Genomic DNA, 72,089 nt, shown 5'->3' with positions numbered 1-72,089 from the left:
CAGCAGCCACAGCTCAGCTGACTGATCAGAGCTCACTTGGTTAGCCATAATAAACTTGTCATTTGCAACTGTACAGAAATATCTCTAAAAACAGATGCATGAGATGGTTGAAGACAGTGCTGTCTTTAATGCTGTCTCTTAGAACAGCAAAGGAGAAACCTCTACCTTTTATAGCTACTAGAAGAAATTCACTTATAACCCTGTATTTGCCAGTCTCTGGTACCCTGCCACCATTTTGTGCCAGTTTAACAAAAAAAAAAAAAACTGTTAGATGACTGTGGCAACATTAATTAGTGGAATCTGGTTATTCCCCCGTACAAGTACTTCTATAACAATGGGGGGAAAAGGGGGAGGAAGTGCTTAGAAAGATCACCACCTGAGCAAGCCTTGCCTAGGACGTTTATTCCAAGCCAGTCACACAGCCTTGCGCTGCTGCTTTCAGAAATAATGACATCCATCCTACAGCCAACTGCAAAATTATTTCTGGCTTTCAAACTCTCAAAGAAATACTTTCCATTCTGCTCCAGAAACCAATCAATACTGCAGTATCCACAACTGTTTCTAATACAACTGCCTGAACAGTATGTGTAGGCACTGGGCGAAGATTACTGGAAAATGACACCTTTCCAGCTGGAACGTAACATTTTCTGCCCAGTTCTGTTTAGCTGTCTACTTCAGCCTCTGAGTACACTGCTGAGACTGCACTTCTGTTTCACCAAGAGTCCTTACTGAAGAGAGAAGTCAGGAAATGACATGGTGAAAGTTGGACACGTCTGAACTAATGCTCATGCTATGCGAAGGGTTCTGTCTCCAGACACCACAAGGAGGTTTCCCTTAACTCTAGTTTGTCACACAGTCCCAATGTTGTGGGAGATCGTGGAAGACAACCATTTTGAAAATGGGAGTCAAATAGTTGACTTAGTTAATTATCAAGATTTATTGGCATGGACAGAGAAGTTCAAAGCAATAAAGAGCCTGTCAGCCACAAGCGACACTGACTCCAGAATCTCAGACTCATGTCTTTGAGTGCCTGAACTTTTAATAAAGTTTTCTTCACATGACATAAATTCCATGTACTGTAATAAAATTTAGTTTACTTTTACATTGAAATTCACTATAAATGTTCCAACAACATCCATACATCCACATGTTGGAAAATATAATTACCCTAACTCAGAGCTGCCAGAGCTCCAAACTGCATCACCACATTCCATCCATGGGAACACCAGGCAGTCATACAAAAACCAGCTCAGAGGATGGAGGAGAATGAGAAAGGTTATGGCCTCCAGTTTGGCTACACCACAGACTGGTAACAGGGACATAGCAGATCCGTGCTCACACAGGCTACAAGTCTTGTAGGATTTGAACAAGCCACAACAGCTGGTAAGGATTATGCCTATGTTCACCAGGAAAAACATCCCCTTAAACCATAACCCTATATATCTCATCTCAGGCAGCTCCTGCTGTCAGAAGGTAAATCACCAGCAAGAAGCAGTGACCACCGAAAGCAGCTGACCCCAGTCTCACACATCCTGATCCCTGCCCTGGCAGTGGCAGCAAACCTGATTTCCCCAGGCACTGGCAAAGGCAGAGCAAGCGATGAGGACATGACCATTTTGCTGTGCCCTTGGCAAGCTGCTGCTGCCCAAGGCAACAGCCTACATCACCTAAGGTCCCAGCTGGCCCTGTTTTTGCAGTCCATTCTCTGTTATGTCTTCAAATGACTCTATTAGTACCTCAAAATAAATCATTTGGGCCCCACCTCAGGTTTGGAGAGATTTTAACTGTTGCCTTGACTCATGGATCTGCAGACTAATTGTAAGTACCATCCAGGAACATTAAAGCCCACGCACAATTGTGACAACTTTGATATTATTGCTTAGAACAGTGCCCACTTGAGTCATACTTTAATTCAGTCATTAGTATTTTCCTGGAAAAAGGCGTATTTCCCTTCAACCCCATTTCACAGAGTGGGAAGCACTCAGGAAGGATTTATCCTACATAAAAATAAATTGCTATCTGCATGTCAGAAAATGGCTGTAGAAAACAGAAAAACATCAATTATTCAGAGTGGCAAATAAACAAAAAGGGAATTTTTCCAATTTTTGAAAAGCAGCAGGTTATCTGTAAGCAATGGCTCCACTTTTCCCTTCTCACAAAGCAACTGCTATATCCTCCTCTGTATGGAGTATACATATCAAGTCTGACACACTGGTTTGATTACTGTGTGAATGAGCAAAACAATGAGCTTTTGCAGCCAGAGAGCCTTGAATTCAAACAGATGCCAATTCAACCTGTAGAGAGAGAGATTCCATTGTGCCTTTGAAAACTTGCCCAAAAAATTTTTTTTTAAAAAGAGAAAAATAGTCTTTCACACTTTTTTTTTGAGAGAAGACTGCTTTTCCCTTTTAATCAGTGACCTGAAGATGTCAGCTCTGCTCTTACACATTAACGTGCCATTAGCACACGAATTCAGGGTAATTATCTTGGTGAATGTCACTAAATACAATCTAAGACACCACAGTGAGAAAGCAGCCCATAAAGCTCACTGTTAAATTATTTACATCGATGTTGCAGCTAGACATGACCATTGGGTCAGGATGAGGTTGCTGTCATGCTGCCTGCACACTCAGGTTGTGAACACTGGTCAATGTCTGTGCCCTACTGTCTTCTCCACCACTTTTTCTCATACAAGCTAGGACGAATAGCCCGTCCTCCACCACAGACACCTACTGATGTGCCAGGGCAGTTATTCCCCCTTCTGCACTGCGTAGGGCCCAGCCTTGACTTGGCCACCATCAGAAGGAGCAACAGCTTCCCAGCTGCCGAGACAGAATGAGCTCACTGTGGATTTAGCTCATTTTTTCTTATTCTGTCAAGTTTTAATGAAGTTAGGAAAAAAATAATGAAAATAGTGCTTTGTGCAGAGAGTTAGTTCAGTATTAGTCTGATGGAGGGATAAAATAGCAGTCTGAATTGTGGGGTTTTCCGCTTCATCATCTATTTTTCTTATGATGGCAAACAGCTAGCAAAGCGTTCATTAATGGATAGTGACAAGTAGTGTCCTGTGGTCTTAAAACAAATCATCAATTATAGAGAGTGAATGTAGAAAACATTCAATACTATTCAGCTGGTTGCATGCTTTTTCAGGTGACAAGAAATCCAAGAAGTTTTAAAAATATAAAAAAGAAAAAGAGAAACTATTGTGCTTTCTCCAGATCAGTGTGCTTCAAAACAGCCTTCAGTTGAGGCCTAGATATTCAGTGTCCCTGCAAAAGAATCAGCTCCTTGAAAAGCTATAGCCTGATCTTTATTTGACCTGATCATCTTTGTTCAGCAGGTCATTAAAGGCTCAGGTTCCATAAAGCAAAGCATGGAGTGGCAAGAAAGTCAGGTCATAGCTTTAATGGATACTGCCAAGAAGGTTCGTTCTCATCACTTTTTCTTTCCATTTTAACCCTTATGCACTGACAGGTCAAGAAAGAGGACACTTGAAACTGGTTACAAAAAAATATTATTTATGAAAGGCAGGAACTTTTTCCGCCTCTAGAATGGCAGAGAACACCCCATCCTCCTAACCAGCCCATTTTTCCTTTACGTGAAACCATCCTAGTGAGGAAACAGAAATGGTGTTGGCAGATGTTACAAGACCAGTTCCTCACTGCAATATGCAGAAAGGGGAACCAGTTGCACCACTGGAAACACGCAAAATAACAGCAGCCTAAAGCTGTATCGCAAAATAGAGCATTGGATGTTATGGGGCTATTTATACCATCTGAAGGAAACAAAGAAATCTTCCTAGATGTCCTTGCAGGAAATTTACCTGAATTTTTTTTTCAGGAAAAACACAGCTGCTGTGTTTAAAGTGGTGACAGAAACATGCTTCTGAGCTGTGGGCACAGAGCGAGCTACCCTGATGTTCAAGTAGATCTACACCTTTTACGCAACAGACCTGAAGTTGGGAAAACATGGCTCGAAAAAGCACAAGGTCATGCTCAAGCAAGCTCTGGTATTACAAGCTCTAGAGAGCACTTCCAACACAAGAACTAGTTCCAAGTTCCCTTTCATAAGTGGATTGCAGCACGTTACAGAGCCCGTCTGAAAGGCCTCTGTGTTTTTCAAAGTTTCATGGGCCAACTTCCCCTCCTTCACCAACAGAGACATACGCACCACCTTTAGAATGGCCAAGCAGTACAACTGTGATCTAAACTGATACAAAGAGCGTTCAATAAAAAAAAAGCTGTAAGCAAGAAAGCTTATTCTTGACAAGTGTAATGTAGATATTTTATTTTTAAACATGCTACATTCAACTCCAGCAGGACAACAGCTGCAAGCCACTTGCACCCACCCAGGGTGCTGAGAGACAAAAGTCCTGCCCGTACCACAGCCAAGTGCCACACAGTGATTACTGACTGTTACGCCAGCACAAAAGAGTAAGTGCGCACCCAGAGACGGCTGCTGCTGGCGAGTTGTGTATGAGGCAGCTCATCAGTCATGAAAGCTTTTTCTGCTCCCATAAAGCCACAGCAGGTGGCTGATTTTGTCTTTGTGTGTGTATACTCATTGAATTTATTGAAAATGTGGAAACATGAAATACAGCAAAAGGTGGCTTTCTACAAGTGGAAAGCTCTCTCCAGAAACCTGACTTCTCATGACAACGGAGGCGTGCGTTTGCTTGCGCTGTTGTGCTCCCATTGCGTGCTCAAATGATCCTCCCCCATTCCAGCTGTCTGCTCATGCTGCAACTGATAAAGCAAGGCCTGTCAAGCTATTTTGGATTCAGACCATCCTTATTATTCACCTCAGCGGATATTGTGTCAGTGAGATAGACCAGCGGTTTCACAGGAACTGCATGGGTTATCTTACTGTAGTATAACCACAGTGCCAACCACAAAGAAAATATTTCCGCCCATATAAATATTTAATACAAGCATTATCTTCATGTAGAAGAAAGGATAGCAGGGATCCCTTTGAGACTATCCCGAAGCATGCTAACTACAACAGTACCAACTCACTTCAGTAGAGATTGTCCATACTTGCTGTCTCTCAGAGCCAAGACTTATCAATATAGGTTTTATCACCTTATTCAGGGTGAGTTTACTGAAGTCAGGAAAGAGATACAAGGACTCCTATTAGCATGACCTATCCACATCTTGGGTCAGATCTCAGGGGAAAAAAAAAACTGCACTCCCTTTTCTGCCATAAATTATGTGCTTAATTATCCAAATGTCAAACTCTGCTTGCAAATAACTAGGAAGGTCAGATCAGAGTGAGTTAGACCTTTAAAAGCCAATTTCAGGAGACAGTCCTTTCCCCAGCAGATATTACATTACAGGTAGAACTCACTGTTACTTTTTGCAAGTTGCTTCTATACGGGCCACAAGCAAGGAGTCAACTTTTCTCCCAATTTTGTCTCTGTAAGCAGAGACACACTGAATGAAATTCATAATGGGAATAAGTATTAGAAAGTAAGGGAGACGTGCTCTGAAATTGACTCTGTTTTTTCATAGTATGTGGCTACAAACAGGCTGGGTCAAGCTCCTATCCTAAGACTCAAAAGAATCCTATTGACTTCAGTGTGATTTGGATGGAGCCCAAGAGGCTTATAAGAGACATTAACTGACAATAGGCAAACACACATTTCCTGACTTCCTCTCCTGTTGGCATGATGGGCCTAGAAGCAACTCAGATGGAAACCACTGGCCAGATGCATTGGCTCTGGCAGCAGGCAGCCAGCCTTAGTGACCACACTGGTGTAGGTCTGGGGAATCTGGATGGCTCCATGCACGCTGCCCAGGCACCCAGCACAGCCGAACCAAGGAGCAACTGGGCAACCACTGGGGCAGAGATCAGATCCACTGTACAGCAGGGCTGCCAAAAAGCCCCAGATCTTCCACACGCACGTTTCACATTTGTTTTGCCAGATATGCCAGGTGTAAGCAAACACCATGAAGTCCATCACATAGTAACAGGAAGGCTACAACATGGAATCTTCCCAATCCAGACACCACCAGAAGATATCAGCTTCCTTGCCTGGATAAAATCAAGCCAACCAGTCCTGCAGCAAACTGCTTTGCATCTCCAGAAAACACAGGCGCAATTGCCTATCTGCCCAATGCTGTTCTTACTCTCTTTTCTCCTCACAGGGAGGCAGTGCTCCTGCTTCTTCCATCAGCATGAGTTTCTTCTGCTCTCTTCTACAGCAGGTCACTCCACGATGTTCTCTACATCTTCAATAGTCCACTAATTTTCTGCATAACTCTATTATTCTCTCCAGACTGCTCCTTGGTCCCACTGAACTCAAACATCACACTTTTTGATAGCAAGGGTAGCAGCAGGCCCCCACTGCCCCAGCCCAAGCAGTAGCTGTGCCAGCCCCTCTGCATTCCTCAGGAAGTAACCATTGAGCTCTGTGTGCCATCACACAGAGGTGTATAGGTTGCCTCCGTGGAGCCAAATTGGTTTTGGCACCCTGAACTGGAACTGCATACAGGCCATCCCCTCCTCCAGCATCAGCTTTCCTCCTCCCCACCCAGAAGAAGCAAATCAGGTCTCAGTGAACCCAAACCAAACACCCTCTTTCCCAGGTGATTGAAGGGGCCATATAATTGAATGAAGGGATTTCATCATAACTGAAAGTAAGAATAACATCCCTTCACTAAGTAAGAGGCGCTACCTTCTACCATTTCATGTGGTAGAAGGTAGTTCATAGCTACCGCCTCTGCTTCCACCAAACCTCGAAGCTCATTACAGCTTAAATGTTAACCCGTGAGAAAAGTCTAGAACATAGAAACATGGCGTAGAGATATTACAGCTTTAATCCTTCATAGGATTAGCTTGTTTAAATTTTATGAGATAGAAGGGAAAATAAAGGATACATATGAAAAGACACTTGGTTACATCACCTCAGCACTTCTATTAGTGTATTTTCTTGTACTTTTTTCTTCCCTTTCTTTTTTAACATTTCTAGGAATCTCAAGTGAGTCAAAGTGTCCTTTACTCTCATGCATAAGAGGAGCTGCAAAACACGTCACAGAAGTTACATATTTGAAGAGCCAGACACAAAAATAGATTCTGTTGCAGCACTAAACATAAATTACACAGCAGAAACCCTGACTTTTCCCCTACAACTGGCACCTTGCTTTCCTGGTCTACAAACAGGCAAGCAGTGCTTGGATGCATTTGTGAACCCCTGACATCCATTCTCCAGGAAAAACAAAACAAAACAAAATGTAAAAAAAAAGCCACAAACAAGCAAACAAAAAAAAAAAAAAACAAAAAAAAACCTTGGATTGGATGGAGAAAGTATTCATTTAACAAATGAAAAACAGAGAGAAGGAACCTGGTGAGAAATGCTAACATCAGATATTGGAAAATGACAAGCCAAAAGGGAAGTATTGTGCAAAGAGCTTTGAGTGTCCAGGAGCAGGGAAGGAAAGTTGTGCAAGACCAAAAAGCAGGAAGAAACATGTGGTCTCTATGCGTGCATGCACTGGGAGAGGAAACAGATGATCGCAAAAGACACATATGCAAACTTTTGTCAAGGAGAAAGACTTGAATCCCTGATTATTTTTTTTAATAACTTTTCATTTCCCCTCCCCACCATGAGTTTCTCTATATGTTTGACTGGATCACTCAGTCCAAAATCGCAGACTTGAGTGCTTACATCTCACATCTGCGTACGTGACCCTTTCCTCACAGATGCTGGACATACAACTTCCCCTAACGATAGGCAGAGCATGCAGATGTTCACTATCTGTAAAACCATTGCTTTTCTAATTAAACTGAATGTACATACTCACCTCTGAAAATTTAACCTGGGGCTTTCATTCCACCCCCTCAATAAAATGGATATGGTGAAGAGGTTCTTCAGGGCAGAGTGCAACAGTGAGGAAAAAAGAGCTGGTTTATCACATCCTTCTTCACTTTTTAATTAGGGAAAAAATGGAGGAAAGACACTGGAAGCAAAATCAATTTGCTGCTCTTGATTTGGCTTTTTGTTTAGTGACAATTTGACTCCTAAGACCAAATTATCTCTGGGGAAATAATTTAATTTACTTCAAGGCAATTTCTCCAATACGTAAGTTGCTTACCTTTCTTTCTCAGGTCTGTGCGCTTTGTTCTCTGAATCTGAAAATATCTTTAATTTCAGGGCATTTCTCCATCAGCCCTTCAAACAAGATCTTCAAAGTGACAAGCATTTTCTCTATACTACTAAGCTTCTCTCCATACCTATAACAAGTTTTAAAACAAATTAGAAATTACTTTAGCTGCAAAACACCAGGGAAACAAGATTTTTTTGAATATGCAGCATTTTGTTCAGAAGAAAGTGCAGCAAGTGAGACACACTAACTGATTTGAAGTCTATGTGATAGGAAAAAAAATTACCTTTTGTCAGACTAATAATTCATTAATACAGTTCCTCACCCCCCATCTTGGAGCTAGTCATATATCTGGATATATTGGTGCATCAGCACAACTTTTTAAGCACTCTTAACCCAAACCACGATAGAAAAATTGTCATTTGTTTCTGCTTTTTCTTTACTTTTCCAGGGCTTTAACTTTATTTGGAACTTACATCAAAATAAATTTTGAGGATCCTGACTGTGGGTTTAATTGAATCTAAGCTCTTTGGAATTTATGTTCTACTTCTCTTTTTCAGCCCTGGTATTTCTTTGTAAGATATCCCACTGGGAAGTAACCAGAAAACCATTTCCTTTTTTTTTTTTTTTTAAGATCTTAAAAGTCACATAAGAAAGATGAAATGACCATCAATAGTTCCCAGGGGGAAGACTGGAAATAGAGGAGATTCATGAGCAATTCTTAATGCATCAGCTTATCCCACACATTCAAAAACCCACATGAAAATCAGAACCCACACAGTAAAAGCCCTTATGAGCTTGTGCACCACTTAAAAATTTAAACAGTCTTCTAATGGAAAAATATAACCTATTAGAGGCAACAGTGCCCATCTACCAACATAATGTTCACGCTGCCCCAGAGACTGCTGGGGCTCTCTATTTTGCTATTAAAGCCCTTCCTCCTTTTTTCTTTTGTGTAGCACCAACTGAGACAGAAGTCTAACAAAGGTGTCGTTTCCCATGAGGGATCTCCGCTTCCTCTCTTGCCTGTACTGCAGGAACTGGGAGACACAGGGATGTAACTGCTAGGCAATGGGGATGAGATGTCAACAGCACAGCAAGATTAATGGGAACTGATCCACCGGCATTGTCTTTCATATCTCTGCAGTCCTTTGCAATTTGTATTTGCTAAGCCAATTTTTTCCCTTCTAACACACGGCAGCTCTCTTTTTCATTTTTTCCTCTGATTGTCATCACCTCAAGGCTAACCATCAACCAATCACTATAAAAAAAAAAAAAACTCTGGAAGGACAAAATCCACATCTCTCTACCCTGAGAAGTCCCCTGAAACACTCCCGTCCACACGAAGGGGATACTCTGCTACTAGAAGTAGTTGCTGTAAGGGCAGCCATCACAAAGAGGAGCAAAATGTGGCTTGAGAGATAGCAGGAACACTCATCTCACCCAAATGTTCAGGACAATATTTCTATGTGAACACATCAACCTTTCATTCCTGAAGCAGGCTGAGAGTTCACACACGGTGAGTTACTATAGTTCAAGTGATGAGTGACTCCGTCTCAGCAGAGAAGCAGCACAGGACAGCAGAGCCCATCCAACATTTTGCTGTCACTGTTGAAAGGAGGAAGTCCTACACTCCCTACATCACTCATAGAGCATGCTTTCTTGTCTACCTTTCACCAGCCCTGGTGCTTGTTGGGAGCCTCTGGGAATTGATACAACCCGGCAGAAATTTATCTCAGAAAAAGCAATTGAGTTTTCTACCAGGATAGGAGTGAAATTGGCTCAGTAAAAAGTTTTACAAGCTGCAGAGTCAGTACAAGACTGCACAGCTGAGAGCAAGAGTAGGGGTAGGGAGGACAAGGAGGAAGAGGATCTCTCCCCCTCAGCAGATCTAAGTTATTTGTAAGACTCAGCCATAACATACAACTTCACTTTTGGGATCACACAGATGTTGTCTCCTGTCACTACAAAGGCATCCAAGCCGAGTGGTGAGGAAGGAAGTGTAAAAATTCTTTGGAGTACGCTCTGATAGAAAAAAAGAAAAATGTGTGCGAATAGAGTTGTCCAAACATACATTTTTTGTGGAAGAAAATAGCAGGATGAGTATTTTAGTAGAGAAGATATTTTACTATTTTTTTTTAAATCTGCTTAACATTAATCACAAACAAACATTTGGCACAAAGGATAGCCTTGTTAACGATTCAATGCCTTGGTTCTTCCAGTGAGAGGAAGCACTGAGACCCAGCATTTACAGACTGGATGACAAGCTGTTAAGCAATAACTGGGAAAACTCTTAACCTTTCTAGGGAGGAATAGAAAAGGGAAAGGGAAAGGGAGAAGGAAAGGGAAGAGAAAGAAATAGATCATTATACACTACATAAATAGAGCACAAATTTATTTTTTTTTTTAGTTCTTTGCAGATTCTTTTTCCAGTAAAAGGCATGACTTTTTAAAAGCTTGTAACAGCACTGCTTTGCGCTTTTGATAAAGACTTCTTAAAGACATTAACTTCCATGTGGCCCACAGCCTTTTCCTATGCAGGAGACATGAAATGGCTGTTCTGGCAGCAACTGCTGCTCTCACAGCCAAACGTCTCCACCTGTAACCAGAAACAGCTGGGTGCTCACCCAGGATCAGCACTCACAGGGCTCCTCTTGTCAGTGCAACTGGTGAGGCATTGATGATCAACAGCTGCTATCACCACACCAATGAAGTCTTCAAAAGTCATCACCAACCTGGGAAGCAGGCCTGTGAGGGTAGAAATTGCATCCTCTAACAGTATACACCTACTTATACTCGTGAAAAAAACACCACAGGAACAGTTCAGAAACAGAGAAGGGCAGCCAAAATATTATCTCTGCATTCCTACTTCATGGGTTTAAATCGTCGTTATATGATCTCCTCTCATGGACCAAAGATGAGCTCTGCAACACCACACAAAGTGCCCACGGTGGCCTGTAAGTATTTATCATTTACTGCAATCTCAGGCGGTCCACGCTAAAAGCAGCCTGGGGAACAGGGCTATGTTTTATCCGCCACATGACCCAGTTTCCAGCAGCTCTGTCAAATACTTCTGTCACCAGCAACAGGGCTGAATAATGTTCAGTGAAGTAGGTGATGAGTTACGTGAAGCTAGCTTCCAGAGGAAATTAATTTCCACAGAGAGGCTCTGGCTACTTGAACTTTGTTTTAAAAAGCTGTGTTTTATTGCAGTCTAAGTTAATGAAGAAAGGTAGCTGACATGTTGCTGTACCGCCTGTGTTATCTCTCAGCCACCTTTCTTCCAGCAGCAGAATAAGAACATCCACTGAAATGAGTTCCATTTGCATTTATTTTACTGTTTCTGTACTTATTTTACTGTTTCTTTTCCTACGGCCATGTCTAGTGCTCTACTATTGCCATGAGAAATAATCAAATCTACTCGTAATACAAAGCTCCGCATTTAGCATCTCTGCCAAGACCATTCTGGAGCAGAAGAGCAGATTCCAAAAAGTATCACATTCTCAGCCTTCTGCCTGGGAACCCAGGTAGGGGATAACAGCTATATAAGCCCCACCACTCCTTATGAGCACCTTGATTTCCAGAAAACTTTTTTTCTGCTTTTATTCTGACACACTTACCACAGTGGATCTCCTTCCAGGGTTTCCATCTCTCTGCCTGTGCTTGACCCTAGTCTTTGCAAGCTGGAAGATTTTGGAGACCCTCAATTGAGATCTTAGTCCAGACAGTAGGATAAAGGTAGCATTAAGTCCATCAATGTGAAGAATATATTCTACATATTACATCCATAGTACCAAAATTTACCCTAAAATTTAGGGTAAACTATTTTGTGGAACCTGTGTACGGTAAGTACACATTCACACCCAGGTAGGTTACTGCTTCTAAAAGCATTTACCTCAAACATCTCAGTTACATCACCTGTTAGCTCTCAACACGTTCAAAAGTATGACTTTCTGCATTTCAAAGACATGTGGGAAAACGTGGGAAAAATGCAAAAGAATCTTTTACTGTGGAGCAGCTGCTATTCCACACTGTTAATCTTAGCACAGAAAATCAGGCACACTTATCTCTGCTCGGGATCCTGTACATGACTATTGCTGTAAAACACTATGATGTGATCAGATGCTTCGTAGTAGTTCCTCACCAAAACATATCAAGAAACAGCAAATGGGTTGAAGCAAAAACTTCATAAGATAGGATTTCCCTGTGGTATTTTTATTGTTATTTTGAAGAAAAAAAGATGAAAAACATGAAAAACTTGAAAGCACTTTAGTTTACATGTCTTTGAGGCCCTATGTGCTTGCAAAGAATCAGGTAGAAGCACGTGCAAACTGTAAAAAGAGTTTTAAAAAGCAATGCTTAAAAGCACCAGAAACTGAGAGCTGTTTAGGCATATGCCTTAGCCTAGACACAGTCACAGGCAAGAACAAAAGGCATCTCCCACCTATTTTTGAGCTGTCCAAGGAAATGCAGACACAAGACTAACAAGTCAGTCTTTACCTATCTTTACCCTACTCTCTCATACAGTATTTCACATGTTTGGCTAGAAGCCATGAAAACATCCCATGCGCTTCATTAGCTGAAAAGCTTCTTAATAGTATAATGGTGGGGTTTCCTACAATAAAAGCCAAACGTGCAGCTGCTTTCCTTAATCTTTCTAGATCTTTTGATCAGTATGAAACGCAGCCATGTCTGTGATTCATTGAACTGCATACTCAGCCTTCTTCACCAGTACTCGCCAGCCATTAGCATTCAAAATTAATGACTCAGTTCCTCATCAGATTGCTTTAGAAACAGAATAGTTTTTTAAACAATTCTGAAATCTGATGGGATTTGTCTTCATATTTTTAACATTAATGAGCTTTGGTTCTCAAACTCTTCTTTGTAGCCACCAACATCAGAATTTTACTTTATTAAAAACAGACACATGAAAGTCATATGAAATAACATCGCCCATGCTATAGAGTGAAAATAAATGCATGAAGCTTGATAGCTTTGTTTATTTACTAACTTCACAAGCTGTGTAGACAATCTAGAGCAAAGTGTCAGGCCAGACACAGGCAGTCCTTGGCTTTTGGAGGGACAAGAGGCAGCAGCAGGGTGAGCAGAGATCCCTGCCCTGAGATATAGGGAAAGCAGCAGGTAAGAGCAAAGCCATGATTCTACACATGAGCAGCCTGCGGAGGTTCATGGGACAAGCTGCACTTTTTGTAGCTATGGCATGAGATAAATAATCAATACTCTTGGTCTCTAAATCTCAATTACAATGAAACCAGAAGCAATAACCAGAAGCCTCTAAGCAAGGAACAAAATTTTAATTTTGTTAATTTTCCTAGACTTTGAGTCTAGGAAGTGGAAATGTGCATGCAGACCTAAGTCTTGATATCTCACAAAATGCACCAGATGTGCAGGCAGTAAAACTCCACCACATAAAAATTAACTTCAGATCTTGGGAAAACTCAGGGTACTATTCTTTTAAGAATATATTCAGGCCAAACAATTTATTCCTGCTCTAAGCCATTTTAAAAAGCCAGAGCGTATAGGAACCAAAACGTGCTTTACAAAACACAAAAATTTTTCCTTTTCCAATCCCATTTTAACCAGAAAATTCTGACCAGTGTTGATCAAGATAAACTATATTTACTTCCAATAAAAAGATCAATTTAGGTTTTTACTTGCAGAATAAATGGTCTCAGAAAAATGAGAGTGACAAAAACAAAGTAAAAACCTGAAAAGACACACAGGATTAGAATTAAAATGTTTATATGTCACTTTAGCCTTCAAAGTTTTTCTTTTCTTTCTGCAGGTACATCTCAATTCTCTCAGAATTTCACTAAGATTGCCATTAAGCTGGGATCTGTTCTGTGGGAGAATGGTGTCATCGCAAAAATTATTCCTTAGACTTTTCTGTCTAATGTGAGAAGAGGTGCTATTCTCCAGGTCTAACAGGGACCAGGCTGTAGTCCTGCCTCCTGCCTTGTTTGTCCACAGAACAGGGTTGGCAAGACAGTTCGCGAGAGACAACACAATTCCAGCTGGGCACTGTTACCAGGTGGGGTGCTAAGACAAAAATGCCAAAATAGCAGCCCAAAGGAGAGGAGCAAATGAAAGACCCTGCTGCTACCCTGGGTAGATCAGAGGGTCTTCTCTGTCAGAAGGAGGTGAAAGCCCACTGTGTGCAGGCATGCACGTAGCCATCAGAAATAAACATATGTCCTAAAAATAAATCCCCTCTCATAAGCAAACTCAGTAAAAGTTCTTCTGTGTGTCTGTGTGATTATTTGCATACTCTTACCTGTGTTTCTGTGCTGTGCATCAGTCTGGTCTGCACAGCAGGGGCAGGTCACACAGATAAAAGTTCTGACGTTTTGCAGCTCCTTTTACAAGTCCGCATCCATGCAGGGACCATGACAACTGCTGGACTGACAACCCTGAAGGAGCACGTTGCTGCAGCTTTAAGCAGCTGCGGCACAGTGGGCAGTGCCCTTCACCTCAGCCCGATGCAAAGGGACCACAGCGGGGGAGAGTCGGACTCAGAGCCAGTGCCTTTTTAGCTTCTTTGACAAAAGGTGACAAGCTTGCATCCATTGATTAATTTTATGCAGGGTCTTCCCACCAGGGCAGGGGCAGGAACCACCAGTTCATGTCACCAGCTGGTGAGCAGGTGCCGTGAATTTGTACCAACACTCAAGAAGCGCAAAGGCAAATTCTGCTCTCCACTGCTGATCTGGCCTGAATGCTTTCCAGCAGGCAGCCTCAGCCTGTCCCTCCCATTCAAGCTGGTCAGAGCCTTTTCCAAGAAGATAAATATTTTATTTGCATTTCCCTTTCCCACCTCAGATAATGGGAACGGCAGTCAAGCAGGCTGTACATCATGCAGCACTTCTGAAGATCTCCTTTTGTGTAGTTCACAACACAAATACTCTGAAAATCCACAGTGGCACAGGTCATCTTCCAACTCACAGTGTTTGTAAGTGAAGAGAAACGTGCAAGACCCAATGTTGTATCAGCCAGGGCAGCTCTGACTGCATGCTCAGCACAGAGATTAGTAACACTCGAGATTCTTTACAAAGTGTTGAAACTGCAGTTTAAGTGAAACACATCTGCTAGCAAAGATATAATCCCTTTTTGAAAATACAGTGTATATTACAGAGCCAGAATATACTACCATTGTACCACTGCCCTTCTTTGAAAGGTGGGTAGAGGCAAGGGTCAGACTTCCCGATCTAGCAAGCCAGCCACATAACAAAATCCTCATTTACCATGTACCAGCCTTCTACTGCTTGTTCTGCCTCCTCCAGCCAGGATCTCAAACATGTCTGTGTCTGAAAGTCTGGATCCATCCCCAAACCTCTCTGCATCTGGGAGCCTAGAGGATCCCAGCCCAGCTACAGCTCTTACCTGAGGTGCTCCTTGTCTCTCCAAAAGCAGGCAGAGGAGCCACACTTTGCTCTCTCACATAAAGGTCCTGTGTTGCGCAGAAGAGCTGTACTTCAACGATTTTTAATCCTTGGGAAGCCCAGAAGCAGCTTCTTGCCCACTTCTGGGTTGGATGCCACTTAAAACAGGCATGGACTGTGCCCCATCTTTCTTTTTCTTTTTTTGCAAATGCACAGGTTTGATTCTTGCTACCTTTTAATTTGCCTCCAACTCAGAAATCATCCCATCACTTTGAAAGCTAAGATAGAAATTGTGAAATAGTACAAATATCATACATTCCCTGATATCACCTGTGAGCAGCTAGTTGGAAAGGAATCAGAGCAAATGAGATCTCCCAGGTCCAGGAACCTGTGTCTGGAGAGAAAACAAAGCAAACTGCTTGCCAAAGGGCCCTGTGCACACAAGGATGGAGCTGAAAATAAGCATAGGCAAAGGAATGTGTTTTTTCAGAATAGTCCTTTGGCTGTGGAGGAGTAAAGATACACTTTCAGAAGTACTGCTGTGGCTTAATATTCCTAAATACCATTTCACAGGAGGCCAAGCACCTTGCATTTTTAAGGAGATTTCATAGACTGTTTATCTTAATATAATCTCCCACAAACGTTTACAGGGAGAGTTTTATTTAATGCAGTCTGTGATCTGTATAAACATCACCATGGTATTAGGCTAACCAAGCTCTGAGCTGAACTGGAAGTCGTGTGGGAGCTTTATTTGGGATATTAAAGTAGCACAGTTCAATATATGATTTTATTTGCAGTAGACTGCTGGGAATTAGAGAGTAGTCATATGGGGATTTTAACAGTTGTATAGTTACGAGAGGCTGACTCAATGGTTTTCGTCTTGTAAAATGTCACCCAACTGTCTTGTTACTTCAAATTACAAGATTAAGTAGTTAAATCTTTAAGTCTCCAAGGAAAGGCTTGAAATTTGGGGTGGGAGGGCAAGAGAAAAACACAGAAGGAGAGAAGTAGAAAGGCACCTGCAAACACAACTCCACACTCCTCTCACAAGTAACTAGAAAAATGGCACTAGTGCTTCCAAATTTAATTTTCTCTCCATGACCCTGTGTCAGATTCATTCAGTTTACAAGTCGATTTTGTATTATTAATTGTCAGCCTTGAAAACGGCACTTGGGATCCACAAATCAAGTTGCGTCTCTTTATGCCTCCTAAATCACCAGTAATGAAGATTCCGCCCTTTGTAATTTACCCGTTGGTGCTTTGGAGATCCAGACCCAAATCCATCTTATTCACCCCTGCAGTGCCTGTGCGTGCTGGCTCTGGATCTTTTCTGAAGAAGTGCTGCTGTTTCAATGTGGAGGAGACTAAAACAGAAATTTCCCAGATTGCTTCACTTTTTTTTCCACTCTCTGCAAACAGCCTCTATATGTTGTATGCATACTGCTGGGATGCTCAGAGAATCTGTGAAAGATGAGTCTTAAAATACCAGAAAAGTGATGGATCAGATGTGATTACCCGCTGCTCTGCCCTGATCTGTGTGTTGACTATCTTGGTAGCAGAACAGGCAGAGGATGAAAATAGAAAAGGATGGGGAGAACCTGACCACCATTGCAGAGTTTCAATATACCCATCGTTCACTAGGTTTTATTTTGCATACACACAGGAATGCAGGTTTCTGTGATATCTGAATTGTTGGCCTTTTGCCGCCAGTATCAATAACTACCATTTGTTGTTAGGAGGGAGCACTTGTCCCCTATTATAAGTCCATCCTTCTTCACCTTCTAGGCTTGGTATTGATTTCATTTACACAATCATACAGTCTATTTAAGCTCGTACTTTTAGAAAAGTGGTAGTGCTTTACATTAGGAAGTGTCATTTGCTAGATTCACATATGGCAATTGCATGGTGAGTTGAAAAAGAAGCAATCAAGGGCTGTGTGTGGGAGTTCCTGATTTGTGCCTTGGAGTTACTGCTCTCTGCCAGGTATAAAGGCAGAGACAGAACAAACTCTTCTAGCAAAAATAACGCTATTTTTGACTACTTGCACATAACCAAGATCAGGGATCAGATTTCTTGTGTCAGTCATGCTATTTTTTTTAGCCAACTCCAGACTCTGTGTATTGAAACCTGTATTTTACTGCCTGCAGTCCAGTTTCTGGTAATCATTCTGCCCCAGAATGAGCATTCAGATGGGCAGAAATTATCTGATCCCAGAACATTCATACTTACTCCTCCAAACGTGAAACCAACTCCAAAAATCTATATATCAAACATAAGCTTAAAACTTTGGCTCCTGCCACTTCGGAGGATGGAAAAATGCCAATGGTTCATGATTTTCACTTCATCCATTCATCATATTCTTGGGATGGTGGAGCCTGGAAGAAGAATAACATTACACAGCAGTTAAACAAATGCCACGGAAAACTACAGCCTCTTAAGAAAAGTTAGCTATATAAGACTTCAACAAATACTGAATGTAGCCCATTCTCTACTGAACAGAGACTCTCCTTGCAAAACCAACTTCTCCTTAGCAAGTTGCTTGAAAGAGAACCTTACACAGGATATTAAAACAGTTGCAGAACTGAAGCGTCATATAGGTTCTTATGATCTTGACTGGATCTCATTTTTCTCCTGCCCTTATTTCCAATTTACAGGAGTCTAAAATAGCCACTGTAATTGATTAAACAGGGCAATCCTGATGTAACTTTAATCTTGGGAATTCCCTAAGCACCTGACTGTGGGATGCAGGGGAGGTTTGTCAGGGTAGGCATCAATCTCTGACATACCGTGGCAGTTTTCATTTTCTTACAGCCTTTTCAAACAGGTACGGTTATGATGCTACTCTTCCTCTGGGAGACTGAGTGAACAAATACACCTCAGCCAGTAGTGTTTTGTGTCTTTCTCCCTTGCCCTTCAATACTTTACCTTAAGAATGTACATGTGCAAAATGATAGTTTTACAATCACAGGCAGAACAAGCTTAGTACCTAGAATAACCTAGTGGGTTACACAGTGATACCAGCAACCACTCCTAGAAGGACAAAGGATAATAATTTCTTACTCTCCCTTTGAGATGAATAACCCATCCTTACCTTCCTTATTTCCACCTACTAAATGCCTTAGTCATTGCTGAACTACCATCAAAGTAATTACTTTCATCCATGTCATCACTTTAACTCCTTTTAAACATTTGGTCTTGCCCACACGCTGTGGCAATGAGTTTCACTGCTTATCAATCACCACGAAGAGAGTTCTTCCTTGAAGAACTTTAAACCTGTTCCCCCAGTGAATTTCACTCTGTATTCCTGCATTGTGGCAGCCCATAGCAGTTCCTTACTCGCTTTCTCCTTGCCAGTCATCACAGCAGCCCTCCACGGTACCCCTCAACTGTCCTCCCACATTCACTTCTCCCCCCCCAGACTGAGGAACATGACTTGTTCAATAAAACTATAGCTATATAGTTTTATATGCTATAAAAGCTACAGCATCTATTATCCTTCTTACCCTTTTCCATTCCTACTGCATCCTATTTGAGATGGTGTGATCAGAACTGCATAGATTTATATATGGACATAACGATAGATCTCTATTCCTTTTCTGATCATGTCTAGCCTTCCATCATAAGGTCATGAGGGAACTGAAACAATACTTTTTGTAACACAGAGGCAGTATCTTCTGTGCCTCAAATGAAATAGCTTTGGTTATAGGGGATCCAGGCTTAGATGAATGAGAGGATGCCACCAATAAAAGCAAAAAAAAATAGAATTAAATAAAATGAGGCAGTCAGGTTAGAATTTATTTTAAAAGAGGAGATAGTGAGATAATAAAAAAGAAAAATGTATGCAAGCTTTCCTAGCACAGTGTTTTGAAGGGTTGAAAAAAAAAAAATCATATTTTATTTTCGAGCTGCAGTTTGAAAAAGTATCGCTGAGGAAACCATACCAGAAATTTAGGGTATGTCTATGCTGCACAATGCTAATTTACCCAGCTGAGCTCTGTGCTAATGCAGCTGTATTGCTTACAGTACTTACAGCTAACTTGTTTAGAGCTCCAAAATCTCTTCCCTAATTTGCACTGTGCAGCAGAGAAATAGTTTTTTTTTAGTCTCCAGCCCTGCAGGGCACCTTGAAAAGGCAGGTAACACACTACTGTCTCCTTTATACCAGTGGAATAGTGGCTGTGATATCCTTGGAGACATAGGGTGGTAAATATATGTTGCAGAAAGACCCCAGCCAGGAAAACCTATGCAGCTTAACGGTGCATAGATGAATATGCCTACTGATTTCAACAGAAGTGCTCTCAGGCACAAAGTTAAATCCAGGCATATGGGTCTTCTGCAGCAGTAGGGCCTAAAATTGGTAAGCCCCGCACACAACGAAAACTGGCTCTTCAACAGAGCCTGTGCAAGATATTGTGCTATTGGGGTGACAGTGCCAAACACAAGTGGGTGTTGTACCTTGGATACAGCACTTACTGCACACTTGAAACCACCTTACTCTACACAGGCTCAAAGCGTAAGAGCTGGACTGAGTTTTATGCAGTCAAAAATGCAGCTGCAACAAGCGGAACTACTGTTGTAGCTCTGATCTAGAGAGGAAGGTAATTTCTGCCTATTTCTGCCAACAGAGCAACATCAACTTCTGCACAGATTTGGTGCTCACTGAGAGTCCAGGTCTTCCTCCAGAGAAGAGTCCCAAACTCTTACAGTCTGGTTGCTGCTCTTGCCTAAAGCCCTTAAGCTACAAGCAAATCCTGCCTTGTGCAGAGCTGTCTGGTGTGCCCCCAAATCCATGAGGGACAGAAGACCTCCAAGCCCCCTCGAGAGCATGCAATGACACTCAGTGCTGAGTGGTGCTTGGATGGGACGGACCCGGACCGGAACATTTCTGAGGAGCTGCTCACTGAAACAGGCACAGAATAATCACACCTCCTGGACACCAGAGTAGCTATCCCCACAGGCTGGTCCGGGAGAAATGCAGTATTAAATTAACAGCTACCCATTACACACACAACTGACATGATGGCTGATGTATTTTTGGCCTGTTTCCTGTCTGTCAGCTCCCTTTAGTGAATTTTCTCTTTAGCTAATTTTAACCAAATTTTAAAGAAGGGCTGGAGTCTCATAGATAATTATATTTTTATAAGTTTCAGGGATCTGGCAGCTGGAGAGATAAGAAAGACCAAAATTAGTGCTTTCCGTTTAGGGAAAGCAGGAAAAAATCAGACACTATATATTCCAGTGAACTTGAGACAGCCAGCAAACCCGTACACATTCAGCAGCAGAGTAGCATCGCTGGTGTTTGCTCTTGCCAGAGCTGGTAGTTTTGCACTGGTGTATGGTTTAGGACAAAAACCTAATTAGTTCTGTTATTCTTCTAACAGTTTCTATTATTTTGTTGATGTTTTAATAATAGCAGAACATCCACTGAAATTAGGATGATTTGTGAAGAAGTGGTCAAAAATATCTATTTTATTGTAGAAAAAAAAAATACTTTTATTCTTCTTGCGCAGTCTGTTTTTCAAGTTTCAATCCTCCAGCTATTAGAAAGTAAGAGTGGACAGTAAATTTTGTAATTATTAAAAAAGGAAGTCAAAGCATCTCAGCCCAATCTTCTGTTATGTGGCAAATTAAGGGAAGTTGTGTTTTGCCTTTAAATTAAAATGAAAAAGAAAAACAATTCTTGAGAAATAAAAATGTCATTGTTCAAGGAAGAGTAATAAAGTATGAATGCTTTTTCCTCAGCTGACTGTCTTTGTAAGTGAGCAAGAACACTGAAGTCAATAAATTACCATTACCCAAGCTTCATAAATCCTCAGTGGTTTGATTTCACCATATAGTTTAAGTTACAAGACCTCAGAAGAGGCTAAGAAATATTCATTTGGTGTATTTACAGGCAGAGACAAGGTCTCCAAACTTTTTCAACTGTTACTTGCAGCGTCAACATGGAAAAGAGTTGCTCATCATGGGAACTGGTGGTTCTAAAACACAGCACTTTGCGTGTGAAGCCATAGATAAAGGCTTATGGTTACTCAGGAGAATGAGATGTTTTATCTGCTCATTAGCAATCGCAACTTTGCTAGCAGATTATCTGGAAGAGGTAATAAAAAAAAAAAAGCAATTCAAAATTAAGTTAAAAGTAGGGTCAGCTTAGATACAAATAGCAAATATCCCTGAAACTTGTAGCACAATCTAGAAAGTAAACATGGGGAGACTAGATCAAAACAGGAGGTAAAATATGACCATGTATGCACTAAGCTGCATTAATTTTACAGGGAGCTATCTGAGGATCAGTGATCACAGATGAGTTCCTCCCATAAGGATTTAGTCCCTAGATGGAACAACATCCATAACTGTAAAGGATATATAACAGCGCAATTTGAAAGGGAAAAAAAATCAGAGAAAAACAGAGAGTCTAGTCTAGACCATGAAATTAAGACCACTGCTGAAAAGGGCTTTGCACCTTGTGGAAGACAAGTCTAAGCTTGCCTGCATTGTCTTGTGATTAGAGAGTATAAAGGAAACATCTATATCCTGAAAAAAAAAATCTGAGTCTAGGTCTCATTAACTATCAGCTAAGTTTGGGCTTCTAGGTACCCCAGTCTCCTTAAATTTGAAGCTAGTGTCACTTACACACTTCTGACTTTTTTTACTCCTTCACTTCCTTCTAGTGAAGTAAACTCAACAGGCTGTGGATTGTCTTACATGTTTATCTCCTTAACTGATCCCAAAATACAAGCAATAGTTTGACATCTCTTTCTAGAAGAACAAAAAGAGACCTCTACCGCAATGGACAAATGAGAGACAGCCACCATGACAGAGCTCAGCGTTAGACCGGAGAGTGACAGAGGCTGCAGGAAAGCTGTTAATTAAACATTGCTTCTACTATTAATAGGCTGATGGAAGGGATCATTATCAAAAGGAAACATGTGCGTTAGTTCAAATAAGCTGGTTTTTGTACTTGCTTGGTTAACAAGGAAACCACTTGAGTATGCCAGATTAAGATTACTATTATACGCTGTCATGGGGAGTCCTTGAAAGCAACCTATGAGCTGAACAGCAGACAGTGTCTGATAGCCTTCAGAGCACAGCTTTTACTTTTCCCATGCCTTTGAACAGCACTTGGTGACCTTGAATATTCTGAGCAGGGACACAGGAGGACTGTATTAAGAAGGAATTATTAAATATTGATTTTTTTTTTTCCCCCGTCCTCTGGCATTGGGCATCAAGATAAATGCCAGAAATTCATCTGTCCTCTTGGAGCTGACCCGGAAAAGGTGCTTCATCAAGATCAAGTGCATAGAAAAGGAGACAGGGACAAAGAAGCAAAAAATATTTCCATCTTATCAAAAAACTAGCTAGTCTCTGTCAGCATTTGGAGCAGATGCTTCAAAAAAAAAGCTTCTGCCACTGGTGTTAGCTCAGACACAGTTAACCACACTGTTCTACATTCCCATCACAGATCCATTCACTCATGAAAGTTGCCCTAATATTGAGACCACATAAAGTCTGGCCAACAAGACTTTGGGGACTCACAAAAGGGGCTTTGCAAGTGTTTATGCAGTGATCAGAAACTCTGCTGATCCAAAACCTGGCAGTTGTCTGGCTTCTCACAGAGCGCAGGCCATAATCTTTTGACCAGGAATTCATGGATCAAACTCCGTAACTCGTGGCACCTTTCTGCTAAACTGGCATACGCTGCAATGTTTCCAGCTCACAGCAGCTTCTGCAAATAAATTTCACAATTAACGTATCTTTGCATGAGATCTCAAACAGAAAACCTGAAACCTTCTTTCTTTACCGACTGCTAACAGGAGAGCGCCCTTCAGCAACTGTTTCTCTCATTCACTCCAGACTAACAAAAAAAAAAAGTTGCCTCCAGAGTTCAGCTCTGGATTTTAAGGCCAGTGTGACCTTGTCCAGAGCTGGATGAGTGCCAGGGCCGAAGGGAAGGAGAGTGCCAGCACCTGTGATTGCATTCAAGCTCAGCTGCAACTCGAACTAGGATACAGTCTTTCTGGCACCTCCAGTGCTACTGGATCCACTTTACAAAAGGACATTTTTATGTCTGAAGGACATTTTAAGGACTTATTCCAGCTGTAGTCAGGTTGCTCACAGTTCTCTGCTGACAATGCAACACATTCCTTTGAGCTAGGGCTTCACATTACTGATGTTTTCCCAGAAAACTTGGAACAACTGACCTCTTTGGAAGAGTCATAGCCCAAAGAGGTTGTACAGTTTTTGTTCTTGAAGGTTTTAAGGCCCCAACTGGATAAAACCCTAAGTAACTTGGTCTAACTTCATTTCCTACCCATCTTTGAGCAAGAGGTGGGACTAGAAATGTCCCAAGATTGCTTCCAACCTGAATTATCCTACGATCTTTTGAAGATGTGGAAAACTTGCAAAAACCAGTCCTCTGTAACTTTTTTTTCTCCCATGGAATAAGAGATGAGATTTTTTCAGAAATGAAATTCAAGAAAAAAATCCTATTTGTCCTGTATCCTATTCAGATATGCTGGTATGGACTAAACAGCATTTTGGATGATCCAAAAGCATGGATTCTCATTTCAACCTCTTGAGAACCAAGTCAAATTCTCTATTTCATTTTAAATGTTGATATAGTGGTTATTATAAGCCTGGTGGCTCAAAACTTTAGGGAAAAAAAAAAAAGAAGAAAAAGTTCATCAATAACATCTGTTGGTGAAAAGATAGAAGAACCCTCCCCCAAGCCCCTTAGTAAGATTTGCCAGAGGAAGAAGCTTTCCATGACACAGCTCATCTGTTGAGGAGCACAGGGAAATACCTAGAGAGCACTGGGCTGAAGTGGGCCTAATTTTCATGTGTGTTTTGTATCATTTCAGGTTCTTCATTAAAGCAGATGTTTTCAGCTGGAGATGGGTCTAACAGCCATTTTCACATAGAGGAAAACAGTGCATGGGGTGAGGAGCAGCAGCCTGCAAAGTCGGGGCAAAGCTGCTCATGGTACGGAGAGTCCTGAGGGAGGTTTTTTTTCTGAAAGGGCAAGAAAATACTTTTGCTTACAAGTCTTTCTGTTGCATTAAAGAGACAGTATAGATTGTGTAAGACACTTGCTCAGGCTTGTGCACAAAATCATGGAACTACAGAATTTAAGTACAAAAGGACCTCTGGAGGTCATCTAGTCCAACTTCCAAAGTTGAATACCTCTAAAGATGAGATCCCACTCTGTTTCTGGGCAACCTCTTTCAGCGTTTGACTCCTTTGCCTGGGAAAATTTTCTTCCTTATATCTAGCTGGAATTTCCCATGTTGTGACTTGTGCCCGTTGTCTTTTATCCTCCCTCTGCTTGTCCTTGTATATCATATGCTCGAGCCCCCTACACGTCTTAGTAGACTCACTCCAACTTGCCAATATCCCTCCTGTGCTGGGGACGCAGAACTGGGCAGTACACCAAACATGCCCTAACAAGATCCACACAAAGGAGGATAACCACCTTTCTTGATCTGATGGATAAGCTCAGTCTGCAGTTGGTCTTCAGTATCACCAAAAGCAGGGCTGTCAGAGATGGAAGTCCCCAAGCGATTCTGCATAGGCTGGTAACAGGAAGAGAAACAGAGGGATTTCCCCACCCTGTTTCTTTAGGGTTCTTACCAGCACCCCTGCCTGCCCAACCACCACCCTTGAAACAGCAGAGAATAGTGAGAAGGTTCAGACCAGTTTTCACTGAGGTCTTGAAACACATTTAATGAGATGGACAAGAAAAGACATCAGCCAGCAGATTGACTGACAGAGCATACGGCATCCATGTCTGGCAAGAAAAGCGACTAATGGAGGACACAAGTGGAGCACCCACTTCTAAAGTAAAAAAAGTAAAATCTGCTATATTTACTTTTTTTTTGTGCAATATCTGAACTTACTTAACTCACGGCTAAAGTACTGTAATATCATAGTGTGAAAAACTGGGAAATGTCAGTGATGCTGCTGAGAAAACCTACCCTGAATCAAAATTTAGATGCTCTACCTCAAATAGCAATTTCCATTGTAATTGCCCTCCCTTCACCAAGTTTCTCCAGAATGGTAATAATCCTTCTTTCTTCTCCTAGAGCATAATACAAGTTCATTCATTTTCTCTCCACTTTGGAAACTAACCATTATTAAAATTGACCAATTTTGTTCTTTCTTCAAGCATGATTTCTGTCACTTGTATTTCTAGAAAGTCATGTTTTGCCCTGTGACTAGTCCTGTTTATTTCTAGGATGACAGAAGTGGCAATTTTTGGTCCTTAATATCTGTGTGCATCAGAGAGAGAGTGGAAGAGACAGCGAGGAGTGATTAGAGCACCATGTATTCTCAATAACCACCCACGTACACCTGCACCCCCACAGAAAAGAAGTCTCACTCTACAAAAAGTTATTAATTATATTTTAAAAATCTACATGTTAATCAAGTTGTTTTGGAAGAACTGGCTATAGAATCATTTCATTCTGTCATTATAATTGGTCAAATTAAAAATCCAATTATATTTTTTTAAAATCTACTAAGCCCAATAAAGACTACGATGGAGTCTAGGACACCCTCACATTTTTTTTTTCCATACTGTCTGCTTTTATTGCATTTCATTAATTTTGGCATCAAGTTCCCATACACCTAACTTCCAGATGATATCCTCGTTTTACAAGTCGGCCTTGTCTTTCAGTGGTTTTCAGCAAGCACTTTGTATCATAGGGTACCAGCCCAAAAAACCATGAAGACATGGGCCAAGTTTGAAGATAAACACACAAACAAATACCTCCCAAAACATACTCAAAAAAAGTAGAGATGAAGTACAGAGGGATTTAAAGGAGTCAAAAAGATTGATTTCCCCAGACATAAGTGAAGCTTCTAGCATGGTGGAGAAGTCCACGTCTAGTTTCCAGATCCAATCTCTGTTCTGCACAGTGCATGGCAAGAGCTTCACACAAAGCAGGACACTCAGCAGGGATCGCAGGGCATTACATACAGTGCAGCATAGGATGATCAGTTGCATAAGGGCACGCTGTACCAAACAAACTACAATCTTAAGAGCTGCATGAACTGTGTAACATAGACCAAGCTGAGATGGAAAAGTTAAAAGAGGAGCCACTAATATAATTTTCCACCCTCAGAAAAGTTCTGGACCCTAGTTCCAAATTAACAGGCCTTCTCTGCAACTGACAGGATGACCCCCCTACTTCCCACATAGCTACCAAAGTTGATATATTCATAGCTTCTCTCCTTCACTCCAGCACTGAAGCATCAGATGACCAGTCAGCAGTAAGTGAAGAGCAGGCACATTTTGCAGCCCATTTTTGTGGTCTGGGCAGCAGAGGGAAGCTTCTAAGCAAGCAGGAAAGTAGACAGCTTCCAGGTACACATGGTCTCTCTTTCATCTGACACAGTTACAATTATCTTTGTTACTGGCAGATCCCCAGAGCTCAACTTCAGCACTACCAAGGGAGAGAGCTGAAGAAGCTTGGATGGCTGCAGAACCTCTTGGGTTGGATTATTTTCTCTCTAGGGAAACAGGGCATGCTCTAATGTTCCAGGTAGCACCAGTTATCAGTGAGACATTGTTCACCATGAAAGCCATGCAGTCCAGAAAATCCACGAGTGCAACACAAACTGTTTTACAGTGGCATGCAACACCGTAACATGAAAACACCTTCCCACTGGCTTTTACCCTATCAGTGGAGGAGATGGGAGGCACTGCCATCTGCACATCTGCACGATTCAGCATGCAGCTGGGACTTTCTGCTACCACTCCACTGCCATGGTACAGCAACATCCTCCCTCTCAGCTGGCAGCTGCTGGGTAAACTACCTTTATAGACCTCTGCTGTCAACCTTGGTACTCTATCCCAGCCTCTGTTTTCTTCAGTTGGCTCAGCAATAAAATACCTAATGATGCTGGTGTCTGAATCATCTTTGGACTCCGAGACAAATGGCTTGGGCGTCCCTCTGCAGAACTATTGCCCCAGGCATTTTGCAGTCTCAAGCAGGCATTAACACCAGCATGTGTCCCCTGCATGCTGTGCCCTGCTTCCACTAGGATGTTTTGCAGCAAGATAAATTGGTCTCACCACCTACTCTGCTGCAAGTACTCGTTCTGGCACTTAAGAGGGAGTCTGAGTCCAGCAGAGCCTCCCTCCCGGAGGCGTGGCACTGCAGGAAGAAAAGCCAGCCTGAGCATTGCTCCTAGAGCGAACGGGAAGAGATGGCTGCTTCAGAAAGAGCCCCTTCCCCGAGCAGCACTGATTCCAGGGATGTTTAAGTAGAATCAAGGAATCACAGTGAGATAAAGAGTATTATTATATTAATTCATATATGTATTTCCCTCCTCCCGCCAACTTTACCTCCTCAACATCAGTGATTAGTACATTTGTCGAAATACGCAGTATGGAAACAATTTCAGGTTGAGTGCATCACGTACTGACTCACTGCCGTGAAGCTCTACACTTCCACAGAATTCCTGGTGAATGACAATGAAATATTCATCAGCTCATATTTGTAAATGGTCCGGCAACATACTGAGTAAATGACCCCCGATGAAGTGCCTCACATTAAAATGGAACAGCAGCCAGCTGAAGCGAGGGAGCTACAAACTACGCATGTTTTGTCAGCACAGACAAGCAGCAAACACAAACAGAAAGAAGTCTAGTTGGACTCATCATCCTGACAGTGATAAACAAATGAGGAGCAGCCTGTTCACTTTAGAGGGACCCACAGGTGGTGCTGCCTGTGGCGGGAACGAGTGGGGCAATCTGGGCTAAATTTTACTCCCTGCCTTCTCTCACCATCAGAAAATGAGCCAGGCAAGACAAGAGGGTGAGCTGTTTTGCTCCCCCCATATGTTGACCCTGGTTCCCCACACCAGTCACCCCCATCCCTGGTACCTACGCTGCAAAGCACCACACCACGGGTCCTTAACTGAGGAGCTTGGTCCTCAAGGTGGCAAATGCAAGCCTATACCTTCCAGAGCAAATGGGGAGCCTGGCCTCCCCAGATAAGTGCCTGATACCAGGCAGAAGCTTCCCCAATTTGCATTTCTTGTCTTGCCTCTGCATTTTGATGCAAGCCCCTATGGAGAGGGAGCTGGGCTTCTGAGGGGAGCCAGCTATAGGAACAGGGGTATCACCAAGCACTGCTCTTTGTCTGGGGTGGTGTTACCCAGTGCTGATTTAAGGAGCAGAAGGGTGGATTTTCTGTCCTGCTTTCAGCTCTCATCATTATTCAGGATGCGTGATTTCCAGGGAGGTTGCCAGAGCTGCACTGCACCGCTTGTGACGGTTAATCCTCGGTACGGGAAAGCTCCACAATGGAAACTGTGAGAAGAATGCAAAATAAATTAGGAAAACCTAGTAAGCCATCATCAGCCTCCACAAAAATGCAGAGATACCCAGGTCTGGCCTCCCCCAGACCTTTTCCAAGGCATTTTCTTGAAATCAAGCTTAAAATAAAAATCCATCCATTGTTGCCCTGGGGCCTAGCAGAGAGGTGAGCTCCCACCACCAGAGCCAGGTGGGCGATGCAGATTTTTTTTTTTTTTTTAAAAAAAAAAAAGAAGAAATCATTTATTTATTTATTAATCAGACGCCTTGTGCTAAGGCAGATCGAGATGCGGGTCCACAGCTCCGCAGGCAAGGAGAACCTGAGCGAACAGCACCATCAGGCGGGCTCGCCTGGAAACACGCGTGGGGAACCACCCGGGACATCTCCGGCTGCACCCGGCCATCCCTCTCTGCGCTCTTCTCCCATCCCTCCAAGCAAGCAAGGAGGACCCCACAGCATCTCCCGGGAAAATCCAAGTCCAGGGTTGTAAGAGAAATCTTTAAGGGCGGCAAGGCGCATCCAGGAAAAGCCTTAAGGGAAAACTTCCCAAGTGCTTCTTCCCCTGCTACCCCTTCCTCCCCACCCCCCTCCCACCACACCCACTCTGCAGGTTGCTGACAGCTGTATGTATCTCAGCTTTAACTACGTAGTTCAGCTGACTCGTTAACCTGCTCTGGCATCTGAGCAGAGCACAGCTCTTAATTCCCTCCCTCAGCCTCTTCAATTTGCCAGTGCCCACAAAATTTGATGCTTTCGCCTTGAAAAAAAACCTCTCCCCAGTGTACAAACCCCCTCTGAGCCACTGCTAGCACCCACCATTCCCCTGCCTGTGTAGGGAAGGAGGACGATGCCCTGTTCAGCCTCAAGCTCTTTCACCAAAAGACTGCCTGTGAAATAACTTGGCTCCTTCAGCATCTTTGCTGCCTTCTCTTGCCAATTACCTGCTTGGTTAGTGCAAACTGGGAGCAGGAGCGTTTCCCACTGACGAGCCAGAGCCTCTTCCATCCCCTGAGAGTCACAGAGCAGATACAGTCCCAACACACACAGAGATAACAGATGGGAATTCAGCTCCCAGACTCCAGACCTTGGCCATGTCACCACCTTGGTCCTCAGTCTCATGCCTGTCACCCTTACCAAAGACAGGAGAGCACTGAATGAGACAGTCCAAGGAAAACAAAATGCTGTTTCACCCACAATGCTGCAGTGACTACAGCCATACCCACATTACTTTCATGACTTCCAAGGAAGGAACCTTTCCCACCAGCATCAGTTGCTTTTCTCATACCTGGCTTTTAAAATATTTTTTCCTCAGAGTGCTCTCCACTCCAGTGAATAATCAGGTACTTCTAATTATCTCCTAGCAGAACTTAGGTCATCTAATAGAAATGCATATAAATAAGTATATTTACTTGTTGTATATTTATTTTTGTATACATACATATATTTATTTAAACATTGTAAGTATTATATGTCTCAGATTTATATAAGATATAGAAATAAATACACAAATAAACACATACAGTCATGTTCACAAATTTAAAGGAAAACTATTCAAATGTGTGGTTACTCAGTTCCTCTAGGAAACACCACAGCTCAGAGTTTCAGCTTTGAGTGCTCAGTTAGATCTTACAGCAGGAACCCTGAAAATCAGGACCTTCCGTAGTTATGTTTGTGCTTATGCATACAGAAGAGTCGAGTTACATATCTAATTTCAGGCCCCTAATTTTCAAAAATTTGTGGCCTGAACAGGAAGTCCTGTGTTTGCAGTCACAGTGCCCCAAGGGGCACTTCTGTACGAAGTGCATCGTCCAGTCACCTTGAAGGGACGCTAAAGCATTGCAAGTTGTTGATAGCCCATCTCAAAAATCTCTGCCTTCTGTAGTAAAGAGACCTCACAATACCCAGACATGCTCAATGCAATAAAATTTCTGAACATCCCACATAAAGATGATAACAGAGCACCTAACACAAAAGATTAAAAAAAAAAAAAAAAGAGGAGGAAATGAGGTTATGTTTCCCATCACGGCATCCACATTAAGCTCGATAGCTGCTTATTTCTACTATAATTGTGCCAGAGTTGTTTTGAATTTAGTTTTCTTTATGCACCTTGCTCTGAAGTAGAGATATTTTGGGAAAAACAATGCACATAATGGCACTTAAATGCACATGGCAACACCTCACCAGTTGCCACTAATGATGTCAGAGGAGGTCAGGTGGGCACAGAAGTGTGAATTGCCCCTACATTTGTACGTTTTTGAGTGACTAAACAGCACCCAGAAGAACTGAAGCCTTTCTAGGACAGTAGGAACACAGAAAACAAAGAAGGAGGAATGTCTTTTTTTCCTGCCACCTTAATTCTCTTTGCTTTCAAGCCCTCCCTCAGCCCTTGCCTTTCATTTTTCTGTAAAAGGAGAATGCAGCGCCAAGGAAAGTCAGCTTGCAGCAGCACTGGTTCATGGGAAAGCCTGCAGAAGCCACCTCCAGGCACTTCTGTAAGTACACTTTTTCTATGCTGGATTGTCAGTTGTGCTGCTCTATTCTAAGTGTAGAGCCATAGAGCAAGATGGTTGGGGTGGATTTGTTGGCAGATCAGTAGGGACTCATAATATTCCTGCCAAATTCGTTTTCTCATGTGACCTGAGCTTGACTTGGAACATGGATTTCCTACAGAGACAAGTCAGAGCAGTGCCAGGAATTTGAAGGCCAGGTGGTCTGCAAAGCTTCTCCCCAGGCTCTGCGATCCTATTTCCTCACGTCATTCTTTCCAGCCAGCACGGAGCTCGGGCTGGGTGCTCACAGCAAACTGAGTCCTCAAGACTAATGCAATTTTCTCCTTCCCACCACCACCAATCCTCTGGAAAAGATTGCGACAGAAGTGGGAGGAAAGATGAGCACGTTTCTGCTAGGAAACAGATTCAGACAGGCTTTGACCAAGACTGCTAGCGAAACTTTTCTTTGCCAGAGGAAACTAAAAAAAAAAAAAATCAATCCCAATTTTAATCTCAGCAGCATCCACATTGGGCTTAGCTAGTCCATACTGTCGTGTCCTTGCTAACTCAGAAAGCCTGTATTTGTCTGCCTGCCTGAAAGGGAAAGCTATCATGCAAAGACAGATAGGTTTTCTGAAGAAAGCTATCCATAGCCACGCTAGTCTCTTGGGATGAGAAGGTCTAGACATTAATTTTAGATCTCTGGCAATCTGCATGCTAGAAATACCTTGTGGCTTTGATCCATACTGACTTCTATTAAGGAAATAGAAGCTAGAATGAGCTGGAAGCTCTCCCAGATGATGCTCTCTGAATATCCATTGAGAAAAAGCAGCCTACCCTAGTATATGACTTGCCTCATCCCTAAGAAACTCTTACTAAAGAAAGCAAGGTCAGCTTCCTGAAGAGGTACAATAGTATTGTCAGCATTGTAATGCAATATCAAGCTAGGACCTGGACCAAAAGATGGTGCTTTTCTCACTGTTTTGTCTCAGCAGCAACCAGGGATAATGCACAGATTACAGCTGTCTGCTTCTGGACACTTTCATCTTCTCGTACCACTAAGGAAGAATCCCTGCTGTCCCACCTCTGACACAGAGCAGGGAGTAGCAGTCTCATCCTAAAATGGCTTCTGTTATTCTCTAAAAACATTAGAGAAGCAGCAGTGGCCCCTCACATGTATAATCCCATATCTATAATTGCTGCCTTGTTGGCAAATTCCCATCACAGATTGCACTCAGCTCTATCCCACCCTCACATCAGATGTGATCCACACCAACCTGCTCCTACTGGAGTGCCTGGCTGAGGTAGCAAGGTGAAGAACAGCTCGCTGCACTGGCACCCTCAGGAGACAGAGCAGAGAACTCAGATTTTGGGAATCCTGAACCGTGCCCCGCCCCCCCCCCCCCCCCCATCTCAGCTAAGGCCATCCCTGCACCAGCTCTGTTCCCTGCAGGCCTGAGGAAGAGATGGATGTAACTTTTCCTTCCCCCAACCTATGAACAAGAAGTCTGTACCAGGCTCTGCTCCCTCCTGTCAGATTCGGTTGCAGCAGCCAAGCTCTCCCTGCACAATTATTATAATGCTCAGCACTGAGGGAGGGGTATCTTCCATCGAAGCAGCATTTGAAACAGCACAAGCACCGAGAAATCTACCTCCCTGTGCTCTCGTCATTGGCATTGTGCTGACTGACGGCAAGGGGACACTAGGAAACCTTGTGTTTTTACGGTCTGAGAGCAGTGGGATAATCTTAGGAACAGCTTCGCTGGAAGCAACTGCAAACTCCTTTAGCAGGCACACTTCTGCTGGAAGAACATTAGCAGCAGCTATGAAATTAATTTGCATCAGAAGCACAACTTTTTGGCAGTAGGCTGGCCAGTCTGAAATTGACTCCCAAAATCCATCAGAATTCAGTCTTCCTTCAGCTGTAGTTCCTTTGCCTCCTTTTTCCCTGCATCCAAACAAATCCAACCTCACCACCCATGAGTCAGGAAGGAGAGGAAAAACATAGGTTAGGAAATGCTTGGGTACCACCAAAAGGGAGCCTCAGCAAGTGGCAAAGTAGACTGATGAAATCTAAAATTCTTGCCTAATTTAAGCCCTACTTTCTCACATGGGATGGCCAAGCTGCTTGTTCACAATGTCTGTTGTTGATGAGAGACCTCCACTTCCAATTGCTCCCTTTAACAGTGCTCTCAGTGTACAGACACTTCTTTCCATACGTGTCAGCGGGTGATTACAAGAACATTTTTAAAGATTTCACGTCAGGCCTGTGTCGAAGTCATCTGGATCATTGCAGGGGCGAAACTCTGTCAGTGATAGGTGATCCAGAAGAACAAGGGCAGCCCTTTTGGACATTCATCCGTGCTTGTGGATGACTATACAAGCCAAAACTCTGCTGAGTTGCAGTCACTGACTTGTGCAACTACAAAATGTCACACTGTTCCACTGTGTGCATTCAGCTATAGAGACCTGATATCTATAGATATCACTTCTTGCCCCACTGAGACACCTGTAAACAGAATTTCTCTGTGGAGCCAGAAACTCTGTTCCTTACATCAAACATTAATTACTCCCTTGCTCAGCCTGCTCTATCACAAGGTCCCAGGGTGTGATATGAAAGGAGTGCCTGGATGTAGCTGAGCATTTCCCAGGCAGCAAACTGAGCTTATTCTAAAGAGACTCACTTCCCCATGAACACAGAGGAAACTCCATTAGCCACGATGGAGAAATACCCATTTCCACCCAGAGTTACAAAAGCCAACACCACATCTCTGTTCAACTGTCTGGGTGCACTGTTCCTGCACCAATCTGCATCGATCCAAAGTTGCACACCAGCACCACAATGTTTGCAAACCCTAGGAGAGCCACAGGGTTTAAATAGAGGCCATTGATCCACTGTGATCTTGATTCTACCACTTTAAACATATTGCCTGGCCAAAGAGCTGCTCACAAGTGCAGCCATGAAGCAGCAGAGGAGAGACTGACTCCTGACATCGAGACCCATCAAGTTCTTGCTAAGCCAGAGGCTGTTTCCTGGCTAATTAAAGGCTGATCACCAAAGCAGTTCCTCACTGTACTGCTGCCACTGCCATGCACCGAGAGGTAGTTCACTGAAAAGATAGCATAGCAGTGTGAAACACCCCTTCTGATCCCTTTGAAGCTTGAAGTTTCAAAACCTCCAAATTCTGAGCTTCATCTGAACAAAAGGAAGCCACCCCTTGGCAGCTCAGAGCCTGCTAGCCCAGAAGTCCCCATACAAGTCCCTGCTTTGAACTTCAGATTCATAAGAAATTTAAAAAAAAAAAAAAAAAAAAAAAATGGTTTCTCAACCTATACAGGCTATTCTAGAAGGGGAGCTTTCTGCTAACTGCAGTACTGGCTCCTGGTGCTGAGAAAACTCTCCTGCTGGTACACACATTACCAGCACTTCCGTAAGAAGCTTTAGACTTAGTGAAGTTGTATTTTCTGAGAAGAATATTCACTAGAAAATTCCCACCCACCTCAAAACCTGACTGCCACAGTAATAACTCCACAGTCATGGAGATGGGTTGGTAGAACCGAGGAGGGGAGATGCAGAAGGAGATGAATGTTTTTCTCTTTGCACCAAAGCTGGTTTTGTCGCTTCCACCCCTACTGCAATTTGAAAGACCATATGACTCCAAGGCCAGAATTTCTTGTCAGCCTTAGGCTTATGTACATTCGCATCATGAATATGCAATGCCAACAAATAAATACATGCATGTATTATTCCCTCTGCTCTGAGCAGTGCTAAGTCTGCTGTCCTCCTTCCCTTGTTCAAAAGTGCACTCTGTGGAAGGAGTTGACAAACCCAGCAACACTCACCCAAGGATAACATCCCAAACTCTCAGTTGCTCACTTCGTACACGGAGACACAAACAAATGGCAGAGGGATAGCACACAAATATCACCTCTCCACCTCAAACCTGCCACGATCAAATGTTTTCTGTGTCTGTGATCCTTTTTTCCCTATGGAAAGATTCTGCTTCTTCTACTAACAGAAGTCTACAAGCCTAAAAATCAGAATCTTTCCGTCTTGTCTTCCAGCACTTTACAAATGAATTAAATGGAGTTTTAACAAATAATCTATGTTTTTTATATGAAGATGATATATCATCACAGCACAGCAATTGCATGTCTTTGAAATATTGGACATTACAAACGTAAGGATCCAAATGTTAAAATCTAGAAGTATACAGCATGCTTGCTTCATGACAACATGCCTTTTTTCTATGACTATCCCCTAGTTTTCTCCTGGAAAAGCCTAGTTTGTACCAGAAGTTGTAAAAGGCTTCACTTTTGCACGTACTTATTACATCTGCATGGCCTACAAGGTGTAGGTTGGTGCAAATGCACACCCTCACTTGGCAGTAAATGAACCAGGAACCTTTAGGCTTTCTCAGACTATAGACTCCAGGTGAAATCCTGAAAAGTTATAACATGCAAACTTAAATATTTTTCTGAACATTTAATAAAAATGTTAAAAAGGAGAAAGTTCTTTCCTTTTCTCCATACCACTGACAACTCCCTTTCCCCAAAAGCTTTATTTTTTAAAAGAGCAATTAAAATTAGCAAGGTAGTCCAGTACTATTTAAGGTGTCAAAGTAATTAAAACCTGACCTGTATAAAATCATGTAGGCTTATGCTATATGCAAACAGCACCAGTGTTTTGTGAGGAGCAAGTACTCCTGAGCAGCAGTCCTATTTCAGACAGGCACAAAGGGCTTGTGCTGAGAGTGTGCCAGGGCTAAGCAAAGCCTACCTTCAATAGCGCTCAGAGAAAACACGAAACTGCAGCCCCATCCACAAGTCCTGTTTTGTCACTTTGCAGCAGTCTCACCCCTGGCCTTAGGTTTGGTCCGGGAGAACTTGTGGGGAGCAGGGGTGACCGCAGGAGCCAGGTGCTCACCAAGCAGGTGCTCATTGGCAGCCAACACAGCTGGTGGATCCCAGAAACTTTCCCACCCTGTGGAAGGGAGAAGCCTCAGGGGCTTGAGAGCCTGCTGGTCTCTGCTCCTGCGGGGCTTAGGCTGTGCACAAGCCCTGGCAGGCACACTGCTGGCAGGACAGCACTTCAAACACCTCCAGCAGTGCAGAAATCTCAGAAAACAAAACTCACTTTCTCAGGTGCAGCTGGAAAGGGGTGGTCGTGACACATTAGCTTGTATTGCATTTCTAGTCCTTTTTTTTAAAAAAACTAAAATATTAAATACTCTGTTACCTTCACTCTCCATAAGTCAACTTTTCCTACTGTGCTTGTACCTCCTCTGAAAAGTGTCATCCATTCTATTCTAGAGAAGTTTACACTCACTGTTGTTCAATAACAGGAGAAATATGAAGCAGAAAGGTTTTGTTCAGAGAGAATTGTGTGAAAAAGGAAGATAAATCAGTGAAGCTTTTAATGTGAAGCTTTCCCTATGAAAATGTTTAATTTTACAATACAGGTGTACACAAAGATGCCAAAGGCAAGAATAAAAAATATTTTAACTTGAAAGAATGAACTTAAACTTTGGTTAGGACTCACCTTATACTGGACTTGCACAGAGGTAGAAAATACATCTTTAAATAAAAGAAACTCTGAAGAGGAAACCCCATTGCTGAGATCAGGTAAAGCACTATCCAGAACTACAATTGAAAAAGTTTTGCAAACACAACTACTTGGCTAGGAGCATAGGAAAAACAACATAGCCACAACTATTTTGGCAAAAGTCAGTGTAGGCTCCGTTGTGCAAATACGAGCAAGAGGCCCCGCTGGAGCACTGCACCTTATGACTAGCTAAACCTCTGTGGGGAACCCAGGTTGTAATTAAAACAATTCAAGGGCAAGCATGCTGTGGGAGCACAAAACAGAGCACGAAAAGCACATAGCTGTGTTGCTCTGGCAAGCAGGCTGTGCCTCAGATATGAAACTACTTGCATTAATTGGAGGCAGGTAGAGGAATCAAGGCTAAAGTAGAATAATTTGCCTTAGTGAGTGTATGAAATGAAAAAAAAAAAAAAAAACCAAAACCAAAAAAAAAACATTGCCAGTATGAATCAGATAATTGTAGGGGAGTTTTGGGATGTAGTCTTAGAAGGCTGCCTGTGCCTCAGCAACCGTAACAGTAATACCCTGTAAAGCCAACATTACCTGAGTAAAGGTGTTGGAAATGATCAAATTTGAGTTAAGATGTAACAGAATTAAGATAAATGAAGGAAAAAAAAAAAAGTGAATTGCTTGTTGGCAAAGAGTCAGGGTAAAGAAGAGAGGTGATAAACATAGGGGAAAAAAAGGATGAGTCCTGCCACACAAAAAAAAAAAAGATGGAATAAGACATAAAATCAGGTAAAGAAAAAAAAGTGTGGAATCTTTTGATAGCAGGAGTGCAGACACCTAGAAAGAGCACTGCAGCTGCCTGTGCACCCAAGCCCATCAGGACACCCAAGGGTACCCCTGGGGACAACCCACGCAACTTTCCATCAGATCCATGCCTGAAAGACTCAGTGGGGGCGAGTAAAGAGGGACAGGCTTGCACTCTGGCACTTAGGAGTGTGGGTGGGGTGGCAGAATTATAATAAAATAGTTGGGCGTGATAAGATCTGAGAATGACAATTAGGTTTATATTTGGTTGCAACTGTGCAAAATGATACAATTATAAACTAATGGTAACAGTGTATCTATTAATAGCATAGCTATGATTTGGCTACTTAAATGTATGTTGTTTAATCAATAGATGTGGCGCTCTATTAAATCAGTTATGACCCAATATTGACTGCAGTCTAAAAGGGGAGAATTGGACCCTGAAGTAACAAGGAACAAAAAAAAAAAAAAAAGAAACGACCCACCACCAAACACCCCCCACAATCCACCCTTTATTGCTATACTTTCTCCAGGAAGCTGGTACTGGCTAATGGTTGTAGGTATGAGAGGCCAGTGCTATAAGCTATTCAGGGGCCGTGATTTGCCGATACAAGTAATATCAGCAGTCTTGTATCAGCCAACCCAGGAAGTTACAGACATTGATGTAAGATTTATCTGCTTACTAGTCTGCTATCTTCGCATATTTTAATTGTATTACAGATATAGTAATCTTGATAAGGAACAATAGGCTTTTCCTCTCTTTAATACTGTGAAAGCATCCAAAAAAGATGAAGAGCGCTCTAGATATCTGAAGTCACTGTCCCTTTAAGTAAATAGCTTTTTTCACAGGCTTTTTACGCTGCTTATCTCCATGGTCAAAGCCCTCACTCAGACAGATAAAGCAGCACACTTGCTGGCCAGCTAAACGACCTGCCAAAACAGGATTCCCACCACCAGCATTGATACCACTTTGTTTAGATGTAGTTTCTCATCCCGCAGCCTTCGGCTGTTTGAAGGGAAAGCAGTTCTCAGAACAGATGGAGTTGGTAATAAAGCTCTTCCTAGGAGATACAGGGATTACACAGGGAATGAAATGGCGAAACAGTCTCTGGAGTACATGTTGTAAACTTGAACCACTCAAACTAAAATTCCCTTCCCACTGAGAACAACATGGTGGGGCAAAGTGGAAGTGACAGCGAACATTTTGGAAAGCTGCGCTATTATGGTTGTTTCCCCTCAGAACACTGGCTACCAAAAAACTACTTGAGACACACATTCCAGCCTCACAGACACAAAAAAACCTCCTCTTGTTACTTGTCATTTTGAGTCAGTTTCAGGAGCACTGCCAAAAAAAAAAAGGATGAAGTAGCTGTTTCAAAAGAGCAAGAGAGACTCTATGCACCAGAAAGGGAAACTGTGCAGGCACTTGTCTGTGTATAGCAGAGCTCCTGAGCTCATCTACAAAGCTGTATTTGGTTTCCACTAGCAGATCTACCCCAGCCATCCTGCTTTCAGTGATGCAGGAAGACTTGTATCCCAGAACTCCAGTAGCGTTCCACTTTCCCGGGCTGTCTGCTTCTGCTTAGACTAAAGTCTCTGCAAAGCAAGGCCCAGACTCCTGGATGTCTGGAGAGGAGCCATGACAGGGCTCCTGCAAAGATGAAAGACTGCTTTGAGTCATCATTTCGAAAGCCACGAGCACCAGCAACACTGTTCCAACAGGACAGGGTGGGCAGAGGGAAGGGGAGGTTAAAGAACAAACCCAGTGTGCAAGCAAACCATTCTAGTCCAGACCAAGTGTCCATTTTACCCAGTAACCTGTTCCCAGTAGTGTGGACAAGCAGGCATGCAGATAAGAGTAAGAGCAGGGCAAGCATGTGTGGTGTTCCTCCCACATTTTCCCAGATTTGAATTATTTTCATCTCAGGAGAAGTCCTGAGCCTGATTTGGTTTATTTAGTGATCCCCAGTAGGTCTCTCTTTGAAGCATATTCCCTATCATTTGATTTGCTTTGTTCATTGTTATTGAGCATTAAGCTGACATTTCAAATGAAGGACCACGATGATGTCATTCCTAAAAAAAATCTGGAGGTTATGTTCTCACAGTCCCAATCCGAAGTACTTTGGATATAGCAATTTATTACAAAATGCAATTTTCACTGTCTTTGTGGACTTTAGTGGAAAGGGACTTCTACATTACGTGATTCTGGTTTAAATTTTTTACAGTAATCCTAGACATTGTCTCTCCTTACTATTTATTCCCTTTGCAATTGCACTTGCTTTTGTCAACTATCAGGTAGGTACAGCCAAAGTGCAGTCAAACCAGACATATCTGTAACCCAAATGTCTTACGTGATTTATACATGTTCCATGCCTAAGGACAGTTGCCTGGATTCTCACTCTGGCCCTGGACATATAATTTACCTTTACGATAGCATCCAAAACCATGAAGCAGGTCTGAGCCTCATTATTTGAAGCCATAGGATTTTGCTTGCATTGCATTGCTTGCATTGAATTGGCTTTTAAATTTAATACATCATGGTTGAAATTTTGGCCCTCTCTAATCTATTGGATTACTTTTGTTGCCTTCATTCAGGCCAGGATTTTGTCCGAGGAACAGCTCTACTCTTTAGCATTATTGTTAGGTGCTCTCCTGTTCACTAAAGTACGTAGGCTTTTCCCTCTTCAACTTTACTCAGTGACAAAGCAAATGATTCTCACAGACTTCAGAGCAAGAAAGACTGAGATGGCCAAAGTGATCTTTTATCCAATTCCGTCAGGCTACAGAGCCAGTTTCTCCTTGTCTCCAGCTCAGAGAAGACTATTGCAGTTTCTTCAGGGCTCAATTCAGCTTGTAGCTTTTTTCCCAGTTGGTGATCTGTCCAGGAAAGACCTTTTTGGCAACTGCAGTTTGAAATTATATTCCAACCCTGGATCTTAAACTGAATTGGAGAAGTTTACTGGAGATGCAGCAACCCTCCCTTCCTTTCCTTACTGATCATTCCCTGCCATCTGCAATAGCCACTAATTTTTGCATAAAGCACAGCTTTAAAAAACCTAGTGCAAATAAGTGCAAAGTGTCACTAGTGGGCAGTTAAAACAGGAAGAAAAAAAAAAAAGTCTAGGTTTACCTGTTTGGGTATAGTGTGAAATAGTACATTAAGAACTACTGAACAAAATGAACAGGTTTTAGTTTATTTAGAGCAGTATTTAGCATAGTCAATCAGAAAGGATTCATTCCTCAAAGTCTCAAGGCTTGCTTATTTGGTGTCAGCTTTATCAAAAACACCTCCTTTCCCTCTAGCAGACAGATTTGTTACTAAGAACATAGAAACCAAACTGTCCGCATTGCAAAATTTGGTCTGACTTTGTGCAATTAAGATGGGGTGATTTGGATTGCAGTGTTCTGCAGCCAGAAGTGCTAAATAAGCCTGTCTGAAGTCTTAACCCAAATGCTTTGACTTCAAGTGAAGAAACTGGCAGCTAGAGGGAAAACTAAACAGTTTGCTGCATTGTTCCAGCAGGCACTGAGGCAGGGCTACGCCGCACAGTGAGGAGGTGTGATTAGCTCATTTGTCATTAGTTTAAACTAGCATGAGGCAGAAAGCAGAAGTCCAAGCACACGGAAATAGCACCCTCCAATTCTGATTAGCCTCTTGTTTATACCACATTGTGGTAAGCTAAGGCTGCATTGGCTCACTTAACCCTTCTAGAGGCACGAATGTAGTAACTCCTGTCTCCCTTGGAGAAAGGAAGGAACACCTCCCTCCACAGAGGGTTAGCGAGAGGCAGAGAAGTAATCCTGCAAAACTACCACCACCACCACCATGAAGACATCAAATGTTCTTGTTCTCATCTTAGTCCTGCTTTACATCAATGCCAGCACAGAATGGCCTACGCACACAGTCTGCAAAGAGGACAACTTGGAAATATATTACAAAAGCTGTGGTGAGATTTTTAATATTTCCATTTTCCTTATAGCTGGGCAACAAAGTTGTTCTTATGCAGTGAGAGAGGCTTATAAGCCAGGTAATGAATGGAAGGGTTATACTCTCAAGCCAGCACTGGGTTTCACAGCTAGAATATTTTCAGTCTTTTAAATATAGCTGGTTTGGTTAACACAGATACACAAATCTAATGGTATTTATATAGAAGATAATAAAGAGGAAATAATGTAATCTAATTCAGAATGATAAGCAGTTGTCAAAAATCCGGTTCAGCATGATGGAGATGACTAGGATTTTTACCTTGAAGTTAGGTTTAAAAAAAAAAAAAGACCCTAGATTATTATATTTTTTACCCCTGGGACAACACAGACTCTTCAACGCACTCATCTGCTGTTTCCTAACGTGCACCAAGGCTGTGGCAATCTGATTTTTGTCCTCCCACTTGGAGTGACAAGGGACTCAGCGTGACAGTGGGAGGGATTCGTGTTCTCTGCCGTTGCCACCGTGCTTAGCGAGACTTCAGCAGCAGCACTTAATAGAGGCATTTCCCAGGGTCTACGGGGTTTTGTTTGTTCTTTAAATCTGTAGAGAAGAAAAGGAGCAAGCGGCCCTGGAATGACTGAAAATGAATTCACCGAATCGTGCGCCTGCTTTCCACCTCTTGCTTTGCTGGCCTTGTGCCTCTCCTATTGTGCTGCTTTGCTTTACAACTGAGACAAAGGGAATTAGATTCACAGATGCCTCATTCATTTTCCACACGTGATGTGAAAAGCGATTCATGGCAAATGAGCACCCTAGAGTTTGTTTTTCCAATTCATCCTGATACAAAGGGTTTCCCAGGGGGGCATTTTCTCCCCTGTAGCTTTCATGCTGTTTTGCACACCCATTAAAATAAAGCCAGTAAGGGACAAGAGAAGTAAATAAATATTTGCAATGCTATTCTTTACTGGCCTGCTCCCGGGAAACTAAAGTCAGGCTTCACATATTACGAATGGCTATACCGCATTAGGAAAATATTTAATTAAATATTGAACATAAGCTTTGGTATTACCTTTATTTTAGTAAGAATTTATTGTGTAAGTCAATTCTGTTTCCTCAACAGGTCTCAGTTAGCATGAGATACCTTGACACACAGGCACAGGCTACAGTTTGAGCCAGTTCAAACGATGACGAAATTCGTCTGCTGGGCACGTGTCAGTCAGGCATTGCTTCTTACTATGCACATCACTGGCCTAGCTAACAAAATGCATTTGTTTGGAGCTTACGTGTCACTTATTTTGGTTTGCCACGCACAGAAACCTAAGAGGTACATTCATTCAGGAGGAATTCACAGCTTTTGAAGCACAAGAGAGATCATACAGGTCATGCTCCAACACAGAGTGGTTTTCTGTTCTCCTGGGCACAGCTATGGGAGGTGGGAAGATTACACAGACATAGAAAAACACAAGAATTAATGAGATTCCTTGTTTGAAGCCCAGTTCCTTGCTCCCTTACAGCTCTGGCAGATTCAGTTGCGGCAACACTCACAGCTGCTGTAACAATGTTCTGCCCTGCCTTTTTCCAGAGGCTACCACACCCGTAGCATCAGACCAGGATGTACCATCTGCATCTCTGCTGACCCACCTCGTAGCCTGGTAGCTTGCATAAAGTAGAAAAATATAAGGTGTTTTGGGCTCAACTCAAAAAATCTACAGGTGGGAATGATAAATCTGAGTACACTAGTCTACGTTCCCTTCAGAGAAGCCACTGCTCTTACTGAGCCCACCAGCAAGCTCACAATGGTGCCAAAGGTGCCAGTCACCCTTTCAGGAGAGGGGAAGCTTTGTCCCCACTGCATTTCACTGTAAAACACAGCTAGGCAGGCAGAATATAGCTTTGTTCTTTAGCTATGTCCTGTCAATTGTTCTCACCCAGGAGGCAACAGCTATGCAAGTGCCTAGGTTTGACAAGGCCCTTTCTCAACAAACCTTTTCATGAAAGCTTTGTAATGTCAGCGAGCACAGTCAATGCTAGGCAACTGCCCATACTCTTTAGCTGTTTCACGAGAAGACTGCCCCACATGTCCCTCCAGTCTGAAAAATCAACATGCTATTTCCTGCTCCACTGAAGATGCCAGAGTGACACATTTTGGGGATAGAGTGGCCACAGTGAGGTGTCTAGCATGAAATCTTGGGTAAAGGATTCCCTGTTGGCTTCAAGAGGGCCATGATTTCACCTCTGTTGTTGTTATAAACTCTAGAATATTATCAGGGAATCAAGGTTGAGTCAAGTAAAATTTAAGTTGAGAGAGTTTTAGCTAACTACCTCACAACTTCATTTCTGGAGCTGAATGCCCTCTATCAGCAAATTAATAGAGTTCAGTCTGAGCATTTAAAAAGGAGCTAAGTGTTCATTTTTACTTTGCAGTTTCAGATAGTCTCCTATAATGCAGTAAAAAAAAAATCTTACTAAAGGCAAAAGCATGAGCTAATATAACTGTGACAAATGTAGCAGAGAAGCTTAGGTGGATAACTGAAGACAGGTGGAGAAAGTGTAGCAGTCTCCTGTACCCAGGACCACATCCCAACTCCTTGCCACAGGCTCTTGCTCTAGCTGCATCCTGCCCCTATATAATGCATACGATACAGGCATGCATCAAGGCCTCAGTCTGTTGTCTGGATCCTTTAAAATGATCCCCATTCCCACCCAGCCACATCAGACTAAGTAACCAGGACCCCCAGGGGTGCATCAAAAGAAAGGGCTGGACAAGAACCCATTGATCAATATCATGTACTCACAAAAAAAAAAAAAAGTCATTTAAAAGAAATCAGGCAAAAACTCTCAGCAGCAATTCCACAGTGAGAAAGGCAGGCTGAGACACACATGGGTGGTCTAAAAGTAAAGTAAATAGACAGTATGCTGCCTCCTCTATATAACCACAGGAGACATAACACCGAGACAGTCTATAAATAGCAAGACATTTCCTATCAGTGCCACTCTTCCTCCTAGGAACAAGTGACGAAAAAAGAAGGAAGATCTCAAATGACCACAAATCACTTCAGAAACCTGGGCAGGGATCTTGAGATAAAAGCAGCGCAGGTTAACATCTCTGACTGAGAAAAGAGAACCGTAATTGGCAAGTCTATGCAGAGACATGAAAAGAACTTGCTACACAAATGGCTGATTCCTATCCCTTTTAATTTCACAGCAATTTTTACAGTAATAGTGCTTTTGATCTTTCCAGCTACATTTTAAAAGGAAATTGTCTGGGAAGGGAAAGGTGGGAAGGCAATGGGAGTGAAATGCCCCAAGTAGATTCCAGCACTATCTGAGTGTCAGTCACCCACCTCCAAATGCGAAGTGCAATGCAGTGAGAGACTACAAAATACACCTCTTAAACACGTCTACACGTCTACCAGCACCTGCTTCCAGACCATTCATGTAAGCCCAACTGTCTTAATTAGCCATTAAAACAATCTTAAAGTGTAGCATTCAAATGGGGCCCTCCTTCATAGGGTAAAGCAGGTGATTGCTGTTGCAGACACATGAAAACCATTTTCCAACTATTTCTACAGCTTGCTTTTAGAATGTAGTTGGGCCTAGGTCAACAAATCAGTGTTTCAGAATGCCTGGTTTTGTTTTGACCATCAAAACCAGACAAGTATGCTTGCTGATTAATAGAGGTCTACACTTAGATTAGGACTTGAGCTGCCCGAAACTGCAGACTTCTTAACAGTGCAGAAAAGGTAAGGAAGAAGGTTTTTAGAAAAGGTTTGGAGAGCATCAGCCATTAAGGACTTCGTTTTCTGTGTACAGGAGTAAATAACAGGGAATTTCATGGAGATCTTCAAGAGAGTCAAAGTAGCAGTATTTGAAGATGACATCTTGAGAGATATTCCCTAGGCTTTATAAAACACTGTTCAGACCACATGGGATTTTTTTACTATCACAGACAAACACATTTCTCAATTCATGTTTGACTTTCTTTGTTTTTTCTTTTTTCATCTAAAGCAAGGTTAAATAGCCACTAGCTGAAGTTTCAGGAAGAGCAATCAGTACTCATTTCAACCTCCAGAACCTAAATATGAAACTAGTTGCACCCTTCTTTATAAAATTTATAACTGCACATCTGCAGATTTTAAAATAATAAAACATATTTATGAATATGGGTAGCCATTTGCTTTAAATAATATTTTTTGCTAGACAGAGAAGCAGGGTCCTATGATCACCTAGGGAATTATTTTTACATGCCAGTGCCTCTTCCTAAATAGAGCAAAGTCAGACTGAACTTACATCCATCAAGCTCTATGACTGCTTGTATAGCTCTATGTCACACTTCAAGAAGGGTCATTTCTATAAAGCTTTTTCCTGCTCTGCATTGGTGCAGTAGGAGAGAGCAGCACTGCCCACTTCAGTACAAGCTTGCCCTGGATTGCCTTTACAGATAGATAAACTCTGTAAAGAAATGGCTTTTCTCTAAACTTGTGCGCTCAGACTTGGATCTCTTAAAATTGACGCTTGAAGCCAACAAGGTTATTCTGATGTAGAACCTGCTCTGTTCAGATAGCAGAGTATAAACACCCTCCTCTTGAACTCTGTTTGATGGAACTTTTCAGTGCTTAAAAAAAAAAAACCAGGAAAAAAGTGAAGACTGTTAGACTGGTTAGATTGCAATTTTCTGATTATTTGTCTGTCTGTACTGAATAGTTTCAGTCTTACTGGGTCCTCTTCATATGCTTAGCCCATCATATCCTTTCTCCTACATACCGAGAAATCGAATCTACTATTTATCTTAAAATCCTCTTTTTCCCTTTTTAGAAATAGACCTGTAACATCCATCCCTGCTCAATCAGCAATACCAGCTTGTAAACAAACCTGCTGAATTGTCGTCATTGTAACACTAATTTTACAGTACATCACTGTTTTCTATGTAAACCAATGTTACTAGTCCTTTTTCCTCCCTGGTCACAAACATCCTTTAACTAAAGGATGTAAGTAATCCAATAGCTTCAGCTGGCAAATAAAAGTCTGCAAAAATTCTCACCTCATGCATCTTCAGGGCAAACGTTCTTCTAGATACTTAGTAAAAGAAGGTTCTTTTTCCATTATTCTTTGGGGTTTTTTTTGGCAGATAGATTGAGCCAGATGCTTCTCTTGGACTTATTTATTTATTTCCCTCAAGCAGTCTCCAGCAATTGCTTCTGCTTCTAAATTATTTAAAGCCACATGACACCAACTCCCCTCTGATCTTTTGTTGCATAGATCACTAATGGGCAAACAATCAAAGAACTTCAGAATTTAACTTGAAAACATTTTGTTTGCTCTGTCCAAGCCGTGTTAGAGTCATAACCTTGCTGCTCTACTCATCTGGTATAGCTTACTTATTCCAGGGGGAAGGCCAGATGTTGACATGCATATTTCTGGCACCAGATCCTGACAAACAGAAGCTATCATCTGTATTAAGGTAGCATAGATACAACTGCGCATGCAAATCTTCTTTCAAACTTTTAGTCCCTCCATGAATTAAAACTACCTTATCTGTTTCACTCTCCTCTTAGAGAGGACTAAAATTTTCTTCTCCTATGTGACCTCTTAAGGTGGTTCTCATTTAATTTTACCTCTTCTTGCAGAGAGAGGAGAGTATTTAGTAAGTTTTAAAATGTAAATGCTAAGGAGGAGCAGGAGACAATTTCATACGTCCAAGGCACTCTGGCTAAAAGATTATGTTCAGCATCCAGACCTTGAACCATTTAGCAGAATCAACATTAATGCTTTCACTGAGACTAGTAGTGGAGAGAATTAACCTCAGCTGAACTTTTCCCACCACGCTTTACATTTTCTCATCTAATTTAGTTCTCAGAGGTTTCCTCAGTGTCCATTCTTCATGAAGGTCCTTTATCATGGACTACAAAAGAGTTGTTTATGTGTGATAACCCCTCTTATCTCCAGCTGCTAAGTCTAAACTAGGAGACACATTTTCCACCTATTGACTTTTGCCATATCTTCAGCTGCGGTAGCCGCTGAGTCACCAAGGAATTGCAAGAAGAAAAAGTAACAGCCCGCAAGACGAGCCATAGGAAAAGGTGTTCTCCCCTTTGGAACTAAATAGGAGAGCCATATCTAGAAAACTGTACATTGCATTACAGTCAAGAAGTACTGTGGGCAAGGCAGAACTGTCCTTTGCTACCACACGCTAAATTCGAGTCTCTGTGGAGGGAGCAGTCTAATATACTGAACAGGTGAGTCACAGCTTTGTTAACAGTTTGATGAAAATGTCAGACTAGCTTCCTGTATTACATAAAGTAGAAATTATCAGAAGGCACATTCACTGCATCAAGTCAGGAGCAGGATCAAACCACAGTGGCTCATAAGCGCTCCAGTGTAAAGCTTTCTGTGTAAGCATATGAAGCATTGCTAGGCTTTCTTGACACTGCCACACCATCTCATCTAGAGCTGTCACCAAGGACTCAAAATAGCTCTGGACCCTACAATGCTTACAGTTTACCAAAGAAAATAGAGGCAAGAGACCAGGTTCTTGCAGCCATTTAACATCCATCAGCAGATTATCCAGAATAATCTAAGAAAAAATAACACCTCAGAAAAATGAAACAAAAAAAAAAAGGACTTCAACATTACTGTGTGCCACTGCACCAACTTCAAGGAGGCTAATGGCAGCCTAAAACTAGGCAAGAACAGTGGTCATCAGGGACAACATACCTAAATATTCTGTACAGAACCACCACGTGCTGAATCCCAAACCCTTGATCTGTCCCAGATGCTGCCTTTAGACTCAGGAGAGCTTCCAGTTGCCAAAAGCTAGGATCTTGAAAACTACCACAAGTTAATTCCATGCACCAGTTTCCTCTTCACCTGAAGATGGATGGCTCCTATCAAATGATCCAGTGGCGATCAGGCATGCGGGAACTCAGCTAGTTTCCTCAGCAGAAGGAGCACGCCGTTCCAATTATAGCTTACTGCCACGCTCCTGCGGTGGATTTCAACCCATCCTGGGAAAATGGGAACATTTAGCCCATTTATATGCTGCTGATTACTGTTTTGTATAACCAGCAGTAAAGCCTGCTATTCCAGAGCATGGCATGTGTCTAACAGCAGGGCAGTTTCTAGTAATGTTTGGTTCTATTTCTGACACAAGTCTGCTGTGAATCCGCAGTCATACCGGCAAGCACTGATGTCCAGAGATCTGTCTCAAGTAGAGCAGTACTAAAAGAATGATAAAATAAACACATGAAGAGAGAAAAGACAGATCTGATTAGGAATACAGGCAGTTACTGTATGCATCTTACTCATGCAGTGCATGGTGTTTTCCTACCAACAGAACAGAAGAACAAAGACTTTCTTTCTCTAATACATTCCCTGCTGGGCCCAAATTAATGCAGTATTTCCTTTTTACACTGCTGTAGCTGAAGCCTGCCCTGCATCCCTCTCTCTCTCAAGCTAACTAGGACAAATCAGGATTATCAAATACAAATGCAGATCTGTATATGCTATCTCTCAAAGCTGGCATCTTTCAGTTTTGTCTTCTCAAACAGGCTTAGAAAAAGTTTTGTCATACCACACAGGCACAGAAACTCCACTTTACAAGTATCACCACGGACAAAAGGAAGGAAAGTCTCCCTGAACTTTCTGACACCAGGCCTCCCCTTGAGACCTGGCAAAGTCTTTGGCAAAGCTGCTTTATGTGCTGGTGAGACTCTCATCCCCAAACACAGCCCTCCAGCTTACAGGGGCTTCCCTCCAGCTCATCACACCACACAGCTCTTCGCCCAGGCCACCAGCAGCCCGATGGCCACAGGTGGCAGCTGTGTGACCTCAGCTTGGTACCAAGCAAACCTCTTCCTGTCTTCTCCATCTACCACACTTCAAGCCCTTTGCTCATGGGCTGAGCCCTCCATCCTGTATCTGTTCCTCACACCCCAAATGCTGCTACTGTTGCAGTCAGTGCCTCAGCAGCACCTTTGGAGAAGCTCCCAGCCTTCTGAGCTACTGTTTCTGAATACTTGCACATTTGGACATCAGTTACACTCAGTAAGTTTTGTTTGAAATAGTAAGAGACAAAGTCCTCATCCTTTATTTAAAATAATTTTGTAACACACTGGAATCACCTTGCTCCAAAACTAGGGCCACAAACACAGGCCAGTAATGTCTGTGCCTTCATCTAACCAAACTGTATATAACCGCTCTTTGCATTACCAGTGTTCAGTATTCTTGAGAGGAGTGGAAATTAATTAAATATTGCATAAACACTTTTTTTAACCATATTTTAAGTTTCTTTTGGTAGTGTTCTGGGGTTTTGTTTAGTTCATAGATTATACTGAGATCAAATCTTCAGGCTTCCCTCTGCAGCCACACAGGTTTTAGGAAGCAGTTATCCACTCCACCAGCCATCTCCCAGAACTTCAGGTTTAAGTAGACCTCAGAGACCACAGGTTGATAGCACTTTTTGCAGAGGGGAATTCCCACAGTCTGTACCCGCAGGACGTTAAGGATACAGGAACTGTAATATTCCCTATTCCTTCACCTTCGTGTTGCCTAAGCAAGTCAGAAAAGTGCAGGAGATAAAACATGCCACGACTTCTGCAAAGGAGGTCAGAGTGGCTGTCTGAACTAGGCAAATGTCCAGAGCTGGTCATGTCTGAGGTGAACGTCTTGGGATGAAGCATCCTCACGATTAACAAACTAGCCACAGCCATCATGAGTCTCACAACTTGTTCTGCTTCCCTCTGAGTAGAGGGTCCCTCTGCTTCTCCCAGCCATGTTTGGACACAGCAGTGGCATGCAGGGAAGGCAGACCCAAAGAGAAGCTCATTAAACTGAAGGTTCTCAAAGAAATCCAGATGCACAACTCAAGAGCTGCTAAGTCAGCTGATGCTTCCTCCTCAGTACCTTATAAGTTGATTCCAGTGTCAAATATAACCTTGAGCATTCAGGTTAATTCATTTAAATAGAGATTAAAGGGAAAATGTTGAGTGAATACATAAAGTCTGAGATCCCAAACAGTTCCTCATTCTTTCCCTCTCCTTTCATCACCTTGAATGTTGTAAGGACTAATGATTTAATTTTATTAAGAGCTTTGAAGGTGAGGAGTGTTGGGTAATTACTAAATATGTTTCTTCCTTGTGCTAATTCCCAGCTCCTCTAGCACCAGTCTGTCCTTGTATGACCCTCACCAAGTGCAGCTATGCACTTCCATTCAGTGGTGGCCTATCTGCTCCTAAAACGTTATTTTGAAGCATCCAAAGCTTATCAATTTGGAGAGTCTTCTCACCACTGCAAGACTTACAGATGTGGACTCTTACAAGCAAAGCTTGCCTGCTTGCTGCTCCTATTCACTTGTACCGGTGATTTTCATGCTTATATGGAAACAATGTGATTTTAGAGTAGGTTCAGATGAGAACCTACTCATGGGGCAGGGGGGGGAATAACATTCAGAGGCCATTGCACACCACCCCAGCAAAATTCCTATAACAGGTGCTTCCCGTCTGGCCATGCAGTTGCTGTGATGCCCCGTTAGTCATCTAGCAGCTCAGGCTGAGGGACATAGCCATAGCAGGTTAGCACATTATCATTCCCAGCTGTTCGCTTCATTTTCCTGCTGGAGGTCACTTCCCAGAGCACAGGAGGCTGAACAGAGACATGGGGTGTAAGGGCAGCCTCAGCTCACAGCCTTGCGGCTGGGTGCACACCCGTGTTCAGCAAGGAACATGAGCTGGTGGCCCCACAACTGCAGTGACTGAGGCATGAAAGTGCGTTCCCATCTGTCGACCTTGTTACTGTGGTAATAATCTCCACCAAAGGTACAAGGCTTGCAGCCAGGAGGGTCACACAGAAACACCACTATAAATGCATCCAAGTCAATTTACCTGTGAACCTTGTGCCAAGAACAAGAACAGAAAAAGAAACTACGAAGAAAAGGTGAGGAACTCATCTGAGCTTCCAGGCTGTACTATGCATATCTGCTCAGTCTTCTAGAAAAACCCAGTTAAATTCATCACAATTCATCACTGTGAGCACCTCACAATAGTAAGCCAGGCCGAAATCTTGCACTGTGGTGTCACTACAGGCCATACGCAAGGAAAAACACGTACCAAGCCAATACAGCAATAAAACTCCCGTAGGGTACTTGGGTAAGGGTGAAATGGGAGGTGAGATGCATGGGGTCAGCTGGGGCTATGCCACATAAGATGTCATCAGCAGCAAGATGCCAGGTACATCTCAAATTTACCTCTCACAAAGCAAGATTGTACTATAGAAGCCAATCTTCAGCGAGAGCTGTATATTCAGTGCTAGAGACAGTTGAGAGCTCAGTATTAGCCACAGGATCAAGTTCAAATAACAAGTCTAAGATCTTACAGCGCATTGATTGTTTACAAAAGCCGAAGACTTGCCTCTTTCTCAGAGCAGTTCTCTGAAAGATTTAGAACTGTCTAGAGAGAAACTTCAGTCAAAATCCTGCTCCCAGGCACCTTAATGCTAGCTCCAAATATGTTGCAGCCCAAGCCCTTCTCACACAGAGACACAAAAAATGCCCTTTTTTCCCCCCAGTAAGCAGATTTTCACTGATAAACCTCAATGCATTTGCAAAATTTCCAGCAACGTTTTAAGTGTCGGTAATATATCAAAGCTGAACTAGAAAAGCAAAACTCTGCAACCAGTTGAAGAGTTTCTAGCTTTAATTATGGAAGAGGGAGCAGATTGAAGGGAGTGGGTGGAGGGAAGTCTGGGAACATACAGTACTGTGCACCATGAAATGTTGCAGGGAAGTGGAAGGCTGAAGGGCAGCCCCACGTATTTTAGAGATTTAACGGTAAATGTTATTGCTCTGCACATGTGAAAGACATAACATGTATTTTTTTCAGTCTAACCAACTCACTTTAGATTGAGGCAAACAAGGAAGAATAAGTATTAAACCTCCATAAGAGACACACAGTGACTCACAGTTGTGCATCTGAGATGAAACACGAAAAAGGCAATTGCCTCGAGCTGCATTTGCCACGTGAGGGACTCCTCAACATCTAAAGAGCAGGAGTATGGCACACTGCCTTAGATCATAGTGTATAGCTGAATTTACAGACATCTTCACTTATCAAATGGTTAAGACCCATTATTTTCTTTAATTTCCCTATAGCAGCAACCTTTCTGCCAAGATGGTTTGGAATCCAGACTCCTTGGCACCATAGCTTTAGCAACACAGCCATCCTTTCAATTGATTTCAGCAGGAGGCCCCCACATACACCACAATGTCTGAGATGTTGGATTGCAAAGTCATAGCCTGAATTTCCTCAGGGAGATGGTCAGAAAATTAATTGGGGTTTCTTTTACCAGTGGAAAAGTTTACATTTCTCAGCAACAGAGTAACAACACAAAATCCAAGTGCTCCAATTCACAAATTTTGCTGGAATTCCTCATGTGAGTGCTTCCATGCTCTCTTCCTTTCTGGGGACCAGATAACATTTCTCTGGATACACCAGAGCCCCTATGCTGCATCACTAGCCGTACAGTAGTGCAACTCATGGCTACAATGCACCATGAAATATGTCATCTGGCAAAAGGGCTCAACCCATAGAAAAAACTAAACAAGTATGAGACATCTAAACTAAAACAGCCCTGAGGTCAGGTTCACTGTAAGAAGCCCATGCTTTCCAGAGAACCTTGGTTTCATGAACATTCCCTTTCCATCCAAACAGTTACTGATGAGAAATTTTGAACTAAAAATTCAACTTCTAGCCCTAATACCGTTATTCATTGTTGACTAAAGCATAGCCTAGTCTCTTCGGAAAGAGAAGAGCATTGTACATGTTGCAGTGCCATTTTTGACCATAGCTCCCTTTGGAAATTACAGAGTCAACAATTTTAGTCATTTGACAACAGCACTGTTTGTAGGCATCAATGCCCAAGTTGCTCTGAATCTGAGCAGCTGCTTCCTGAACCTTATCATCACACCACACACAAAACAGAAACCAGAGGAGCTCTTGCAGAAGTCCGGAGGAAAGCGGAAACCAAGCCCTGGGAGGTGGTAGAGACCAGAGGGGAAGCAGCCATAACGGTCCTGGAGAAAGGAGAAGTTGGACGTGCTTTCCAGCTGGAGCAGAAAACTGCTTTCCTACCCGATTGCAAGAGCTTCAGAAGTTGTAATAACAAACTGAGAACTGACAGGGATATGGAAAGGTAGGAAAGACAATCCTCTGACTCTTGTCACGCTTGAGCAGATAAACAACTCCAGAGACTAACTTTTTGTCCCAAGCAGATCATGCAACTGCAGAGACTGCTTTGGTGGTGTGGAGGACAAAATCTAGCACTGGAACACAGAGCTGTGGGAAATACCAGTGATTTATTTCCTTCCTTTAAACAGTTATTTTAATTTACCAGAACTGAGGACTTGGGAGTTCCTTTTGGGCCATACTGACAATCTGTGTGCTTGTAGAGCCCCCAGCTCCTCCCAGCACTTTAATTCATTTCATGCTCCCCTCTAAGTAATCAGCCTTGGGTCATCAAGGCTTGCTCCTTGACAGCTGCTACAGCTGTGGAGCACTGCTGCAAAAATAGGGTCAGACTATGGACATGCTAGCTCAGCCTCACAGAGGACACTAGTGGCTCAAGTTTCACCACAGTAAAGGAAAGTTCTCCCAACCCGTTATTTGCAATTCAATGAGAAGATTACCTCAAGCAACAACAACTTAGAAACAGTATTCAATTCCCAAGTATATATTTTGTCACCACTAGTTCTGTGTAAACCAGGGAGCCTATGACTGCTTCCACAGAGAAGGAAGCTGGACACACAGACTGGCTGGAAAACTCCCGTGAGGGACAATCCTATGCCTAAAGCAAGCATATAATCTTGAGCCTCAAAGGCTTCCAAGCTGGCCAAATCTTTCACCTCCAGCCATGGCTCTGGAAAACACTTGCACATGCTGTTGGTTGTGGCAGCTGAGCTGTCAGTTGTTGCTGCCAGCTGTCACCAAAGTGCGACACGTTGGCAAGCCTTCATCCACAGCATGGAGTCTCATGGAGGCTAGCAAGAACAAAGGTGGAAGTCAGGGCAAAGTAATTATGTTTTATATAAGAGTTTTGGAGCCTGATGCAGAGAAAAGGGTACTGTAGGAACTGGTAAGAGCCACGTCCATGTCAGTCATCAGCTGTAGGGCTCCTTTTGACCCCAGCTCTGCTGAAGTCCCCCAGAAAAGAAGAAACGTAGAATATTTCCTGGGTTAAAAATATCACATGATGGTGGACCCAGCATGAAATACTGCAGGATCTCAGTTACACAATTTTATTTTCATTTTTGGACTTTTCATCACACTTCAGGATTCAGTTTCCCAAGTAGCCTTGCCAAGCCTTCTTGTGATACAAACGAATTAAAAAACATCATCATAACCAATTGCTCATCAGTGCCAAGGAAGGAATGGTGATGTGCAGAGCTTGGGAAGAGCACTTGTGCTAAGACTTCACTGTTGAATGAGTATTGACTACCCACCACTGTGGGGGAACCTGCTTTCCCTGAACTTGGCTCATTTTCCCACACAGTACATTGTAGCCACATATAGGCCATCCTCTGAATGTGCTTCAGACTGAAGTGGTAGGAAAGACAGAAGCAGCTATTAAATACAGGGTATGGGAGCTTTGAGCACATCTTTGAGAATTTTTAAGGAATATGTAATCTGTTTTTTTATAACACTTCTATATTTCATTGTTTTCTTCTGTACAGTCAGTACCTCATTAAAAATACTTGTTACCCACTGCTTTCTGTCTCCAAACAGATGCCCAGCAAGATTTCGCTTTCAGCATTGACCATTGTTCTGATATCGCAACCCACACCTTTAACATCAGAGCTGCAATAGTCCTAAGTAAGTGAACTGCTATTTTCTCACCTCATAAACAGGCAATTCATGTGTGACTGCTGGTATTAAGTTAGTAAGGGTGACAAACTCCAATTAAATATGAATGGGCTCCATTTCTGATAAATTTCAAAACCTGTGCAGGGCTACAGAAGTGTCAGTTCCATTATCAGCTTGGACTCAGACTACATATGTCACCCTGAGCAGGTCATATCAGCCCTCAGCCCCTATTCCTCTCCTACCCTTCACTTATACACATGGATAACCAAGGTGGGGGCTGCTCTAGAACTTGTCTTCACAGCTAAGTCTTCTTGGGAGTGTTCTGTTACATGAGACAGCTACACCACCCACACTCCTGTGTCAGCACCAGCAGTGCTCGCCAAATAGCCAGGGTTGACCCTTGCAGGTAGGAGACTAAAGGGGCTCCTACAGGTTGGATGAGGCTCTGAGCAACCTGACCTAGTCGGGGATATCCCTGCTCCTTGCACAGGGGGGTTGGACTAGATGACCTTTGAAAGTCCCTTCCAACTCTAACCATTCTATGATTCTATAAGGTGCGGGCACCTCTGTGTCCTTCCTGGGCACGCAGAGTGTCATGCAGGGGAAGAGCTAGCCTGGGGCAACAGTCATGCCACCAGCTCACCACCTGTGCTAGCTGAAATTATACCCTTCAGCACTTGACTGATCAGCAATAAAAGGTCAAAAGCAGAACTGCATTTGAGATAATGGGCTGGGTGTGCAAGTCAGTATCAGCCATAGCTTGCTTTGTGACCCTTGCACAGAAAAGCCACCTTCTTGCAACCCTGTTGGCCCCAAGCTCACCTAGAACCTCTACTACCAGACCATAAATATGAGAGCACTGCTGTATGCTCCTGGTGCTGAAAACAAGTTTGCGTGCCAAGTATCTGTTAGCACTTGGGAATGCTTCCTTGCATGTAAAAGGTCTCCCCTCCTGTGAGGGATGCCGCCCTTTTGCCTTAGAAGTATCAATTTTCAGGTCACTGCAAAGTTAAAGAAGCCTGTAAAAATCACATTACAGGCATTTGCAAATACTTTTCCAACAACTTGGAATACAGGATCTCCCTCTAAATCCCCTAGCCTCACTGGCTGTACCTATGTTAGCAAGCCAGGCACAAGTAGGCAACCTCCCAGCACTGCCAAGCTGCTATCCTGGTCCCTAGCACAGGTTTGGCTCAGACCAGCTACTCTTATCCCACGCAACAAGTACAGGCCATAGGCTGCTCCCAGGGGCCCATTGGATAAGGTCCCTCTGCTAGGGACAGCAGGAAAGAAAGTTTAGATGTATAGATACAAGATTTACTAAGCCAGTTGGCCTCAGAGTCAGAGAACGGTCACAGGCACAGTTTATTTAACAATAAAGACATATGCTATTATGTGCCCTGTTATATACTTTAAGGGACTCAGAGACCTGTTCTGGAAGCATGGATTTCTATGTATTGGGAATTCTCAGTGAAGATAAAGCATTCAATGGCTTAAACAGCAGGGGAAAAAAAATTGAATCTTTTTAAAAATAAAGTAATAAACCTGTTTACTCTTGCACTTTCTCTGAGCTCCCCTTCTGCTTTGTGTGTAGGGCACAACATCAAGGAACTGTACATCAAGATTAACCTGATCATAAATGGGAAGACCATCTTGACCTACTCAGAGACGCTTTGTGAGCCGGGCCATTCTAAGCTTATTTTCTGTGGGAAGAAGAAAGGAGGTAATTTAGGTGGCACTCTTAAGTGTTTGATGGCTACTGAATACTCCAAGCAGGATGTACCCGCTGTGCTGTTGAATGCACCAATATATTGTAATGTTCTATTTACTTCAACAGCATGTTAATGGATGACAAACACAGTAGGACAGAGCCTGCTTTTTTTTTTATTTATTTCAGAGTCTGCTTTTTCCCCCTAACCTGTTTGCTTGCTTTTCTTTTAATCACAGAATACTGCATGCACATGGGATTTCAAGTCCATAAAAAAAAAACCAACTGTGGTAGCGTAACCCCATTCAACAGTAGAGAGTTAAGTTCTATTTGTAGCCACACGGTTGTCGTGTGAGGAAGAAGCATGAGAAAAATAAAGGCCAGTTCTGTAAAAGAAATGGCTGAGCAAACAAACAAGCCATTCTGAACATGTTCTTCACTATTAAGCAAGTAACACTTCCTGTCCTTCAAGCCAATTCTCAATTCACTTTAAGAGGAATTATGCTTGAATAAGGATATTCAGACCAAGATACTATTGATACCATCTTGTTTATGCTCAACATGTGCCTATGTGGCAGTTAGATTATTTCGGTTCATGCCAGTCAAACTGCCAACTGGTGCAGAGTTGCACTAGTTGGTTCACAGTGACATTAGCTGCCCCCAGAGAAAGCAGGCATCTTTGGTCCCAAAAGTGAGCCTGGGCACCTCAAGGTCCCTTCTACCCAGGCCAGGTAGTGCACAAGTAGTCATGGTATGTCCAGAAGAGCTATGGTCATGCCTCTGGACTGTAATGGCCATGTATCTTAAATGGATATTTTGAAATCCCTCTTACATCATGATCATCTCTTAAGGCTGATTTTAAAATAAACAGGTAGAGCCGCAGGAAAGTGTCAGAGTTCTTAGAGCATCAATTAGTTTCAGAAACTCTGCTTTCTCTCCATTCACTTGCACCCCCATCTTGATAACACTGCAATAATTAATGTGCAAGGGCTATGAGTTTAAAGACCACGCACAGCACCACTGCTAAGAAAGCCCCTGGAAAATTACTAAGACATTTCACACAGCATACACATATCACAAAGAATAATAGAGAAATGCTGCATGAGCAACAAATTATAATAAGATAGAAAAAGAAAAAAAAAATAATTCAGAAATTTCTTAAATTGTGTATTGAATTACAAGTGGAGAAAAAAAACCACCCACAGACCGACTAAAAAATTGTCTTATTCTAATTAAGTACTAAATAGCATCCTTTAGAAATCATATTAAGGAAAAGTAGAGTCAGTCCTGAGCTGAGCACAAACTGTTATTCACACATTAAGCCACAAAGCCAAAACCTCCTGGGGTTTCCAAGTCCCTTAATCTTAAACTGATGGGTGATTGTTTCTGCTAATTGAAGTACATTATGATATAAAACCATAGTTGGTTGTTTAAATAACACTATATATCTTCATTTAGAAGCATCTTTAAGTCAGTGCAAGGACCTCTGCCACACACTTTTTAATACACACACTCTTGTTCAGTAGCTGGTTTTGTTTAGTAATTAAGTCACAGTGGGGAAAAAGTGAACTTTCTCAGATTAAGGTTCAAGCTGAAAGTGTGGTATTTCTTAATTAGTTGACATTTGATTCTAACCCACGTTTTAGGGCACAGAATTGAGCTGAAGACCAATTTGAGGCAATTCAGCACAGCCATTAATTACCATATTAGCACAGCTGTAAATCTGACCTAATGCCTACACCGAAAGGACACTGTGAGTGGCCTAGCAAAGGTACAAAGGAGTGGATAAGCCCTTTCAACTGAAGCTTTTCATGCAGACCCCCTTTTTCCCTGTTGTACAGGCAACATTTCCAACATCTGTCCAGACTTGACCTCAGTTTAAATACAGTTCCACACAGAATTTGCTTGTCTTCCACAAGGAGGCCAAAATTTGCCTGTTCTTCCCTCTCCTAAAGTGAGATAAAAACATAGTTCTGCTACAGGCTTTGTTGGTCCACTCAGTTGTGTGGACGACCAGAGCAGAAGTTACAAGGAAAACAGACTTGTAAGAGTCAGATGTGGCAAAGTCTTGGATGTTTGGAATTGTTTTATTTCTCTTTGCTCTCCTATAATGCTACAGTTTTGCTATGACTGGAAATACTTTACGAGTCTTAATATAGCTGGAGGTTTCATGTTCATCTTAATCATATAGTATTTACTATTTATGTTAAGCAAAGGTCACATCTGGCACTGCTTACTACAACTCCTAAATAGGATTCCAAGATCTTTTTTCTTTGAGCTGAATGCCCGTTCTGTGAAGCTGTTAGCTCAAAGGTTGCAAGTAAATGGGCTGTCGTCAGTTTAAGAACAATAACAATAAAATAGTTAAATATACTAAATTCTTTGTGGCATAACATGAATTCAGCTCTTCCTCTTTTTTAGGAGAAAGTGCTGGTTATTTCCCATTTCCTCCAAAGAATATAGTTACATAAGACTTAACAGATTTCCCAATGCAATCACTAAAAGCAGAGAAAAAGACCTACCAGAGTAGGATTTAGCAACGTACCAACCACAACTTGCAGGCTTAAACAGAACATCCTGGCAAAAGACAGTTGTATCCTCTGCAGGTTTTCTTTCAGCCCCAACTGTTAAAGGCACCATCAGAGCCCTTGCATCATTCCTTGTGCACGCTCCCAAAACAAAGAGAAAGTCTCCCTTGCTTCAGACATTACACTATTGCCTCTTTCTGTTGGTGTTAGAGTAAGAAAGTTTCTAATACAGCGTTTGTGAAAAGTAGAGAACGTGGCATAAATTACAGAGCTGGGTATCACATTGAGAGTTTAGGTACACGTTCCCGAGAAAGCAGCCACACCACAAAGCTAGGTCTTTGGGCTGATATACAGTGCTGTCTTGCTTAGCACCTTCATCTTACTTTTTCCTTCCCAGTAAAGAGAGTGGCTGTTTCTCACTCAGCTATGTATTTATATACATTTTTCTCATTCAGCTATACATCTATAACTGGCAGTTATTCAGATCATTCCTGCATCCCTAAAACTCACAGAAGTTGTGTGTCAGTTGCATGGGTGCAAGATCGTGTCCTAGAAGAACTCCAACATAGAGCATTTAAGTTCTAAAAAGATTTAAAACAGAAAAAGGACGAGGTGGGTGCAGATGTACAAGGCCTTTATATAGCACAAGAGTGTGAGAACATTTAAAGATTTTCAGTGCAAGGAAGATTTGAGAGAGAGGAGTGAGAATTTCATTATAGGTGTTTTGTCAGGGATGAGAGGCATCTTCACGATAAATGATAACTAGTAACTTGAAGTTACTCAGGAAGTCCTTACTTACACATTTGAAAGCCCTGCTTCAGACTGGAAGCTACTAGAGGCCTGCTCACTGGCAGGAAAAGGACTAAGTTACTTTTGACAGAAACAGTGAAATAAAATCACCTTGAATCAATGTTACATTAGAAATGTTTTCCAGGGTACTCTACAGAAATCACCTTCAGTTAAATCTTCAAGAAAAAGGGCTGCAAATGGAAGGTGGACTGAAAGCACATCACTGATGACTTCATGCTTAACAAATACCATAACTTACCAGCAGACCTTTAAAGACATAAGGGAATTTTTAATTTAAAAAATGCACTCATGATTTATGCTTTTCCCAATGTTCGTACATTTTTGCACCTACATTTGGACTTGCTCTGAAAAGGCCACAGAATTCTTTCAATGAGGTAGGCTCAGTCTTTGTGACAGTTACACTTTCTGCAGCAGATGTGTTCATCCTTTTTCAATGAAGGAATCAGAAAATTGATGAATATATGGAGAAAAATGTATGAGTATATGAAGAATACTGTGATAAACTACAGTCCTTAAAGTCTTGAAGGATGTTTACACTTCTGGAACTACAGCAGAAATCCTCATGCAAGAGGAATATTGAATGGGCTCTGGAAAGCCTGATCCAGCCAGCATAGGCACTAAGGAGGTTGCCATGGTCCAAAGTGAATATGAATGATAGCATTCAGATACATGGATACGTATAATTTCCTGGCACGTCTCAGACAGCTGAAAATGAAAGCTGTCCTTGCTTTCCTACCATGACATATTTACCAAGCAGCATAGTCCTTTCCCACCCCCCACATTGTTGAAGCAAGGAAGGTCACGAGTTTTCTACAGGCCTGGTTATAAAATCACAGAACTACTGAGGTTAGGAGGGACCTTTAAAAGGTCAATTAGTCCAGTTCCCATCTACCCAAGCAAGGCCACCTACAGCAAGTTGCCCAGGACCACATCTAGGCAGGGTTTTTTAATATATTCAACAATGGTGATTCCACAACCTCTCTGGACAACCTCTGCCAGTGTTCAGTCACCCTTAGAGTAAAAAATTCTTTCCTGATATTCAGGAGAAACCTCGTGTTTCAGTTTGTGCTCACTGTTTCTTATCCTGTCACTGGAAAGAGCCTGGCTCTGTCCTCTTTACACCCTCCCTTCAGGTATTTGAACATATTGATGTTTCCCCCTAATCTTTCTGTTCTCTAGGCTGAATAGTCCCAGCTCCCTCAGCCTCTCCTCATTGGAGAGATGTTCCAGTCCCTTAATCACATCAGTGGCCCTTCACTGGACTCTCTCCCACAGTTCCATATGATGAATAACCGTGAACCACTGCAAGACCTCTGGTTAGAAGGAGCTAAATAAGGGCAGTGCTGAAGCATAAAGCAGTAAACACGGACCTCAAACTGAACATACAGCACGTACAGTTTTAGGCTTCCTAAGAGATGATACAGCCTATGAGTGACTCCATTGATTACTGAGCAAAGGCATCACTACCACAAACCATAGCAATTATTCATTTTAAAATATAGGCTTTGAAGGGCTTGAATGCTGCATCTGTATGTTTAGATTCTGGATGACTTTCCGACAGCCTATGTGAGACCCTAATAAGCCACATGTTCCAAGAGGACTTTCCATGTCCCTGTGAAGAACTTTGGGGTAGGGTGATTGTTCACAGACCAGTTTCTTCTCAACTCTCCTCTGCTGCCATCCAAGATTTTCTAGGCTCAGAGTTGACTGAAGGAGGGACAGTCAAACAAGGCTTGCTACTGAACAAAAGGACAAACAAACCATGAGCTACACCATTGCATGGTCCCCACCACCCTGAGGGGGCAGCTCACAACGTGGCTTAGCACACATCAACACACATACAGCTCAAGTCCCAAGGGAGTCACTCATCACCCAAGTCATGCAGTTTGCAGTGCCTTTAACTCCCATTTAGATTCTAGTAAGTTGCAAACTGAGAAGTGGGCTGTACTGTATTTTTAAAATTCTTGAGTCACTGCTTTCTGCAGCAGAGACGTGTATTTCAGACTCCAGTGCTCTTGCTTCACGTACAGAAGCAAGTGACAATGCTGACTGCTCTTTAAAAAGGAAAAGATTTCTTGCTGTCCAGGTGAAGTAGCCAGGAATACAGAGGAGAAATAGTTAGAGTAACAATCCAAAACATACTTATTCTACTCTGTTTTGGTACTAGGGTTTTCAGAGCACCACTGAGAAGTTCTGCATCTTCACCTCCAAGAATCACCAGGGCATTACATTTAAAAAAACCCCTCATTAATGCAAAGGGGTGGGACATTGGTGATGTCTCAGGTTTCTCCTACTCTTTTCCTAGTTTATCTTATAGTCATGATTCTTTCATATAAGTTTGTTACAAGGCATTGACTAACATTTTATAGCATGCATGGGGAAGACCTTCTGTGGACTCTTTTCCAAGTCAGATACCTACTCTGCATGGTGAGATGGACCATATGACATAAACATGTTGCAAACCTTTTGTCCAACTGTTCAGAAAAAAAAAAGACTTAAACCAACACAGAGAGACTGGACTAAAACAACTCTCTAGAAGTGACAAGCATCAAGATGCCAGCACATAGTCATATAAATACGATGAAACACTCCTCTGTCACTGTCAAAGTAAAGAATATTTTATGACACCTACAAAAGAGAATCCTTAAACAGTTCTTAGACTTTTCCACAACTTGCAGAGGGCAAGTTGTGCAAGAAATTCAAAAATACTGAAACATCTACAAATTATATTTTCAGTCAAGTCTACACAGTTTGGCCCAGTAAGCTATGAAAAAGTAGGAGGAACTGCAAAACAGCTTGCTAATTCTGTCCATTAATGCTAAAGTTACCCTTTCTTCAACAGCAAAGAGCAAGCATGCCTTGTGATTAGGGAGATGAGGATTGGAAGGTGAAACTCCTGGGCTCTATTCCAGTCACCAACACAACTTGTGATGGCTTTAGCACATCATGTAACTCCTTGGTGAACAGTCCCTCAGCAGTGAGATAGACATGTTCTTATTACTTTAAGGTCATGTTTAGCAAGCAGTCAGAAGTTCACACCTACAGAGACACTCAGCTCACATTGGTTTTTCTTCAAGTTACCAAAACAGCACAGTTAAACTATTGCAGCTGCAGGTGTTTAACAGATCATGCTAAAGGTCTTGTGTCTGGCAGTCGTGGTTCCCCCCCCCCCACCCCCTTTCATTTCTCCATTTGGAAGCTGCATGCTGACATAGGAACACCCACCCAGTAGTGCAAAGCAATGCCTCTACCCTCTCCTCAGGGACTACAGATCCTTCTTTAGCTCAGGCTCTGCTGTACCTTCCCCATAAGGCAGTGCACATCCTGACATTTCTCTCAGGGCTGTTGCAAAACTGTGTATAGAGCCCTTTGCAGTTCCATAACACTTGTCACTGGAGCACTTTGAAATGCTATTACAAAAACCATCAATGATCAGCTGCTCATTTCCTTCATGTGTTGCATGTCTAACCACCCATCACCATTTTTGCTTTTCAGAACACCTCTACTATGAGGGACCAGTCACACTGGGAATCAAAGAAATCCCACAGGTAAGTTGGTCACAGCTGTGCTCCCAAGTAAAAGGGCTTTCCAGATGACATGATTAGAGGACTACCAGCAATCACATCAGCAGGCAGTATTCTAGGCACTGCTCTGAATTTCCTGGTCATCCATTACAGATGCTCCTTTTAAACAGCCTTCTCCACACTCAGCTAAGTCTCCTTCTTAAAAGTCAAACAAATCACATTGCAAAGCAAGATAAATGCTGAATGCACCACAATGTCTCTCAACCAGACACAACATGAAGTGATATTGGACCAGTAAATAACAAAGGATTTTTAGCCATATACACAAAGAGGCTAGATTGAAGGGGAGAAGGAAAGATCTGGATCATAAAGGCATCTGGTTGAGAATGTGGTGAAGAAAGAATCATGGTCACCACTTCAAAAGCACACAATTCAGGTGGTCAGTCAAACAGTGCTTAGATATACTCACAGAGAGAAGCACAGTAGGAGCTCTCAGTTCTTCAGCAGCAACATAAAACCTATGTCACAGCCTCAAAGATGAGGTCTGGGGCCTGCTCAGCACCAGATTGGTCCAGGAAAAGGAGAAGACAGGATCAGAACAGGGATACAGAACAAGGACTAAGTCCCAGAGATCTAGGCTTGCCAAAACCTGCAGAGGTGATGACAAGGATAGCTGGCTTTTGGCGGGATCGAGCCTCCATAACAGCTACCATCTCAGAGGTTTCAGTCTTCCCTTGGTGACAGCAGCAATCACAACCTTCATTTTCTAAGGCTCTCACATGAGGAGCTGGGCCCACTTATGCAGACTGTTATCCCACCCTTACCAGGCTGTTTTGAACAATGCCTTTTGTTCTCTCACACTGGAGTGGCCAAGCTCATGTCAGTCAGCATCCTGTTCCAGAATCAGCTTTACTAACATACTGAGGACACTTAAGGCTCTAGACAAAATGAGGAACAGGTCTTTAAACCAAGAGGAAGCCCTAGAAATATTCACACAGACCAATAAAACTCCAGTTCTGGGCAAATTAGCTGAATTTGGAGCCAGAAATTCTAAGACTGTTCGCAATCCTCTTAATAACAATTTCTACCCATGAGCAAAAAAATTATTCTGTAGGAGAAAAAAATTTAATCACTAATGAGCAATGGAAATGAATTATTATAAACTCCGTTGCATGAATCAAACTATAAGCTTTTGGAGAAAGGGAATAGGAAGCCTTTTTTTTTGGTCAATTAATCAATCAGGCAAATAACACCATCCTTCCATGCCAGCAATAAGGAGTTATTCCATGCAGCAATTGTCTTCTGCTCATTACAAAGAGCAGCCTCCTCTGACCAGCCTGAAGGACATTTGCACAGTCTGCACGGCAATTACAACAAGGCTGTATTCTCATGAGCATGTTGCCATTGGGCCTCTCTCTAAATTTGGATGTTACACTTAGCTTGAACCTCTCTGTGAGGATGCAGGCCAGTTATTGCTTTAGAAATCCCATGGTAAAAGGCAAATGCCAAGAAGCTTGACTCATTCTAGCTGCACCTCCTTCTGCCCCACAACCAGCAGAGTCCCAAGCAGGGCAAGAGCTCTCTGTGGTTCACAGCCAGCAGGACACCTCTGCCAAGCTCTTGTGCCCCAGGTTTTGCTCCCCTCCACACTTCAGAAAAAAAATAAAGTATTGCAGTGTCAGCAATCTAGATGACCAATATAAAGAAGCCATGGCTTCTTTAAGGTTGAGATTCTTCGCACTGCAATGATACAAGTTCTCCCCAAAGCCTGAATTATTAGTAGCTTTAACTACACAACTTGAAATTAAACTACCTGTTGTTTTATTATATAGCAATTCATCACAGATTGAGTCATCTACACACGCACATCCCCCAAGGTGCTCTTTTATAAAAATTCATATTGATAACAGTGTACACACTGAACAACAAGATCCAAGGAAGAGAAGTGCCAGACAACTGAGCACCTCTTCCCCTTTCAGTTACTAAAAAGCACAGGCCATATTGTGCTTACTCATAAGAAACATGAGAAGTTACACAGATTTGAAAGGAATTTTTATGCATCAAAACATTTTGTTCCCCTTGCGCTGTTTTAATTTTGAACTTGTGCTGTCAGCATTGATATCCCTGATGAGAGTATTTTGGCAGCAAATACGGGCAAATCGTTTACCGGTTCTGAAACATTTGAACAGGAAATGTTTTGGAAGAACTTGATGGGAAAGTGTTATTCTGTTTCTAGGAAGAGGACTTCCTCATAGAAACAGCAGCAGTTATGTATTACTGATGGGCTCATCTCTTGCTTTGTGTTTGTCTCATACAGGGAGATTACACTATTTCAGCAAAGCTGACTAATGAAGATCACGTCATTGTTGCTTGCGCTGATTTTACTGTGAAAAATTATTTAGACTACTATTAGCAACAAGCTAATTTCATGAAAGCTACAGACTACTAAAGCTACTCAACTCAAGCGAGCTGCTTCCATGCTACAATGATTCTGAAGGAAATGATCCCCACATGGTGGCTCTGATGCTATTCCTCTTTATAATTCACTATTTTCAAAAAGTCACTAGACCCTCTAGTGGTAATTTTATCTCTACATCCACACTGTAGCCCACTTTTTGCTTCTAATATGTACAGCTGCAAGTAGAAAGTATTTGATACCAACACTCTCATCTTAGGATGAAAATAGCACGAGGCAGAACAAGTGAGAACCTAAACTTTTTTTTTTTTTTCAGTAAGTTCTGGAGGTATCCATTTCTAACACAGGCAAAGGTGACTTTCATATGTACCACATATTACACAGTTACAGCAGTCAACGCTTTCAGTCTTCTCTTGGGCCTGACTGGAGCCTCCACTAGTATAGCTTTTGTTATAACCGCAGAATAAAGACCAAATAGGATAAACATGCCTTTTTTCCAGTGATCCATATCCCATCACTGGATTCATATCACACAAGTCTTCTGGAGTCTACCTGGAATTTTTTGTTCTTTAATGTCTTAAGTGATCTATGAATCATTCTGTACCTAAGCTATGTGCTCTTCTTGCTTCTCAATAAATACACAATGAATTTTTTTTTCTCATTTTTTCCTCACAATTCTGGGATCTATCAAAAGCTTAAAGTGGGGGTGTGGGGGGCAGGGAGAGATTGAGGGAAACAAATTAAATGAGCACTTTTTTTTTTTTTAAATTTATCAGTCATGTTGACACACATTTCATGTTAGTAGAGGACAAAATGTTCCTTGCTTTGACCATGAAGCCCCAGGAGAAGTAAACACAGATTACATTCCCAGGTGCAGCACATCCCCAAACCCTCTCATTCCAGGAGCCTTTGCAGCTGGCATAGCTGATGGGTAGGTAGATAACCAAGCATGGGGCAGTATATGGGATTAGGATCTTGGGTTAGAGAGTGTGGAGACCTGTTTGGGAGACTTGAAGCTTAGGGGAATGATCAGGAGTAGGGTTGAGTTCTGATTTGGAAAGGTATGGGCAGGAATCAGAGCCACAGGAGGACTCTGGAGCTGAGCACAGGCTTATAAAGGACAGTAGTGAGCACTGGGCTGCATACCTCATCTTGGAGAGGTTCAGCATGTCGGGCTAGGGCAGCTGTGGTTCACAGCTGGCCACACAGAAGCTCAGACACATAGCCTCCATCCTACACACCCACATGCTGCGGCTCAAACAAATTCCTGAGCAGCAAGAACAACCCTGCTGCACAGATGTCCAACACCACAGAGCAGCCAACAGCTAGCGGCAAGGGATAGTCCCTTGCTTCCCTCCCATGCAGCAAAATTCTCACCTGCCATCCCAGCAAAGGCAAGCAAGTCTGAGGCCTGACTCTCATTAGGGAGGCTTACCACTGTTGAACCAGCAAGTACCACAAAATGGGATAATGGGATAGAGTACATTTAACATACTTCTGTTTCAGCCTATTTCCATTATGCCACAATTTGGCAGAGGGGAAGGGGAGAGAAGGCTCAAAGGGTTCATCACAGCACTCCCCAGATCATAGTTTAACTCTAAATTGTTGATGCTGTTCTGGAAGAAGTAGTTAATCCAAGTTACCACCGTTGCTGTGTTTTAGGTCTTCATAACTAATAAAACAGGATCACAATACAGACACAAGCTAATTTTTTTCTCTTCATGTCAGTAGCTCTTTAGATTCACCTCTCTCCCCATGATTCCCATAAGATACTAGAAGAACTAGACCTTGAGAAAAAGCTAACAAACCTGCATTCAGCAGCAGCACTTGCACAAGAGTGCACTTGCTCAGCTCTGTCCACAACCACACAACAAAAGCATAACTAAAACCCAAATTCCTGCCACCAAGCTCCTTGGTCTGTTATCTGATGGAAGGCTTACCAGATGAAAAACAAACCCAGTGCTAGTTTAAGCACTTCTATTTGAAATCAATCCCATAATAGCCAAGATCCTCTTAGACAAAATCACCAGGCTCCTTACACTCTCAGGCACGCCTGGAGGGCCCCTCAGGCCCACTATAGCAAACAAAACAGCCTTCACCTTCCCTAGCACATCTGTAGCAGAAGGTCTCAGCTGCCCAGAAAGTGGGAATTTAACCTTTAAAGCATCAGACTTCCAGCCCTCGAGATGTTCCACCACTGACCCTTCGCTGCTCAGCTCACACACAGACATTGCACAGCCTCAGTCCCAGCACCAGCTGAACAACATTTGGCTTCTTATCACAAAAAAAAAAATTGCTTGCCCTTTTTCTCTTGGAATTAAGCTGAAGAATCAAGACTAGATCTTAAACTCAAACTCCAAGGCTTAAATTGGAGCTTTCTCCATAGCAGGAGAAAGGTATGTTTGCCATACCACAGAGCCATGGAGCTTCCTTGTCTAAAAATCATTCAGGGCCTAGCAGCTCAAGGCCTCAGCTAGTCTCTAAATTGAAGAGCTTTGCCCCTTCAGCCTAAGAAATGCCACTTTCTTCCTTGAATTCCTGTTTCCAATTGAACATCATTGTGGATGGTCAAGCAACAAAAACGAGGCTCATCTTCATTGATCCCAGCACAGCTAATGAATCCCCTGCTGTCCCAGAAGGTGTATTCACACTATCACACCAGAATTCAAATCCATTTGGCAACTACTGCTGTTGTCTTTCTGAAATAACCTCAAAAAGCTTATAAGGGCACTGTAGCAACATCCAGGCTCTGAACATAGCTCAGCTGTGCAAGGGTGAGAGCAATATCCTCCAGGGATTTGCAGCCTGAGCAAGGAGGCAGTTGGGTTTTGCCAAGACAAAGATCTCCACATTTCCAGACAGCTTTCCTTGAAGTCAGGGGATAAGGCACAAGTGAACCACACGGACAGATTCTGGGCTCTAAGCCCTTGCTGGCAAGATTGCCTGAATTGGAAGTGTCTTTATGGTGCTACTTCTGTTATGTTGAAAGATGCTCCTCTTTCCATAAAGATCCATTGTTTAAATTTCTCATACACCATTTTCTACACTCTCCAGTGTAGCCCTAAAATAATCCTAGAGTAGATCCATTTTATTCTTTTGATAGTGCTCTGTAGCATGAGAAAGGGAAGAGAGGGGAACAGGACATCTAAAGGGTGGGTGTTATTCCAACAAAAATAAAGCTTTTGTCCCAGACGACACCAGGAAGGTAAAGCATGAAGCTATCTTTACCCTCATCTCTCATGCAATGGACTATGATGAAGGATCTGCCTAGAATATAGACTTCAGTCTCTTTAGTGGATTATTCTGAACTAACCTTCCCACGACTGACAAATGCCTCAGTGAGACAAATGGGATGGGAGTCTGGTCCCCAGAACCTCCCACAAGGCTCAGGCAAACACAAGGATCAGTGTGCTACAAATACACTCAATAACCAAAGCTGAGGTAAAACACCTACTACAGTGTTTCTACCAAGTCACGTACACCCTAGTCACAGAGACTTCTATATCTCAACAGGCAAAGTCCAAGATTGCCAGACATGAGCAAAGCTGCCATCACCCCTGCACACCAGCACATCCCTAGATCAGCATGAAGGTCCACCCACAAATCTAGCTCTCACCCCCACCCCAGCCTCATTACATGGCTGTACACTGCAGACACCCTCATTTCTGTGTAGCAGGAGGATAGGGCAGCTCTCAGACTAATGTAGCACAAGTGTTCAACCATCCTAGAACAGGAAAGCCTTCCTGGACCTCACATGATGGACGCAATACCTTCCTCACGCAGTGCAAGAGAGCTGGCTGTGGCAAATATGAGGACAGAAAGTCACATATGGTCCCTGGACAGGGAGGAGAAAGTCTTGCTTGGATCGCTCTGCCAGCCTTTCAAATTGCTCCAGTTTCCCCTCAGTACACCTGCTGGGAGGCCCTCAAAAGCAAATAGTCTGGCCTACCTCTGGCTAGATAATACAGAGCCATTTAAAAATGAGAATGGTAAAAAAAAAAATATATTATGAAGCAATCCTCTGCAGACTAAGACCCACAGGGTTACCTTCCCACTGTCTGCTCTCTTGCCTTGCTGCTCAGCCTGGCCTTTCCTTCCAGGCAGGGACACTCTGTGGTTCTTCAGCACACCGCCCTGACCCAGCGAGGAGAGCTGCAGGACAAGCAGGTGCATTCAAGCCTAGCTCCCCACTTGTCTCTCAGACCTGCCTAGTACATCACATTAGGAGCTGGCCTTAAACTGGATCTAAACTCAAGTACACTGGTGTCTGCAAAAATCTCCCCAGAGTACCAAAAAAATTAAGAAAAAAAAATACAGAAGGGATGAAAATGGTGAGAAAAGAAATCATGGAAAGAAAGTAAAAAATAAAGCTGCCTTTGTTCTGCTTTTAACATATAAAGTGAGATGCAAGATGTTTGCATAGAAAGATCCTGCTCATGAGGCCTTAAAAGTTTCTCCTCCCTCTGCTTCTCCATGACACTATTGTGTTCCTCACCCCTGTTACCTCCTCCCAGAAACTGTAAGTATTTCCCAACAAGTAAGACTAAGCGAGAGCACTGCATTCACCAGGTGAACCGCCCTCCAGACACCAACCATGGACCCTGAAAGGATCAGAGAGGAGCAATTAGTTTCAGCCGGGAGGGATTCAAGCATCTCTAGTTAGGGTAGAAGGAGAGAACCTTGAACAAAGAGATCAGACAGAGAAGAGGCTCCAGAAGGGCCAGGCCTGAGGCTCAAGGGGATTCTGCCAGCAGGGTATTTCACTGATAAAAGGTTGCAGAGCTACTCAGTCTGCCAGGCATGAGCCTGCAAGATGGTAAAGCATTCACTGTTGGCCCTGTGATAATGCCTGCACTATCTAGTTATACAATAAGACTTAGGTTGTTTTCCTAAACCAGGCAGAGGCTGGCAAAGCTAAAATAAGCTACTGTTGTCTCACACTGCAGTAAAAGCAGCCTCACACATACTTTCTTTCTGCCTCACACATACTTTCCTCCTTCCACTCAGCTGCACAGAGGATACCGATGCCATCAATGCAAGAGCAGGGCACTCCCAGACCAAGCAGAGAACAACTTAAAGAGGTTCAAACTCCAACCACTTTGATCAGGAGAGTGGCTCCACAAGAGCCAAAATAATAAAATAAATGTTTGCCAATAATCTCGTGCCCTCTATTTGCTTGTGTGGCTCACATTTTACTAGCTTTCCTATGGTAAGTTTTACAGCTGGGGTTAGCAGAGTGATAAAATGCACAGATTATTCTTCACCATTGCTGATTTGCTTCTCCCCAATTTAATACAGCTTTACCTTGAAAAACCAAATACTTTGATCCAGGATGCTCTCTTGCCCCTTGCAAAATGTCACCTTCTCTTACTACTTGACAAACATCAGTTTGGAAAACAGGCTGCTCTAGGGCAGGAAGAGAGCGAGTCATAATCAGGTTTCTCTGCTCTTTCCTAGAGCACCTAAATCAAAGATCCTACTCAACCTTTGCTCCACTGTGCTGACAGGGATTTACCCCCTCCTCCCTCCCAGCAGTGCTCTGCCTGGGGTCCCATAGGACCCCTTGGGTGCTGGAACACAAATAACTACAGGATCAGGACCACAGAAAATTGTTGGTATCCTATGATTTGATTTCTCACCCCATCATCACTGAA

The 72,089-nt window shown here is 42.6% G+C and overlaps 1 protein-coding gene and 1 long non-coding RNA gene across 2 annotated transcripts; both read left to right on the top strand.

Moving 5' to 3' along the window:
• The first annotated feature begins 25,179 nt into the window (after window positions 1–25,179).
• LOC147601695 (uncharacterized) lies at window positions 25,180–26,049 on the top strand. The gene is made up of 2 exons (XR_015257840.1): window positions 25,180–25,347; window positions 25,734–26,049. It is a non-coding gene; the product is annotated as an uncharacterized LOC147601695 (long non-coding RNA).
• Window positions 26,050–41,299: 15,250 nt separating this feature from the next.
• On the top strand, window positions 41,300–67,088 carry LY86 (lymphocyte antigen 86). The gene is made up of 5 exons (XM_010130855.2): window positions 41,300–41,618; window positions 55,372–55,458; window positions 57,044–57,172; window positions 63,991–64,043; window positions 66,337–67,088. The coding sequence occupies exons 1-5, from the start codon at window positions 41,498–41,500 to the stop codon at window positions 66,430–66,432; spliced, it is 486 nt and encodes a 161-aa protein (XP_010129157.1). The 5' UTR covers window positions 41,300–41,497; the 3' UTR covers window positions 66,433–67,088.
• Window positions 67,089–72,089: the final 5,001 nt, after the last annotated feature.

This window comes from Chlamydotis macqueenii, chromosome 2 (genome assembly GCF_036417535.1).
Source record: "Chlamydotis macqueenii isolate bChlMac1 chromosome 2, bChlMac1.mat, whole genome shotgun sequence".
Classification (NCBI taxonomy): Eukaryota; Metazoa; Chordata; class Aves; order Otidiformes; family Otididae; genus Chlamydotis; species Chlamydotis macqueenii.
Note: the sequence above shows the minus strand (reverse complement) of the source record. Positions and strands in the feature narration are given on the sequence as shown.

Bases quoted from the DNA above. Each gene is read 5' to 3' on its own strand.
- LY86 (XM_010130855.2), top strand. From the start codon at position 41,498: ATGAAGACATCAAATGTTCTTGTTCTCATCTTAGTCCTGCTTTACATC. The intron at 41,619-55,371 runs GTGAGATTTTTA...GTCTCCAAACAG, and splicing joins AATATATTACAAAAGCTGTG to ATGCCCAGCAAGATTTCGCT. The intron at 64,044-66,336 runs GTAAGTTGGTCA...TGTCTCATACAG, and splicing joins GAATCAAAGAAATCCCACAG to GGAGATTACACTATTTCAGC.